Below are 65,230 nucleotides of genomic sequence, written 5' to 3'. Positions count from 1 at the left end.
TAGAGGATTATGTGAGTACAACTTCTTATGAATATTGTTGATAGCTCGATGAACCCGGCCATAGCCCCAAAAAATGATAACAATGCTCTACCATTGAAACGAGAATCCGTCGATCGATAGATCTCCCTAGAAAGAGAGTGTGATGGTTGTGATCACAGTAAATTGAAAGATAGCCCTATAATTGAAAGAGATTATATATAATTCATCTTTGGTGAGTAGCTATAAACTTCATAACCAAAGGGAAAAAACCCTAATGGCTGCTTGAACTTGGCAAATCTTACGCCTAATTGCCTAAATGTTTCCAATTGTTTTCTAAATTACCTAAGTTATCGTTCATCTTATAGTTTCGTCCCCTTATATATAAGCGACAATTATCACCATTCACTGCTATTTCTGCTTGAATTCATGTTAAGGACAAACTTGAAAAGGAAAGAATAGCAAGGTTTTAGAGAACAAGAAAGTTAAAATTAGCAAGATATAATTAACCTCTACAATAAGTACCCTATTTCATAAACAAAATCCAGATAGACAACAAGGACATATAGCTCACCATATCTATGTATCTCACATAACCAGTTAAAACAAAAGATCATACTTTTGTTTTTTTGGGCACTCAAATTCCTCATATTTGTAAAGACATATAGAGGATTAGCTCCAACATTTTACATAATTATTGAGCTTGTAGCAGTCAATTAAGGAAGTAAACCACACCAGACGGAAAGAAAAAGAAACGTAGCCTAAAATTAAACCCACCCATGGTCATGTTATAACACATACAATTTTTTAAGACCGAAGTAATTAAGTATATTACCTCTAGCTTCATACCATTCAAAATCGCCGAGAGATTGAGCTATTACCCCTTTCATTGATCATATTGAACTTCAATAATGGATTAGAACTGGAAGTAGTACTTGCTCTTGTCGGTGACACTTCCGCTTCTTCGTTCCTTTGATCTTCACCGCCGCTGTTGGCCTTGCTCTGCTGAGCCTTCTCCCCCTCCAATTCCCTGAACCTATTCAAGTACCTCTTCAGCGGCTCCGAGTAGTCGTCGAACCCCAGCGTGGATAAGGCCCAGCAAATGTCGTCGCCATTCACCGTCTTTCGCTTCTCCTTGTGACACTTGTCGGAGGCTTCTCCGGTCACAAAGCTAATGAACTCCGAGACGCACTCTTGCATGGTTTCCTTGGCCTCTTTCGAAATTTTGGCATTGGGGGGAAGGATTTGCTTCATGATCCGACCGACGTTTGCTATCGGAAGCAGCCGATCTTGCTCCTTAATCACCTCATCGTGATGGTGACGATCACCTGCGAAATTGTAGTTAAACCCTTCTCTGGAGTCTGGACTAATATTGTTGTTGTTGCCTGTGTTATCTACCATCTCCATAAGAATTTTTTTTGATCCTCTTAAACACAGACACGTTGCTCCTCTCAGTTTGCTGCTTTATATAGAAGCTTAGATCGATGTATCTATATGTATATGTATGTATATGTGTGTGTGTATATATGGACCCATGAAAAAGTTCTGCAATATGACAAATACCCCGGTCAGCGTACAGCCAATTCTCCAAGCCTTTTATATTTTATATTTTTTATTTGAAGCAATTCTCCAATCTTGTACAATTAGAATTTACTTTCTAAATAATGTATTTTACTCTCTTGAACGGATTAACTGATTAGGAGAACAATGTTGATCTAAACTAAATAGAAAGCTATACATGAAATTAGGTTTTATTTTTCAAAAATACGAAAGCTAAACTAAATCGTACACCATAAATGAGCTAGCTATGTTTTTAAAATTAAATAACTCATATAACAATATCGATCTACATCCTAGTTAAAGAGAAAACTAAAGAGTTAAAAAACTCAAACTCATCAATTATGGAGAAAATGGTCCCCGTTTGGTACTTCGGTGAACTGATTAAAGCAGGATCTCAATTATAAGATTAAGAATTAATTACTTTAATAATGCTGTGAATTTGAATTGGTGGACTAAAGGTGGGCACGTGTACTTTAAGCCTAAAAACCCTAAAAAGAATGGACTAATAAATTAATTGTATATTGAAAACCCTAGTGTTTGATTACCTACTTCTCCATTAGATTCGTAATAACATGATTCAACAGCGAAAAACATAGTACTCGTTTAGTAACTTTCTTAGAGTGACAGCCAGGTCCAGAAATTCTGGACTGGTTTTAATTATGAATAATTTTCTTTGATAATTGGTTTGCCTAAAACCTAATTAGACCACGATTATAATTGGTGGCTTCCATAGGGTTGCCTCGTGGCAGTTCGCGGTAGTTGATCTAGCTCGACCAAGTGTGAGATCCATGGAAACAATTACTAACTTTGCTAGGTGCAAATGAATTTACAGGTCCTAATCTTGTTGTCATGCCTACTTGTGAAACCTCCCACACCCACCCTTGTGAAAATGACTCTTTAATTGTAAGGAACTAGTCACCCAGCTCATTTCAACTTATCTAAAACATTTTACTTAATCATACAACCTAACTATGATTAGATGCACTTGATTGGATATCTCAAATAAAACTTAACTAATTCGCAGATATTCAAGTCTTTTGGAAAATAAAAGTACAAAATAAAACACTGACGACGAGAAAAGAAAAAAAGTTTCTGGGTCATTCGATGTCCATGCATTCTGTTTTTTTTTTTTTTTTGAGGTAAAAAGTTCATAAATTAATATGACCCAAATTCATGGTCATAGAATAGTACAAAGACTACTCCACATGGAAACAATTGGAGCACAAAGGAGTCTATGCTAATCAAAAATATCTCGCCTCGTAGATAATCTATTATACCTAACTCTACTACGCCAAGCACACTATTATGATCCGTGCATTCTGTTGTTAATTATAATAAAGTTTTATTCGTTTCTTTGAGCCATTGTTGATTTGCGAGAAATTGAGTGAATAGTAGTTATTTTACTTAATTATGCAATATGTTGATTCTGCATCTGCAACATGGTTTAATCATCTCATAGATATTCAAGTACTCACTGTACTCACTTGAGAAAAATAAGAAAAAGTGAACACGTATTGATGACGAGAAAAAAGAAGAGAGTTGTGAAATATTCGTTGTGCGCGCAGGCCATCGATGACGAGAAAAAAAAAAAAAGGAGAGTCAATATTCGTTGTGAGCACAGGCCATTGCTTTTTACAATGAAATTAGATTCGTTTTTTTAAACCATAATAGATTATACAGCGATTATAGTAAGTGGATGATAGTCATTGAATTTTGTTTTTATCAATGTTTTAAAATTTGTTCTCAACAAATCATGAAGAAGAAACATGTATAACACATCAAATTCGTAATCATATGTATGTTGATTTTCAAAAAGTTGTTACCCTATAATTAATTAGGTTAATAGTAGTATCTTAGCCTATGAATGGAAAAACATGTGCAGTCAACGACAGCACAACAAAACCGTTGATCGATGCAAAGTTTTCTTTGATGTTTAGTTCATGGTCCAATTAAAGTCATAGCTAGGGTACTTACTGATGATCTTAATCTATGCTAGTCTCAATATTTATATTTGCAAATTGCCAAATTGGGAATGCATACGTATATATGCAGATACGTCGTCTTAGTATCAAATGGCGAAAAGAAAACAAAAAATATCATCAATGAAACTTGCCAAATTGGGCAGTTTATATTTGTATTATTGCAACTAGACATAAAGAAGAGGGCAAACAGTTAAAAGAAATGGCATTGGGGTTTAATGGACTTAAACTAGCTAATAATAATTAGGGTTTAGATGTAGTTGATGAAACCGTCGTGCTTCTTCGATCTTCTTTCACTGCTTGGACTAAATCCTTGGGAAAATACAGAACATAATGGACGGTTATAACGAAAAGAAAATTGAAATTTGAAACCTTTTACAGATTCGTTAAGTTCCTCTGCTAAAAATTTAACTAACATTGTCAAAGAATATATCCCATCCCCAGCCAATATTATATATCCACCACACCTTTAATATATCCAAATTATATGATGTAATATATGTTCCAAACTTCCAATGTTCTACCTTTTCTCTCTTTTAAACTACCGTACGACTTTCTTGATCGATCAGTTTGAGAACTACTGTTTAGAGAACATGATTTTTGTGGTCCTTGTTCAATGAACATATACCGACTTACACGATCGGTCACAAGAGAAGTAGAAGTCGACCTAGCTAGGAGTTAAGGACAACTACTTGAAAAGACAAACTTATACATCTCAAATTCTCAATCCTTTGTAACACATAGTATTCGATCTACAAAGTAGAGAGAACCGGCTTTTCTGTGCTCATATATATCCATAAGGACAATATGTGTTACTTAAACGTACTAGCTTGAAGAGAATATCCGTTAGCGATCACTTATATAGCTCACTCACATATAAATATGGAACACATTTATCCAACAAAAATGATAAGTCATAAGATCATTGATAATAAAGTGAGGTACACATAACTAGCTTGAAGAGGTCAGACCCTAAGCTAATTACACTCAAATGTCGTGTGTCGTGTTAATTGTTAGTATGTATATCTAGTTAAGAAAAACAATTAGATAAATCATTTCTTTTTTCTTCTTTAACTTCCTTAACGTTGTTGTTGTTGTTATTCTTATTATTATCATTTAATATTTTTATAGATCTATCCTCACCTCAAATGGAGGAGACTCTCAGAAATTCTTGAGGGCATTGCGCTGCTCCCAAGCTCAATAGGGGGTTTGAAAGTAGCTTATGTTGTTATGTCCACTCCTCAAACACACCTTTTTTTTCTTTTAATATAGAGAAAAAGTTATCTTATACGTGTTAACTAGAGTACTACGTACATACATCAAAGAAATGGAGCAGAGCTTATAACCTCATTTCTATCTCTAAGAGAAACCTTTTTTTTTTTTGAATAATACGAAGAGAACCCTTCTGACAAGTACAACTCATTGTTGAAGTAGTGCATATATAGCGAATTCGAAACTAAGAAACTACCTTGCAATCAAGTAGTTAGCTGTTATTCAAAATGAAGATGTGGGTAACTGTAATTACACAAGTTTACTTAGCACACATAATTATATTTAGACTCGATTAATTTGGGTTCTCCATGATACAATTAAAGACAAATAAAGTCATATCCTGAATTTTGGGTGTCATGCCCGAGTTTGGAGTGTGACAAATAACCCTGGACAACATTCAAAGTTTTTAGTGTGTGGTGAGGGCCTTGGGAAAAATGAACCTCTTCTTCATGTATATTTAGGGGCCACAACTTCCCACTTTGCTAAGATTCCCCCCAATTTGCTTGCGCTAGTGGGCATCTTAGTTGATCCGATCTAGATTTATTTGAAAATTAGGGTTTTGGTATGTACACTGCCTTTAATTTTGGACCAAGTTCCCTAAGGAATTAAACACATCCATGTATACAGGATTTTGCTTACAAATTATATTAATATGTGCCACCTAGCAGCCACTTAAACAAGAGATTAGGGTCCTAATTGGTGTTTTTTGTTTCATGTACACATCTAAACAAACGCACTAACTTCATAAAGAGCACACATTAAAGAACATTGGTGTTCTATTAGCAGTTCATTAATCTAATTAAGTTTGCTTAAAGGGGGAATAATTATAATTATTGCATTTAGAAAGTTGACTAGCGCAAAATTTCTGGTACTAGAAACTTATTAGCTGTCGTATGTTTCTAACTTAGGCATTACAGAGAAATTATTTTATAATCTGAAATCACTGTCGTGTAATAGTTCTAATGAGTGCAATAATGTAAAGTGTGCACAATGCTGAATACGTAGATGAATTGATTGATTGATTGAGCCAGCTTGATCTATCTAGAGAATTCCATTACTAATTTAGTATTCTATAATCACTATAATTAAGCGCTAAACATATAATATACCATTTTAAGGAACCTAATCCCCTAGTAACGGCTAGAGTATAAATGTGGTATACTGGAATGATCGCGCTCTCATAGCATGGATGTGAAGCATGTTGAATGCCATATGTTAAAGAATCATCATCGGCATAAATACCTCATCGGAAGAAATCATCTGATTAAATAAAGTAGGAGCTACACACACACACACAAATTTCCTTGTCAAAAGCCATTTAGGAATCAAAAGCAGGCCTACCATAGGCATAATGGATTCACCGAAAGAAAGCTGCTTACTGGACTGAAGATTAGGCCCGTTCCATTTGACTTCTTTCTTTCAGCAGCCTTGCTATATGTGACTGAGATCAGCTAACTCAATGGTTGATGAGGTCACAAGTTGAGAGATTTGATGATTTATGAATCAACCATGATGAAAAAAATTGGACATTCAATTGGAACAACCCTTACATAATTAAAGTAAAATGGTATATATATTCTTTGTAATTAGATATGGAAGTGATGATTCTTGAGATTTTTTTTGTTTTTTTGTTTTTTTTGTTTTATAAAATAGTCATTACGTAAGCAATTCAACTATTTTAAAAATCATGAAGCTCTGCCAAAAATATCCTACAAACATCTATGGGAATATGACACTATCTCTTGGCGGCGGATCCGGCTTCTCTGCTAGAAAAAGGATTGCTAGGATCTGCTTGGATAATTATGTCAGCACGCCACATCAGCTCAACTCAATCCAATGGCTGTCAAACTGACAACGATATGGATAAGAAAAAAGCCATCAGCACCTCTCCCACCTTCCAAGCTCCTCAGCCAAAGTGGCTCATCAGTCTGAGCCACCTTCACAAGCTCATCCGTGGTCGCCAAAGCTAGCTCCAAAAACATAGTCCTCTCGTCAAGCCCTCCCGCCACCAGCCTAGTGTGAGCCACAATAGACATGCTACCCCCAAGTCCTGCTCCAAAATCGGGTCCCAATGGCATTGTTGTAGTCACTGAGCTCATCCCGCCGAACCCATTGTTCCCAACTCCGAGTTCTAGAGCTGAACTCAGCAGTGGCGACCCCATTGATGGACCAAGAGACGAAATTGGGTGGCCCAAGAACTTGCCGGCAAGTGCATAAACCCGGTCTAACTCGTCCTTTAACCAGGCATTGTCGATCTTGAGATGTTGCTCTTCAATAGAAATATCGCCTATCATGGCCGGAGCAGTTTGTGCAAATTGGGTTCCTCATGGCATCCCTGGTTGACATGTTTTCGGCTCAAAGCTTTTCTTTCTCTTGCCTGAGCAAAGAGTTCTCATGTCGTTTAAGTCGAGTCTGAAACACCCAAAATGACCAAAACATCTCAGTGCTTGGCTTTTTTCTTATCCATATTTGCTGTCAGTTTGACAGCCATTGGATTGAGTTGGGCTGACGTGGCAGGCTCACATAATTATCAAAGTAGATCCTAGCAATCCTTCTTCTAGCAAAGAAGCCAAATCCCTTGGCGGCATATCTCAAAGAGATCATATGAACTCCTTCCCCAGAGGAGAAGAAGATGTTACAAAATAAATAGATAAAACACAAGGTAAATCCCAAGCCCGATAAAAAAAAATTGAAGCCCAAATTACTCCCTCCAGTGATCCCAAAAGGAACCTTAGACCACTTGGTAGCCCAAGCTAAGGAACTTAAGCCCAAAGGACTCCAGCCCATGAACTTGGAGACCCTAGCCCAAACCACTGTCTCCAACCGGTACTACATATGTTGTATTGTACGACTTATAATTGAAAAGAGCATTCGACAAGAACCCTAAACAAAAAAAGAGCATTCGGCTACCATAAGAAATTACTAGGTTTTATGAATACATATATGAGGCAATGATGAACTTCAAAATTAGGTCATCAAGAGAGTAAGAGTTTGTGATAAAAAAAAAAAAAATTATAAAAAAGTTGTCATCCTCGTAAAGGGGAGGGGTTGGTAGTGTTACTCTCTTAGTCTCTTTCTCATCTAGATTCTAAATATGCAAACATGCCATAAGTTCTTAAATATAATCACTTTTTACTTGAAAGCGCATCTATTTTTATAAAGAAATAATTTAATTTGCAAACGAAAAAGCTTCTAATAATAAGAATGCCCATAACACGGATTGCATAAATAAATAAATATACCAATCATAGCATCGATACTTATGAAACCCATCATATATAGTAATGAAGTAACACTAATAATGAAAAAGATCATTCTGTTCAAGTAAATCCAGAATATGCGTCTGGCCCAAACTGGAGGTTACTTGCTCTAGTTGAAATATGGCTTATATTAGAGATATTCTCGGAGAACTTAGGAGATATCCAATCAATATACGATTATGTTTCCATGTATAACTCTATCTCTATGCTTGTAACCCTCTATATAAAGAGGCCCCTATTATCAATGAAAGTACGATTCAATTCTCTCTCAATTCAATTTTTCTTAAACACGTTATCAGCACGAAGCACTAACCCTGAAACCTTAAAATCGTAGCCTTCAAATCCTAGCAACCATTGCCGCATATATTGAAGCCCTCAATACTAGGAGTCCAGAAACGGAGGCACCACCCCAAGAATCAGCCGGAAACCTATTGAACCAGCCACTGGAAGTTCCCAACCACCCGCAGCAAATATTCTACCGGTTCACCACCTTCCAGACCTCCAATTACTACCAAATTTTTCCAGAAGTAGCGTCTCAATCCCATAATCCGAGAACCAGAAAAACTTTGCCAGGAACCGGCCATTTAATCTCCGAACCTGCCAAAAGTTTAGGCTGCACTTTGAACTGGCAAAAAAGAAGAAAAGAATAAAAGAAGAAGAAAGAGAGAAGAAAGGAACAAGGCCAGAAGCCCAAAGTCAACTCGGCCCACTGACCCACCGCCACTGCCACGTCACCACAGGGACCCACTGCCACGTCAGCAATAGGACCCATTGCCACGTTAGCAGCAGGACCCCCTGCCACGTAAGCAATTGGACCCCAGTGCCACGTCAGCACCGGTCAATTCCGGTTATCGGTTTCCAGTCAACTTTCAGACGACCTATTTCGAGGTATTTTTTTTCTTTCTAAAAGTTCCCCTTTTTTTTAGAGTTTTTAAATTCAATTTCTCTTCTTTTTCTCGGAGACTTGCAAACTCCTTCTTCTACCCCCCTTTCTTCATCATAGAGGAGACCTAATTAAGCCGAACTGTGGGGGGGTTCGTGCTCACTCCAAACTTGGAGTTTGTTGAGATCTCCAAACTTAGAGTTTGTAGAGAATTGATGGATCGACCACTTACGTCATTGTTTCGATCTAATCCAATACCTCTTGGAATTGAATTTCTTGGAAGCGATTACCCTCAGAAATTCCTAATTTCTTGGAAGCGATTACGCTCAGAATTTTTTTTTGTTTTCGTGGTAGCCTTTTTCACTCCGAAACTAACCCTAATTCCTTGTTCTCTTTCAGGATGAGTAACCTTAACAAATTGGACTTTGCTCCATTGGGAACAACTAGCTCTGGATATCACAGGTGGGTTCGTGATGTCCACCAGCATCTCAAGGTCAATGGAATCCTGGATATGATTCTCGATCCTAACCAAGACGTGCTAACTGTTGAGCAAGCTCAAGCTTTGGAAGCAAATAGAGCCGCCTTAGAAGCAAATAAGGCGAAAGCCATCATCGTAATGACTCACCATATGGATGATTCGCTCCAGTATGAGTGTATGAATGAAGAAGGCCCCAGAAGGCTGTGGGTCTCACTTGAAGAAAGATTTGGCAAAGTTCGTGACTCCCTGCTTCCTGACCTAGAAGTGAGATGGCATAGCCTCCGCTTCTGTGATTTCAAGTCAGTTCTTGACTACAACTCGGAAACACTTCGCATTAAATCCTTAATGGAATTTTGTGGTAAAAAGATCACAAATGCGATGTTGATTGAGAAGACTCTCTCTACCTTTCCCTTCTCTGCATTGATGGTTGCTAAGAACTATCGAATCGATGTTACTGCAGGACAGATCACAAGGTTTCATGAGCTCATTGGAGCTATGAATGTTGCTGAAAAGCATGACAACGTCATTGTGAAGAATTATAATTCTAGATCAGTGGAAATAGAGCATATTCCGGAATCCAATTATAGTCGTGCTCCTAAGAGAGGGCGCTAAGAGCGAAACCCTAATCTTAGGGATACTTCTGGACGTTCTGGTCCATATAATCGCTCTACTTGGGAAGGTAACCGCCAAAATAGTCGAACACGGAACCGAAGAGGTCAACGTGGAAAGAGAGAGGGAGGTAATACCTCTGGCCATGTTGGTGGTTAGCTACAATTAAGCTAGCTAATGGTCACTACACTTAAATCCTAGATGCAACAAGACCAATAAGTTGTCAATTTATCAATCTACTCATCACAATTGGCCACAACATAATTTCAAAGGGTGACAAAGCCTAGAAACATGCTTCTAAGAACCAATAAATTCGAATTTAAAGCATACACAATGGAAATTGCATTTATTAAAATTAAAACATCAATGTTTATACAAGATGAGTTAGGGCTTCACAACCCTAACTCCCAAAATTGAACTACTCACTACCTATACTCAAATACATCATCAATAGCAAATAAAATTATAGAATAGATAATAAAGAAGAGAGGGGAGAGTTAGCTTGGTCACTTCTAGCTATGAGCTAGTATAAACCAAGCAATTTCTTCACCAAACTACCCAAAATGGAGGTGTGGTGCTCTTGATGATGATTCCTTGAGGCTTGAGTGAGTCATTCTTTAAATTCCTAAAATAAAACTAGAGAAAATGTAGAAAATAGAGGAGGAGAGCAGCCCAAAGGGCTGCCCTGTTTTTGTGTTGAGCGGCGCTGTCTATTGATCTCTCTCGAATGGATGGGATAGGTGACATATATATATGCCAATCAATCATGTGGCCTCGGTGGTGTGGTGAGAGATAGGAAAAGATAAGAAGCAATGGGTGAGGTGTCAGCATGTGAGAGGCTAAAGAGAGAAAATAAAAGAATTTAACTTAAATAAAAATTGAAAGATGATCAGGTCACGTGCAGGTGGCTTGATTGTGAGTTTGGTCAATTAAACATTGTTTAATTGACAACAATAGTTGCAGCACGTTTTTGCTAATTAAACAATTAAGCAATTAAGCTTAATTGTTTAATTAAAATATCTACTAACTCCCATTTTGTCAAAAATCTCAAGTTGCTTCATTTTCGCACCATTTTATCTCGTTTCTGCAACTCTGTTTATTTCTTACAAAATAAATAAAAATATATTAATTACATATTTAATTGACTTGAAGATTAGCTTAATTCTAGTATTTAGAATGCAATTACGCGCATAGAAATGCGTGTAATCAGGCGCCACCAACACTAAGAGCCATCTAAATGACGCTTTCAAAGCGCCTCAATCAATGAAGTCTGAGCAAAGAGATGTATGTTCTCGATGTGGAGAATCCGGTCATTGGGCACACATTTGTAGAGCTTGTGAAGAAATTGTCACCACCTACAAAGCATATTATGAAGCAAGAGAAGCTCACTATGTGGAACAAGAAGATCATGAAGATGATCTAGAGTGAAGGGTTGAAGACTACAAATCTGGCTAGGATCAATAGATCGCTAATTCTGTTTAAGTCTTTATTTTTCCAAGAGATGTAATAGGCAATTTCCATATACTTTGTAGTAAATGCCAATGGTTTAGTCTTTCTTCAAAGTAGGCTCACTCAAAGTAAGTGTGATGTCTAGGAAGGTTATGAGATTAGTGGTACTTAAGCGAGTCTTGCTCCACCGACATCTCTCTACTCACCTGGTCACATTTATTTTGAAATTACCAAAAGAAGTTAGACGACTACCATTGTTTTGCATTAGCTAGCATTTTGGATTAGATTTTCTTTGGTCAAAGAGACAATGATGTAACTCTGTTGGCTTATGAATAAAATTTCGAATTCTTTTCATTATGACTCCATTTTGATTCTGAGCATATGACTTTGTGACTATGATGGCTGGGCCATCAGTATTGATTCAAGGACATGGAATAGCCCAAGTTCTCCCTTGCCAAATGACACTTTGATTACTATCACAGAAACTCTCTACGCTCCTGGGGCAAAGCGCACCTATGAATAGCCAACGGATTCCATGCGAAAGCGCATGCGAAACTCTCTATGCACCAGCTTAGGACTAGCATAATCCTTATCCATGACGCCATGGATAGCGTATATCATGGTGATGACACCCCAGGTGATGTTGCAATCACCAACTTTACTTCAAATAGCGTTTCAGACGCTTAGCCCCAACCAAAATCCTCATTGGTTGATTCTAAGGCATCTCGCTTATTTTACAAAGCCCGTTCCTTAGGGAAGTTAGGACTGAGATCTTCCTATGCAAAGAATATGAAAATACTCATTCTATTCTTACATAGAATCCGTGGGAATTCTGTGGACTAGTTCAACCAACTTGCGGACGTTTAAATATCTCATGATGTTGGTTGACACGCAAACACGCTGGTCACATGTTGTGCCATTGTCCACTTGTAATGCTGCTTATGCTACTCTCCTAGCAAATATCATATGACAACGGACTCACTCCCCGGATCATCCTATTCTATCAATTGGACTTGACGATATTAGAGAGTTTACATCGAAGACTTTCGATGGTTATTGCATTGGGACTGATGTTGGACATCACATTCCCATGAACACACCCAAATGGTCTCACGGAAATGTCTACGATGGTAGTCCGAACATTGGTAATGCGCATCAATCTCCTTATATCCGCTTGGGGTGATGCAATATCGCATGCAGCTATGCTAATTCGTCTATGACCCACCGCCACTCAATCTACCTCTGCGTTACAGCTAGTGACTGGGTACAAGTATCGTACTTAAGCATATTTGAGTGTGCTATTTATGTGCCAATTGCGCCGCCACAGCGCTCTATGATGGGTCCTTACAGACAAATGGGTAACTACTTTGGATTTGAGACTCCAACAATCGTCCGCCACTTAATGCCCTTGCTAGGCAATCTCCTTACCGCTAGATTTGCGGATGTCACTTTGATGAGACAATCTTCCCGTCGTTAGGGGGAGATAAGAACACGAATGTTTAGCAAGAATGACAGGAATTGTCATGGCATGTCCCCACTATGTCTCATCTCAATCCCTATTAAAGTGACGAGATCACACCCATCTGCTGCAACTATGCCTGCAAGGAAGGACGTCCCTACGAGAGGACGTAGCACCACCCTACACGGAGGTAGGCATAGTGTCAACGCCAAAGAGAGTAGCACTCTGGCGTTATAGGCCATGGCCCCAGTTAGGATGCGTGAGAGGCCTGTGGGTTCGAATAATACTTTGGCACATTCCAATCCTTTGACCATCAAGACTCAAAATCAGTCTTTTGAGTATCTTCCGGGTTATGGTTATCATTGGGGGACGCCTCAACGTCAGAACCTATTCTTTAGAATATAGAGTTTTTTGAAAATTACACTAGTGTACATGAGACGTGGGATAGAAACTCCATTATAATTGATGATGTAGTTGCGCATTTCGTTGTGCATGAGTTTGTTGAGTCCGATGATATCGAATCACGCTTCGTTGATGAATGAATGCCAACGTAGAGAAATTTGGCCTAGATGGAAAGATACGATCCAGGTTAAGTTGGATTCTCTAACGAAGAGGAAGGTTTTTGAGCCAATAATGCCAACACCTCCTAACATAAAACTTGTTGACTAATGGGTATTCGTTAGAAAGCGTTATGAGAAAAAGAGATGGCAATCTCTCTTTATGGCTCAAGGCTTCTCACAAAACGCCTTGGAATCGACTACGATGAGACATATTCTCTCGTAATGGATGTTAGTGCACTCCACTACCCAGTCAGTTTGATAGTTTTCGAATAACTGATCATGCAGCTTACGAATGTGGTCACTACGTATCTCTATGGGGATCTAGATACGGAATATACATGAAGGTTCATGGTGAACTTCATTTACCCAAGTCAAGTGGCTTTACACCATGGAGCGCGTTTTACAAAGAGATTGAAACGCTCACTAAAGTGACTACTTGATTGGGAAGGGATATGCCCACGCGTTTCCATAACAAGTTTCGGATTCTATCGCGGTTCATGTTGGACATGATCTTCATTAGAAGCCCATAAAGAGTTAAGGGAAACTGCTGAACACTTGAAATCTGAGTTTGAGATGAAGGATTTTGGGAGAACACGATTATGTCTCGGTTTGGAACTTGAGCATCGTGTCGATAGATGCTTAGGCATTTTGACAGGGGCTAAGCCTTCAAGCACCCCCATGATCGTCTGTAGTCTTGTTTCTGAAAAGGATCCTCTTCGTCTAAAGGATGATGACAAAGATGTGCTAGAGGCAGAAGTGCCTTACTTAAGTACAATAGGCGCATTATTGTATTTATCTCAATGCATAAGACCGGACATCTCATATGTTGTGAACTTGTTAGCTAGATATAGCTTTGCGCCAACGCGACGCCATTGGATTGGTGCAAAAGATATCTTTCGGTACTTGAGATGTACGATTGATATGAGCTTGTTTTATCCCTACAGAGAGACGATAGATTCGGACCATCACACACTAGGAACGCCGCCAACACTGGCCTGCGTCCAGTATCCCCATCCCAAAATGACATGTGTTTTGGAAGGTTTTGCTGATGTTGGGTATCTCTCTTACCCACACAAAAGTCATTCCCAAAATGGTTAAGTGTTCACCATGGGTAAAGACCATGATATCTTGGAGGTCTACAGAACAGACCCTAGTCGCTATATCTTCGAACAATGCAGAGATTATTGCTCTTCACGAAGTGGTTCGTGAATGTATATGATTGGATCCATAATTACGCATGTTTGAAACAATTGTGGTTTGAAGTCTACCACAGATGAGCCTACGAGCTTTATGATAATGCTACTTGCTTTGAACAAATGAAGCAAAGGCTACATCAAAAGTGACAACACCAAGCATAATCAGCAACAACAGACTCTCCTCAAGATCAAAGTGAAGGTTTGATCTGAGGACAGTGTGGCAGACTTGCTCACTAAGTCATTGCCTAAATTCCACTTTTGAGAAACATGTTGGTAGCATCGTTTGTGAAACTTATCCAAACTCCCAGGACCGTAGTCATCAGGGGGAGATGTCTACATGTATGGTCTCGAAACGTGAAAGGTGTGTTGTGCTCTTTTTCCCCTTCGATCGAGGTTTTTTTTGTCCCACATGGTTTTTGTTACTCGGCAAGGTTTTTAATGAGGCAACGAGAGGAGCACCACGTTTAGGAGACACAAGGGGGAGTGTTCAAGTAAATCCAGAATATGTGTCTGGCCCAAACTCGAGGTTACTTGCTCTAGTTGAAATAGGGTTTATATTAGAGATATTCTCAGAGAATCTTAGGAGATATCCAATCAATGTATGATTATGTTTTCTTGTACAACTCTATCTCTATGGTTGTAATTCTCTATATAAAGAGGTCTCTATTATCAATGAAAGTATGATTCAATTATCTCCCAATTCCAGTTTCTTTAAACACATTCGATGAAAATCTTAATAAAAAAAGTACAAACCAAAATAAACCCATCTAATGGAATGATTAAACTAGCATTTGGCTACCATAGGTTTTTATATATATTCAAATTAGGTTATTGAGGAGTAAGGGTTTGTGAAAATACACACACACACACACATATATCCTCAAGGCGAGGGGGTTGGTAGAGACTTTCCCGTTCAGATTCTAGGTACGTAAACATGCCATGTATTCTTACATATAATTACTTTTTAGTTGAGAACACATCTAACTGTATAAAGAAATTAATAATTTAATGTGCCAATGAAAAAGCTTTTAATGGTAAGAATACGCATAACGAGCATTGAACGAACGGAGCGGATTTAGTAATAAATTAAAAAGTATACCATCCGTCATCTCCGACGGTTATAAAGAGTGTTCGTGTGACATAAGGATTCACTTTCTAGCTCCTAAATCCAACTGAACAAGTCTTTATAATTCAAATACTTTTTCTCCTATATTTACTCTGTTGGAATTCAATTCTCTCCCTCTTCGCGAGTGCCCAAGAATTCAACTTCGACATCCTAAAAGCTAGCTACCTCTCTTGTATTCGAAGGTAAATCTCTTTTGTAGTCCTTCTTTAACATGCATGTCGATCTTCTGTCCATTTTGTTCTATTATTTTAGTTGTTATTTGTTAATTGTTATCTGTATGTTTTTTGTTTCTCCTGCATGTTTTTGGGTCTTACCCAATTAAGTTCATTTTTTAAGCGGTTAAAACGTCGATCTGCTTCAATTTCAGGGTGGTTTTACCAGCTCATGTGATCTCCGATCATTCTTTGCATGCTTTGCTCTTTCTCGTATATACATATATTTGATGTGTTTTGTTGGATGACAGCAGTGTTCTCCTGATCAGGAGAAACTTTGGTAATTATTCTTACATTTAAATTTTAAATCCACATTCGATGGTGCATATGTGTGTGTATTAAGTTTGAGTTGGTTTTTCATTACTGACCAGAGAACACCACCGGTGTTCATGATTTGATCCTTTGTCTATGAAAAATAACGAAACGATATCGATATTTGCATTTGCTATTTTCATATATTGTTCGCATTTTATGCAATGTATTTAATTTATGTGTGGTTGTTTAAATTTATTTTACTTTGTTGTTGTTGGTATATGGTAGCATTAGATATATAATATAGTTGTGGAGCACATATAAGACTCGTAGAGGTGGCAAACGGGCCGGTCCGGCCCATTTTAAGCGGGCATAGTCGTGCTTCGTGCCGTGCTTGGGCCGGCCCATTTATTATCGTGCCGGGTTCGTGCGGGCCCATTTACTAAAACATTAAGCCCGGTCCGGCCCATGGCCCGAGCCCATATTGTGCCGGCCAATAAACGGACCGTGCTCGTGCCTACCTACTATAAAGCACGATTTAAAAATATTAATTTGAATAAATAAAAAATAATTTTATTTAACTATTTAGAAAATTCAAATAAATTAAGTTCTACAATGTTTTTCTCAATCTTAGCTTTTTAAGATTAGTTTTCTAATAATTTTTTATATTCCACTAGAAGAAAGAAAGAAAGAAAGAAAAAAAAACTCAAAATATATTGCTTTTAGTATATTATTGTGAGATTAATCTTTATTAATATAATGAAGATTTATATAATGAAGATTTAGTATCATATTATTATTTCCTTCATTCTACAGTTGTATTATTATGAGATTAGTCTTTATTCATAAACATATATTTAATATTTAGAAAAAATACTTTATGTCAAAACAAGGATATAATGTTTTTTTTTCACTATTTTGACAACATAAAAGAAATAACATTGGTGGAATTGTCATGAGATTTTAAATAAGGAGGTCTAATATTCAAATCTCATCGTTATGGTTTTTTAATATTTTTAAAAACAAAATGAAATTTTGTGTTTGAAACGGGCAGGCCTAAATATGTCGTGCTCGGGCCGTGCCAGGCCCATTACGGGCTCGGGCCAATGGGCTAATATTCCTAGGCCCAGCCCGGCCCGTTATTCTAACGTGCTCGGATCATGCCGGACAGTTTTTAAGCGTGCCGGGCCCGTGCCGTGCTTGTGCTTAGCGGCTCGTTTGGCACCTCAGGGTATGATTATTTTGCTGTCAATGAGAGGGCAACATGTTATTGCTAGTTTGTTTCACAACTATTCATATATGTCTACATATGTATGCTGATCTCGTGGTTGACTGAAAGTTAATCTTAATTAAATTCTTGATTAACTATATTGGAAATTTTCTTTATAGTTATGGAAGTTCCAATTTGATGAATGAATGTTTTTTATACTACTTTAGTTCTTGAGTGAAGGATGCTGATCTATGATAGCTAGATTTTCTTCAATTTTTTTTTTTTTTTGCATTAGTAAATTCATGTAACAGATAGGCAAATAAGAGTTCAAGTTAATGGCATCATCCTGATGTCTAAGTTTAGTTTCTTCTCTTCTTAGGTGATCTCATGGGGACTGCGGAGGATAGTTCTGCAGAGCAAGGTGATGATTTCACTCCTCGAATTGGTAATGACTATCAAGCAATGATTCCACCCCTGCGTGAAGGGACTATATTAAGTATTGAAGAAGCAGAAGACATATTTCCACCTTGCAGTGTTATTGAAAAGTATACATTTCTCCTTGGACTATATATATTTGGGAAAAATCTTAGCCTGGTGACGAGATTTGTTGGAAATAAAAACATGAAGGAAATTCAAGCTCTCTACTATGGAGAGTTCTATGCTTCTGATGAATATAGAAGATGGTCAGAGTGGGGAAAGTGGAGAGGTAAACGCTGTATGTTTGGGGAAAAACTATTTACATATTGTAGGCTGAAGGAATTGTTGTCCCGGTTGTTGCCATGTGTGTCGAAGCGATGCCAAGATGTGTTGATGGAGGTAATTAGTTTTCCGATGTTATTGTTCTGCACTTGTACTATAATCAACTTACTAAGGGAAGGAAGACGAATTATTAACGAAGATATCTACCTAGGTTGTTTTGTATAGTTTTTATTTAGCAGGCATTTCACTCACATCATGCAATTTGTTTCGAAGAGATGCATACTCCTGTTGATTTAGTGACTACCCTGCTCGATCTTAATAAATTTCGATCTGTTGTGCAGATTTCTAGAAATTTTATTAAGGAAAAGATTTCCTTTGAAGACTACATATTCAAGTTGAAGGATTCTGTTGGTCTTCTCTTGCTTATTGAAGCAGTTGGTATTGGAAAAGAAGGGAAGGAAAACCTTACAAGCACTGCTTTTGAGCCAATATCGTCTGGCAAAGATTGGTCCTCTGTTACACCTGCAGAAATTCTTAAGTTTCTAACAAGCTTCAAGCGGTTAAGGAAAGCTCGAATGAATGCTCGATGGAAAGCTTTTTTCTGGGAAGCTGTTTGGCCCCGTCTATTAACAAGAGGATGGCAATCCCAGCAACTAAAGAGTCGTCGCATGAGACGCAGTCTGAATACGTCTTTGATATTTCTTGTACCAACAAGTTCGAAAACTTGTACCAACAAGTTTTCATGGAGACTAGTGAAAGGTACTCATTATCATGTCTCGGTCAAAAATATGTTGAAGACTGTTGCATCGGACCCAAGTGTCCTTGCGCTCGGTAATGAAGAATCTGCTGATCCTAACTTGCCAAAGAAGGAAGTACGCCGGTTCCTCGATCCATGCAGAGGAAGTAGTAGTAGAAATGGAATTACGTTTACGACAGTGGATACTAGTACTCTTCATGGAACAGAACAAAACAAGGTGACAGAACTGAAGAGTTTACCTGTTCAACCTGCCAGTTTAACTCCTCCCTCTAATCTTCTTAGTGCCACCGAAGAAGATGGCAGTGTTTCTGTGGATACTGGAATGAACCATAACATTACCGATCCTGCTCGCAGTCATGAAGAGTCAAGCTGCAGAACTGAAAATATATCTGATGTTGATGAGTTCCAAAGCCAATCAAACTTGCCATGTCAAAGGGAGGGGCCGGAATTTCAAGTGCATCCACAATACTCATCATCCTCAATTTATGTTGAAAAAGGTGGCCCTAGTACTATTAACAATGAAGGCAGTGTCACTGACAATTTCCTCCATAGAGAACCATCTCCAGGAACTGCTCAAGCTCGAATATTCATCGACTTGAATGTTTCGTATGTTCCCCCACATGTGGGAAGAGATGAACCCTTCACCGCGGACACAAAGAAAAGTATGGATGATTCATATGCAAACAAGTCATCAATTGTGCCTGAAACAGGACAGCAGGAGGTGGAGGAGGTGGAGGTTTATGAAGTTGGGGCTAGTGTAGAAGAGCAGCAGCCTGTTGCTAACAGCCAGAGGAAAAGCACAAGGAGCCGTCCGCTGACGAAAAAAGCCTGGGAAGCTCTTGAAAATGAATTCAGCGGTACAAAGAGGAAGAGAAGAGGGTAAGACTTGACAGAATAAGTCCTCATCGAAGTCCTAACGAGCTCTTGAAGGATAATTTCAGTGCAGGTAGTACTGCGCGCTAATAAATACAGGAAAAGTAGTTTGAATAATGCATGCTTCTAAAACCGTTAGAATAATTTATGCTTCCTAAATTGATGAAATAATTACATGTTATTTATTGTTAAGCTGTTAAACTCCATGGCAGCTAGAACAATATCTTATATAATTAAGGGGCTTGACCAAAAGCCCCAAAATGAGGAAAAATTATCTCACTTACCTCATCAAGAGATTTTTGTTTTCACCTATCCAAATTAATAGAAAATGACCATTTTGCCCTCAAACTAATTAAAGAATTACAATGACGTCATAAACATCAACCCCTCTCTCTCTTTCTCCTCCCGATTTGAAACTCTCTCTCTCCTCCCGATCTGAAACAAACTCACTCTCTCTCTCTCTCTCTCTCTCTCTCTCTCTCTCTCTCTCTCTCTCTCTCTCTCTCTCTCTCTCTCTCTCTCCCTCCGGCAGGGGTCGATTCGCTTCCAGATCTCCAGCTCCGGCGCGGTTTGACATCTAGCCCAGATTCCGCTGCAGCTCGCAGGTGAGCTCGGCCCAGTCCAACTGCCGTCGCTCTGACAAGGACGACCAGACGACGTCGTCGATGGCCTCTGGAGGCCTCGCCGACGATGAAATTGAAACAGAGGACTCCATGGCCGACGCAGAGCCGCCGGCGATTCTCAACGAGGAATTCCTATGGCAAAGAGTGGAGAAGCTCTGCGAAAATGTGAAACAGTTCGACCAGGAAATGATTGACGACGGCGGAGGGGCCCAGATAGCTTAGGCAGCAGGAAGCTTCTTCTTCTTCATTCATCAGGTTCCGAAATTGTGTCTGGAGTAGAGGAGGAGTTCAGCAACAGCTTCTCTGCGGCAAATGGTCGAACACCTTATATGCACTTTTTTGGAGCTACATTGCATCTCAGGGGAGTGAACCCAATAGTTCAGCCATTGATAGGTTTGAATAAGAATGTTCTTGTTTATAATGGTGTGCATTTGTTTTTGAATTTTCGGGTGTTTTGGATTGGTTTGCTTGGGTTTGATTTAATGTGGTGTTGTATCAGAGGAATATTTAGTGAATTTCTAGCTTTTTTCCCCATTTTTTGGTAAAATGGGGCAGAAGGCCCATATTTTAAGAAAAAATGCAAGAAAAAAAAAGGTTTTACTGGGCCAAAGGAAGTGTGTTAAGGGTCTATTGGGGGGCAATAGACATTTTGAACTAGCGTAATATTCTCATTTTTTTTCTTTAATCAAAGTTTTATTTGTCTAAATCTAGGAAGATTAGTTCTTATTCTGGCGACTGAAAGTCCTATGGGGGGGGTAATAAACCAAAGTTCTATTGGGGGGCAATACATTGTTGATAGACGTCTATTGGAGGGCAATAGACCCCTTTATTGCCCAGTGGGCAATAGATGTCTATTGGGGTAATAAACATTTCTGGTGAGGTTTTCTGAAAGGTCTGATGGGCGGCGGCCCGTGACCGGAATCTGGCGAAAAGTTGGCCTGATTCAGGCAACCGGTGACCGGCAGCCGATGACGGGCTCTGGCGAAGTCTCCTATGGTTTCTCTCTCTTCCATTTTCTCTCTCTCTCTCTCTCTAAGTAACAAAGGGGTGTGGGGTAAAATGATATTAAAAAAATGGGTTAAATACTGTTTAATCCATGTACTTTGCCTCTCTCATTGTTTCAGTCACTGACATTCTAATTTAATCTAAAAACTCCCTGACCTCACAATTTCCCTCCAATAGGTCCCTTCCGCGTCAAATTAGGAGTTGGTCTTGGGTGAAATGTCCAATATACCCCTCTGTTATTTCTTTTTAATTTCTTTTTTTCCTTTTTTAATTTCTTTTTTTCCTTTTTTTTTCTTTTTCCTTTTTAATTTCTTTTTTTCCTTTTTAATTTCTTTTTTTTCTTTTTTCTTTTTCCTTTTTAATTTCTTTTTTGCTTTTTCTTCTTTTTTTCTTGTTCCTTTTTAATTTCTTTTTTCCTTTTTTTTTTCTTTTCGTTCTGCCTACTTTCTCCTTCCTCAACCCACCAATCCCATTCCGATCAAACTCCACAACCCATCTGTTTCTCTCCCCAAATTGAAACCAAACCCAGCAAAGACCTAGCTTGGCGGTGTATAGATGGACATCGAGCAAAAGCAAGAGGCTAGGAGCTGATCGATCACTTCTTCACCTTCTCTGAAGCCATCTCCCTCCGTTGTCTCTTAGCAGATCTACCCTCGTCTCCATCATCGCCGACGCCATCTCTCAAACATAAGCAGATCCCAATCAGCTTGAAAATTCGCCGCTCAACCACTCCCCTCTTGTTTTCACTGCCTATTTCTCTCTCTCCCACCTAATTCCCACTTTCTCTCTCCGCATCAGGTCTCAATTTGGAAACTTTTCACTGAAAACTACCATTTTTCAAACTCTGAGGTTTTTGGGTTTTGCTCAAAATGGTGATTTGGATTTTGGGTCTGGTTGAAATGGTGGTTTTTGATGGCCAAGTTGACCAAAACCAGAAGTGAAGAAGAAGAATAGTGATGGAAAAGAAAAATGGCCGCCGGCGTGGAGAACAATAATTTGAGTTTCGGGTCAATCTGGATTGGTTCGCTGATGTGGCGCTACTGATGCAGTAGGATATGAAGATCATTAAAAAGGAAAAAGAAAAAAGAAAAAAGGAAAAAAAGGAATTAAAAAGGAAAAAAGAAAAATAAAAAAAGGAAAAAAGAAATTAAAAAAAAAAAGAAAAAAGGAAAAAGAAAAAAAAGAAATTAAATAGGAAAAAAAAGAAATTAAAAAGGAAAAATGAAAAAAAGAAAAAAGAAATAACATAGGGGTATATTGGATATTTCACCTAAGGCCAACTCCTAATTTGACGCGGAATGGACCTATTAGAGGGAAATTGTGAGATCATGGAGTTTTTAGATTAAATTAGAATGTCAGGGACTGAAACGATAAGAGAGGCAAAGTACTGGGACTAAACAGTATTTAACCCTTTAAACAAATAAAAATAAAAGCCAATTGACTCGCACATGTTAAGGGGCTAATATAAACTGAAATGATGAAATTACAATACAATAGTTGCCTATACTTGCCTCTGAATGACTAAAATTAGTGGTTAAGTAATTTAGAAAAAATTATTATTACTCATTAGTACATTGTCGCTCACTTTATTTAATAAACTTTTAGTACTAAGAATGTACAACAACCAGTCCGCGAGTCAAACTCAAGATTGTTCTCTTGCAAAGTAAACACTAATGTTCGAATCCCGCTGCCAACTATCCTTTGTTGGTGGGTAATCTAGAAAATGTCCTGCATAATTCCATACCTATGGGCTGGGCTGGGACACTGGCCAGTTTCATAAGTCCTGTTAGGTCAAGGTCGTAAGTTTGACCTGACCTTGACAGTGTAGGAAAGCCTTCCTCTTACTTGAACTTTTATACACCAAAAAAAAAAGTAAACACTAATGTTATTACCAAATGAATGATATTGGGTGTATCACTACACTTGATCAAAATAGATTTTACTATCAAAATATGTTGAATATGCTGAAATGGCACTCTACTTCATTTAAAGGCTTGAACAAAGACGATTTTGTTATAGAAGCCTAACAAGCTAGCTAGCCAATTGGTATTAGCCGAACTTCTCAACCAATTAACTGGACTAGGAGCCTAAAACACTTCATGCTCAATGGTGGAGTTAACCAACGGTTTGATAAAAATAAAAAATAAAAAAACTCAAGGGGGAGGGAGGGTTGGTGTGAATTCAAAAGTTTTTACCGTTTCAGGATTAATCTTCTTCTATTCTAACTCTAGTTAGGTACATAAAAGATGTCATAAGTTTTCCTATGTAATTTTTTTCCTTTCTTAAATGAAAAATTTTAAATACACCCCCTCAATTACTCAATGCACGTCCCTTATATTTTTTTGTCTCATTTTTTCAATCGATGCCCCTCTTTATTAAATAAATAAATGAGAAAAACTAAAAAAAAAAAAATTAGATCGGCTACGTATCATAAATTTTTATTTAATACATTCTTTTACTATAATTTTTTGATTCATTGTGGAATTAATTGCTAATTAATTCAAGGACATATCAATATGGTAATCACTAATTTTTTTTTTTTTTGGATAAACTTTTCTTCTTTTTTACATGAATGAGGTTGGTATATATATGGATATATCGCAAGAAGAATGAATAACTTAACTTTCTTACCTTTGATGTTCTTCAAGTTGAAAAACTTGATGCCTCTAAGATTTTTAAAAGATCCAGTATATGTCAATATATATCTTCATGATCTATATAATCATTGTCTATATTAAAATCGGTAAAGAATGAGTCATGGTTGTTGACTTGTTGTTTTGCAAACGCGAGAAGTGATTGATGATGATGTATTCATGTATCAAAGATATTTTGGATGGTTTTTCAACCAATTTGGTTGCTTGCTAATTCTTCATGTGGACTACGAAGAGAAAATTTAATAAGAAAATATTAATTAATTATTTGATATATAAAGCATATAATTCTTATTTTATTTTTGTAGAATTTTCTTTGTTTTTATTTTTATTTATTTATTAATGAGGAGGGGTATAGATGGATGTTTGATGACAAAAAAATATAGGAGGTGTGCATTAAGTAATTAACAAATTACATATAAGTTATTGACAAAAGATGACTTAACAAATACATTTTTTAAAGATTGAATTAAACATATAAGGACTAAATCTTACAAATAAGGACAATTTGTTCTCCACTTGCCACATGTCATGAGTTAATTTACTTTTTTACCCTTAACTACTTATTTTGACTTCTAATCCCTTTATAAGGATTAAATCTTACAAATAAGGACAATCTGTCCTCCACTTTGCCACATGTCATGAGTTAATTTACTTTTTTACCCTTAACTACTTCTTTTAACTTTTAATCCCTTTATGTTACTTTTTTTTTTTTTCTAAGAATAATCTCTTTATGTGACTTTATTGTCATGTGTCAATAAAACATTTACAGTTCTAACCTTCATACAGGGATAACTAAATCTTAATTATTTTCTTTAATCCAAACTCTTTTTTGTTCAAATCCTGCTGATTGCTACTGCACTCGTCATCACCTAATTCTGCTACTGCACTCATCCAATCCTACTACTGCACTCATACTCGTCCAATTCTGCTACTGCACTTGTACTCGTGTTCTGCTACTGCACTGGTCATCACCTAATCCTGCTACTACACTCGCTGCACTCATACTCGTCTAATTCTACTACTACACTTATCATTGCCTAATCCTGCTACTACGCTCATAGTCTTTTAGTTCTGCTACTGCACTTGTACTCATGTTCTGCTACTGCACTGGTCATCACCTAATCCTGCTATTGCACTCGTCCAATTCTGCTACTGCCTTCGCTGCAGTCATGCTCATCCAGTTCTGCTACTGCTCGTGTTCTGTTACTACCCTCGTACTCATGTTCTGCTACTGCACTCGTTACACTCATACTTACAGAATTAATGAACAAGAAATCTTAAGACTTGATAAATATGTACATATATATTGATAAAAGGCGATCCAAGTTGATTTCAGTATAAATAAAAGAACTCAAAGAATACTCACAGAAAGCATATTAGGAACAAAGCAAAGCTGGTCATATTGCTCTTGATCTGCATTCCTCCCTCATTGATCCGCCTTTCGTCTTCCGCCTGTCACCGATGTGATGCCAGCCACTCCCCTTCTTTATTCCCAAACAAAATTATCACCATTAAAATCAATTCCAAACCTTCCTGCAAATTCGCAGAGCTCCACTTACTTCAAACCCAAGCTTTATTTCCTTCTCCTCGGGATTGGAATCTCCGGACAGATTATTCCAGTTTGCAGATCACTCCGGGTTTCAGGTAAGAGTTTTCGCTCGATTCTTAATTCCATGAGATTAGCTTCAACAATTCATTTGCTACTGAACTGATCTGAATCAATTACTAATTGGAGGTGGTTTTATCTGTACGAATTATGTTTTGATTATACTTACAATCCTCAAGATTGAACAATTAACAGAGTCATCTACATTCATCATTTTATCTATAATTACCAAAAATTCATAATTCGAAACCTGAAGCAATAAAGCTACAGAGCAAGCAAACAGAGGAAAAGGAACAGAGCAAGCGCCGACATCAAGAACTGCTCGGATGCCTGCATCGAAACAGCAGGCGAAGCTTCTGAGGGCAACGGTAGACTGAACAAGGAGATTAGAATCATGATCGGCCTAGGAGTGGGCTTGGGATTTAGAGGCCCAGAAGTAGATCAGCACTAAGGAGACGAACCAGACGCCGGTGGTCTGTCGTTATTTGGTCGCTGGGTCTTGAGAATGGATCTAGCTGTCTTGATGCTTCTCTTGGGGTGTTGGTATTGGGTCAGTGGCATATGCATAAATATTTAATCAAACTGAGTATTTTGGTCATTTTTTTTATTAAAATTAGGAGTCAGGCTTGCATCATTTGACTTTGAGAAAAATGCACCATCAGTGCCTCATCTCTTGTGCACCGGCCAAGTTGATACCCAGACTCTCAGTGCTACCAATGTGATACCTGAACTTATATTTCGCTATCAATGAGATACTTCCTTCAGATTTCGCTGATGGCTCTGTTAGATGTGTGACATGGCAAGCACGTGGGCCCCAAAAATGCCATGAAATGACCTAAATGACCCCAGAATTTTTTATTTTTTACAATTTTCTCTCTTATCTTCTTCTTCTTCTTCCTCCTCCTTTTGTTCAGTTGTTGCTGTGATTTCAATCTTCTTCCAAATATTCTTCTCTAAAATTTCGACCAGATGATTTGTTCATCTCTTTTACTCTGGGATTGGTTTAGGTAATGTGATTGATGGATGGACTGGATTCTAGCCCAAGAATAATGATATCCATTGGTGGGTTGTTAATCAATCTGATCCTACATTCAAGATTCAAAATCTCTCCCACTTAATTATACGATTTGCAACACAAATAAACAGATTGGTCTTTCATTCCTATTAAAGAACTAATACAAAAACATGGGTACAGATACTCCCACCACTACTGGTTTCATTGGGCTTCAAAGCCTTGAGTTTTGTCCAAATTCTAGAATGCCTACATGGTACTGTTCACTGCGGCTGGCGACAATGTTCAGGGAAGGGTTTCAAGGCCTTGATTTTTCTCCAAATTCCAAAATGCAAAAACAAAATTCCCAGAATTACAAAGCCTACAGTGTACCATTCACTGCAGCTGGCGACAATTTTCACAACGGGGCAGGTACGGCATCTCAAAAATTTCTTGCAGGAGAGAAGTGCTTCCAGATGGGATTCTGTATGCTTCGAGGGATACGCATTATTCGATATTTAAAGAGGCAAGAATGTATAGAATGGAATGTGAGAAGGTATCAACCGTGATGTCATGTTCACGTCCTTGAATCCAATCCAAATCATCCATCATCATGAAGCAATAACCCAAATCATCTATCATCAAAAGCAAAGCAGAGAGTGTAGTTTAACCCATGGCAACCCTTAAGGAAATCCTAACATGCCGCCCAGCCACGGCGACGATCCACCTCACCAGACCCGCACCGCCAGTGTCCGGCTCTAGGTCAATGACACCAAGATCGGAATGGTATCGTTTCAGCAAACCCCACCCCTACACTCCTAACCCCAACCCTACACTCCCAACCCCAGCAGCCACAGCCACAACCAGAACCACCGCAGCCGCAACAGCCACCTCAGCCGCAGAGGGTGATCAGGAAGCTCGTCGTGGAAGTGGTGGACGCATGTAACCTCTTACCTAGAGATGGCCAAGTACAAGGACCTCAACCCCGTCTGGAATGAGCCGCTCGAGTTTGTCGTCTCCGACCTGGACAACATGGACTACGAGGAGCTTGAGATTGAGGTCCTCAATGACAAGTGCTACGGCAACAGCGGCACAGCGCGTAAGAACCACTTCCTCGGGGGGGTCAAGCATTACGGCACACAGTTTTCCAAGTGCGGCGACATCGTGTTCAGTTGGATTAGAGGCGAAATCATGCTCAGAATTTATTAATACAACGAGTTAGTTGACAAAGGTTTATTTCCTTGTGTTACGTCCCGAACCTAAATTTACTGATTTACTAGTCATTTGGATGGTAAACGGCAATTATTTTCACTTTTTACTTTGTTTTGATACTTTTACTGGCCCTAAAAGTTGACTTTTGTTTGGGTCAAAATAACCATAGACGACGAATCGAAGCGAAGAAGATTACAGTAGAAGTTTGGCATTTCAGGCGTTTTCTTCCGATTCCGGCCATCTCCTGCCACCAAACCAAGTCCAATAGGAGCTCCTCGGGCCAATTGTCTTTCCCTTCAAGTTTCATGCATCAATTTGCAGTGTAGAGGGAGAATCAAGCAAAAATCCGAATCTAGGGTTTTGAAATTTCTGGAAAAATTTCTTTCACCGACCGATTTCGTGCACTTAAAGGTAAAATTGGAATGTGTTGCAGTTGAGAAAAATGTTGGGCGTGTTGAGTAGTTGTTGCTAATGAATTGGCATTACTGGTAGAATGTGGGTTGAATCCGAGAAGAATTGGAGAGATGATTTAAGAGGATTCGATTTTGAGAATCGTATTTAATTAGAATAGTTATTCATAGAATATAATTGTGTACATGGCGCTATACCGAGTTACCGCTCGACGAAGAAATCCGTATGCGTGGTCGCCTATATAGTACTGTGAGTGGACTTTTGTTTTTAAATAATGATGCATGCATTTATTTCTTAAAGTAATGCTCTAGTTATTTATCATATTACATTTCGGGCATATGATTTATTTTCGGAGATTGATTTTGCTTTATCTCATATAATTGCTTTCGATAATGATTTGTTTCCGAAGTTAGTTATGATTTATAATATTATTTGACAAATTATTTATTTTCGAGGTGATTTCCAGAATTATACTATTTAATTATATTTCTTTTAGTCGATTTGAGATTTTTAAAGGATTTTCGAAATGGGATTTCGATAGAGTTATATTTCTTATTTATTTATCGACTTTCGGTTTTGGCATTGGGAATGCGTTGATGATGATTTTGGAATTTCTTTTGTTTCGAATTATGGAGATTATGATTTATTATTATTTCTCGTCTTTCTGCTATTGATTTGAGATACTCTTGGCGTGTGGGACACGTCGTTGGAAATTCTTTTGCAAGAGATGGGGAAGCCTTATGTATTTATGGATTTATTTTGGTTTTCGGATTTTCTTTTGCCATACCTTGGGTGACTATTATCATGCTAGCATTGATGTCCGCCTTTGTGGCGAGGTGATGGGATCACTGAAGCCCGTCCGCCTTTGTGGCACTGGTAACTGTCTTTGTGACAGTAATGCTGAAGCCCAGTATCCTAATCACTACACTTAGTGGCGTGTGGATATATAATGGGAGTATATAGGAGTACTCTAGCCTGGGAGGCTATCACCCGAGCCTGGGAGGCTCATTCGTATGGCTATCATCTTCCCCTACTCATTATATTATTTTTGACTAGCGGGGCTAGTCCGATTTCCCTTAAACAGCGGAGCTGGTCTTATTATTATTTTTTTCTTGAGTATCTGAGTTTCAATCTTTTTACTTGGTTGTTTGTGACTAGCGGGGCTAGTTGGTATTCTTGAGCTGAATATCAGTCAGTTTGTTTTCCTTAATTGTTGCATGCATTGGGTTTTTAAAGAGAAAAATGTGGGAAAGTATAAAATCCATTTTTTTCTTTTCAATTACTTATTTTGTCCACTCACGCTAACGTTTTTATTTACTTTCCCCTGGGCCATTCTGTTTCAAATGCTCAGTTTGCAGGCTAGATTAGTTGAGGTAGGGCGTACATGGAGTTGAGACATAGCTGTCACTCTTCCGCATTGTAGGATTTATTGATCATTTACCCTCTTTACTTTTTTTTATGCTGTTATACCTTTGTTTTAGAATTGCTCTGATAACCGTGAAATTTATGTGATTAAGTTGGGAATTGTGAAATGTGAATTGAAAAATGTTGTGATTTGGGGAGCAGGGTGGCTCAAGGAGATCAATGATGGATGGTTTAGAAGTGTAAATGTTTTTCTACAGGTTTTGGGTAGTCCACTTTTAGGGGAAGTTCTGCCAAATTTTTGGTAAAATTTCTTCTAAGGTGGGCCCCGCAGGGTCACTCCGGATTTCAAGGTGAAGTTTCGGGGCGGGTCCTGTCAGTTGGTATCAGAGCATTAGGTTGTCAGATTCTGTAGACCATTTTCTATCTTGTCACCTTATATGCTTGATGTTACACAGTACCTCCCGAGTGATGGCCCGACTGCAGCGGTTCCCCATCTGTTACTCTTTGGTGCCGATGTATTCATCAAGTATGTAAGGTACATGTCTAGTTGGTTTTCCTTCTTGTGCTATGCCTCTTGTACGCCGACCTCATAGGGATTTCACTGCCTATTGGATTATTTACTAGTCTTGCACCTTTCCCTGGTGATGGTAGGGTAAGACTACTGTACAGGTTGGAATTGTGATTCGAGGAATGTTGTGGTTATCTCTTCTTGGATACCAACAAGATTGTTGGGGCAGGGTTTAAGGTGCGAGACAGGAATTTGGTTTCGTGCTTCAGTGTCTGAGTCGAGCGACCGTAGCTTTGGGTTGTTTTGGATGTTATAATTGCTTCGGAATCAGGATAGTTGTTGGAAGTGGGACTGGTAGTAATGGTGGTTCTAACTGTAAACCGAGTTTCGGAGAGTTGGTTTACGTGACGTGATCGGTTATGTAAGCGACACTTAGGACATTATTGGCAGTCGTTGGAGATTATTTGGAAATCCTAGGACTAGTCATCTTGGGTCGTTGACCTGACCGTGACTTTTGGACGTAGTTGTGTTAGAAGTAAAGGATGTTGATTCCAGGTGCTTTGAGTTATAGATTGATCTTCTTAAATTTTGATTGTAATGAATAAGGTGAGATAGATAGAAGTGAGTTTGAAGTTAGTCGGTGTATGACGTTAAAGAATTGGTAGGATACTTATTGAGTTGGCGTGGAGATACGGAATTTAGTCCACCAATAATTAGGGGGTTAAGAATCTAACTTTTAGTACATGAATCTAGTCGTGTGTCTAAGCGTATCCGTTCTTGTGGAATTTTTGAACTTGGGGTTAAGAAAAGAACATTGTGTTACAGCAGGGTGTCCATAGTAATTCAAGTGCAATTACTATGTGATGCGGTTACGATATAAGTTTTGAATCATTGAGCTACAAGGAAGGTTTGGTGGTAGTTTCTTTGTGGGGCAGTGCTAGTCAACAGTTTGACATATTTCAAGGGAGAGAGTTCCCTTAGTTGACTCAGAAGGTTATATTAAGGCTTGATCAGAGTTCTATTTTTAGAGATCAGGTGAGTTGTATTGTGGCACGTTTGATAGCAAGATATATTTTTGTGGTGATTAGTTCAGAATTGGATCATTATGTGGTGGGACCACTTGCGGATCCGGGTATCGTTTTGTGTGATATGAGATGTTAGATGCGTGCCTTTCGTTTTATATCAGTGATGATGTCGTTTGAGGAAAGACCTTGTGTATGGTGGTTTGTTGTCTTAGAAAACTGTTCGTTGCTCGAGTGAATACATTTAACGGATTGCTTTGGAGGAATTAAGTTAGTTTTACTACCTTGGAGCCATTACTGGTGGTAATGGGTTAAGCTGTTTGAGATATAGTTCTCACTTTGTTAGATCTTTCTACCGTATGGTAACCCTTGATTGGAAGGTATAGAAAGTTGTTGGTACGATTGAGATTCGGTCACCATCACGGGTTTATAGGTACAAAGACTTGGGATGTTGGAGTTGAGTTGGAAATTATTTGTTTGGACTTGAGTTTTATCAAAGGTTTCAATCAACATTTGAAGTACTAAATTGATAAACTTCTATGGTTGAGTTGTGTTGTTGGATTAATGCTTAGTGAGATGAGGTTTGGGAAATTTTGGGTGTAATCTTAGTTAGAGCAGATTAGTTGTTGGGATAGTTGTTATAGTTGGAATATTATTAAATAAGTATAGTTTGGAGAGCGGAACTCTAGCTAGTTTATCCTCAGATCAGTGAAGACAATGTCGCTTGGGGATATCGACTTTGAGCCATGCAAGGAGAGTTAGCTATACTCAAGTACTTGCAAGTTCGACATTGGTTCTCCTAATATTATGGTCTGGAAATGCAGAGAAGAAGGAATGAAATACTTTGTTGGCAGTCTTGTACGGAAATTTGAACATGAACGGGTGTGTGGTACCCAAAAAGTAACGCCTTGTGGCAGCCAAAGAAGTTATTTGATTGGGAACTTATCGGTTTAATCGAGGCTATCCTATGATACTTTTAGCAACTATGGGATCTTTACATGAACGACATTTGACCAGAAATCTAAGTACAAACAGATAAAAAGAAAGTACGGTTTTGTGGTTGCTAAGGAAATTGGTTGTTTCAGACTTGTAGGTTATCAGTGAACATCTTGTGGTGTTTTATTAGCGGTTGGACTTTCCCATAAACCCTTGTACTAATTAAGAATGTATTAAATGTGGGTCAATGTTTTATCACGGCGTTGTTGGTGAACGGGTCAGATCTTCACCGTACAAGTTATATGAGAATTTTATGAATGCTACTGTTCCAACCGAATGGTTTGTGATGTTGATACCTTGCGTCATTTGTGCTATTAGTGGACACGAATTTCTTGACGCCGAAATTCATGTACTTGCGAGTATACGTTGCTACATTATTAGGCAAGACAAGTGCTTCGACTTTGGTGTTGTTAATTCTGGGTTATGAGCATGTTCTATATTTTATTGTGTAGTTGGGATTGTTGGAGTTTTTATTGGTTGTTAAAGTAGTTGACTTAAGGTTGTAAAAGAAAACTTAACCAAAGGAAGAGTAGACGAGTTTTGAGATTCCGGCAGCATCGAATGGGGTCTTCCTTCGATAAGTCTTTTGGGGATTATGAAAGGAATTGTTCTTGCTTGCGGTTTATGTTGTTGCGTCAGTATTTCATTCTCCTTGACGCACGAGTCAATTTTCCGTTATGCGGTACTCAAGTGTGATTCGTTCCAGTCACCGACTTCGATTTAATTTTGAGTCTTTATTCTCAAAATTCTACCATGTGTTTCTGCTCACATATCGAACCATTGACGGGTTGCTTTGAACATAATGCCTTGACAATTTTCTTCCTTAGTGATAAGCACTTTTGGAAATGTATGGAAGTAAGATAATGAATTATTTAGGAACGCTATAAGAATTGATCAGATTACAGCGACCGGCTAGATTTCACTATAAGGATTGTTCCTTCCAAGTGTTGATCTCTCAGTTTTACAAGGCAAATTCTTGGATTAGTTTTGGAGCTAATTTCTACATATTTTGAGCATTCTTGCACATCATTCCGCGCACTATCATCCTCACTATGTTATGATTCGTATACTACCTTTGTTGGAGATGTTGTATTTCAGATTAGTGTATGTGTTCCACCTCTACTTCGACAGTATGAAATTTCGAGGGTGAAATTTTTATAAGGAGGGGAGACTGTTACGTCCCGAACCTAAATTTACCTGTTTACTAGTCATTTGGATGGTAAACGGCAATTATTTTCACTTTTTACTTTGTTTTGATACTTTTAGTGGCCTTAAAAGTTGACTTTTTGTTCTGGTCAAAATTTGAGAAAATGTTCTTCATAAAAGTTGTAGAAGACATTAAACCGAGTGAGTGCATATGTGGTACGTAAAAATCGGAGTTGTAACGAAGAAGTTATAAGGGTTTTAATTTATTGGCAGTTTTGTAATTTTGTGAAATTCATGTCTATAAATAGAAATTTGGACTTTCCATTTCGGGAAAGCCCCGAAAATTTCCAGCTTTCTTCTTCTCTCGCCGATGTAACTTCCCGGCGTTACCGCCGCCTCGTCCGGCCACCAGTGGCCATGAAATTGGTGTCCATCTCTTCGTCTTGAAACATGGTTTCTATCCATATATGCCTTGCACCCTATCATTCACCATAGACGACGAATTGAAGCGAAGAAGATTACTGTAGTAGTTCGGCATTTACGGCGTTTTCTTCCGATTCCGGCCACCAAACCAAGTCCATTAGGAGCGCCTCGGGCCAATTGTCTTTCCCTTCAAGTTTAATGCATCAATTTGCAGTGTAGAGGGAGAATCAATTAAAAATCCGAATCTAGGGTTTTGAAATTTCTGGAAAAATTTCACCGGCCGATTTCGTGCACTTAAAGGTAAAATTGAAATGTATTGTAGTTGAGAAAAATGTTGGGCGTGTTGAGTAGTTGTTGCTGCCAAAATTTGGTGGCCGCCGGAGCGTGGGCCCACGCGCCGCCACTGTAGGTCGTGCTTGGAGACGCGTAGGGCAGCTTTTTAATTTCAATTTTTAGCTTATTAAATCCTATAAATGTTGTAGAGGTTATATTTGAAGTTTGGTGAAGATTAGGGAAGTTTTGAATCGATTATCCTGAAAATTCAGAATTTCGGTTATCGATTTATGAGAATCCGACCGCCGGATATCTCTCGGTTCTGCCTTGGAACCTTTAAATTAACGAATTGGCATTAGTGGTAGAATGTGGGTTGAATCCGAGAAGAATTGGAGAGATGATTTATGAGGATTCGATTTTGAGAACCGTATTTAATTAGAATAGTTATTCACAGAATATAATTGTGTACAGGGCGCTATACTGAGTTAACTCTCGACGAAGAATTCCGTATGCGTGGTTATAGTACTGTGAGTGGACTTTTGTTTTTAAATAATGATGCATGCATTTATTTCTTAAAGTAATGCTCTAGTTATTTATCATATTACATTTCAGGCATATGATTTGTTTTCGGAGATTGATTTTGCTTTATCTCATATAATTGCTTTCGATAATGATTTGTTTCCGAAGTTAGTTATGATTTATAATATTATTTGACGAATTATTTATTTCCGAGGTGATTTCCAAAATTATACTATTTAATTATATTTCTATTAGTCGATTTGAGATTTTTAAAGGATTTTTGAAATGGGATTTCGATAGAGTTATATTTCTTATTTATTTATCGACTTTCGGTTTTGGCATTGGGAATGCGTTGATGATGATTTTGGAATTGCTTTTGTTTCGAATTATGGAGATTATGATTTATTATTATTTCTTGTCTTTCTGCTATTGATTTGAGATACTCTTGGCGTGTGGGACACGTCGTTGGAAATTCTTTTGCAAGAGATGGGGAAGCCTTATGTATTTATGAATTTATTTTGGTTTTCGGATTTTCTTTTGCCATACCTAGGGTGACTATTATCATGCTAGCATTGATGTCCGCCTTTGTGGCCAGGTGATGGGATCACCGAAGCCCGTCCGCCTTTGTGGCGTTAGTTACTGTCTTTGTGACAGTAATGCTGAAGCCCAGTATCCTAATCACTACACTTAGTAGCGTGTGGGTATATAACGGGAGTATATGGGAGTACTTTAGCCTGGGAGGCTATCACCCGAGCCTGGGAGACTCATTCGTATGGCTATCATCTTCCCCTACTCATTATATTATTTTTGACTAGCGGGACTAGTCTGATTTCCCTTAACCAGCGGGGCTGGTCTTTTTTTTTTTTTCTCTTGAGTATCTGAGTTTCAATCTTTTTACTTTGTTGTTTGTGACTAGCAGGGCTAGTTGGTATTCTTGAGCTGAACATCAATCAGTTTGTTTTCCTTAATTGTTGCATGCATTGGGTTTTTAAAGAGAAAAATGTGGGAAAGTATAAAATCCATTTTTTTTCTTTTCAATTACTTATTTTGTCCACTCACTCTAACGTTTTTATTTACTTTCCCCTGGGCCCTTCGGTTTCAAATGCCCAGTTTGCAGGCTAGATTAGTTGAGGTCATGCGTACATGGAGTTGAGGCATAGCTGTCACTGCTTCCGCATTGTAGGATTTATTGATCATTTACCCTCTTTACTTTTTTTTTATGATGTTATACCTTTGTTTTAGAATTGTTCTGATAACCGTGAAATTTATGTGATTAAGTTGGGAATTGTGAAATGTTAACTGGAAAATGTTGTGATTTGGGGAGCAGGGTGGCTCCTGGAGAACAAGAATGGATGGTTTAGAAGTGTAAATGTTTTTCTGCAGGTTTTGGATAGTCCACTTTTAGGGGAAGTTCTGCCAAATTTTTGGTAAAATTTCTTCTAAGGTAGGCCCCGCATGGTCACTCCGGATTTCAGGGTGAAGTTTAGGGGCGGGTCATGTCAGCTTGTTTCTTGATTTTGGGGGCAGTCTGAATTTTCTTTCTGGAAAGATTGAGATCGCAGCAACAACTAAACAAAAGGAGGAGGAAGAAGAAGAAGAGGTGAGAGAAAATTGTAAAAAAAAATAAAAAATAAAAAATAAAAAATAAAAAATAAAAATTCTGGGATCATTTGGGTCATTTCATGGTATTTTTGGAGCCCACGTGCTTGCCACGTCACACATCTAAGGGAGCCGTCAGCGAAATCTGACGGAAGTATCTCATCGATAGCGAAATATAAGTTTAGGTATCACATTGGTAGCACTAAGAGTCTGGGTATCAACTTGGCCGGTGCACAAGAGTTGAGGCACTGATGGTGCATTTTTCTCTTTGAATTTTTGGCCTGGGCTCATGTCCTTATTTGTATAAATCTTTTTTAAAGTGAGTTTTTTGTATATACATATTTGGTCATGTACTACTATATAATTTTCTAGTAATTAATTGGGGGTGTATGTATATATAAAACAATAGATCGCCGACAAAGAAGTTTATCATAGTATCTATACTTATGAAACACATCACATGACAACTACATCTATAGTAGTGAAGTAACACTACTAATAAAAAAGAGCATTTCACAAAAATCCTAAAAAAAAGTACAAACCAAAATAAAGTGAACCCATCTAATGGAACAATTTTTTTTTATAGTAAAAATATATTTCATTGAAATGTCAGAACAACACGAAATTATTATAACTTTGCTCATAATGAGTCGAGTAGTTAGGAAAGACCAGTACCATCAACTGTTACAATGAAGCTCACTTAGTCAGTAAGCCTACCTTACTAAGCTTTTTGACACAAAATCAAAATCTAAATGAGATTTTCTTCGCCAATGCACTCAATTGTGGTGCTCTATAAATCTCTTATATTCAGCGTAAAAACACAACATAGCCAGTAAGCTTTAAAAGAAAACTTAATCTATATTTGACACCAAACCTTGACTTGCCGATGACACAATCTCCTTAATTATGACGTTGGCCAGAAATTGCTAGCGAGGGCCACATTTCCACCTGAGTCCCAAACACAACATTCTTTACCTATGTTGAGAGCCCATATTCCAGACAAACCCAGAATTCGGGCAAGCACAAAATAGCACATCTTAGAAAAGAAATTGGACTCGCCTGCCGTATGTAAGCTGCCGAACAGAAAAGCTAATATAATCCAACAAAACCGAAACAATTAGCAGATTTCAAAAAAATATCATGATCAAAGTTAGTGTTGAAATTACAGTAAAATCTAATAAATTAATATTATTTGAATTATAAAAATTATTATTTTAGCGGAATTATTATTATATAGATAAATAAATAATTTATTAATTTATTGGCAATGGAGGTTTTTTTTTTTTTTTTGAGAATGCAATGGAGGATTAAAAATGTAGAAATCGATCAGAAAATTTAGGAAGCAATTCGGCCACTCTGCAACCCAACTTGGATTTCTCATTCGGTTTTAACACTATGGTACTTCAGTGGGCTCGGCCTACCCACTTTCTAATGGGTTTCTCATGGGCCTCATCCAACAACAGCCCACCAAGATCAGATTTGAAAACACTCCTGTTTAAAGTTATCTGCAAGTGCAATGCAATTGCTCATTAACTACGCAATGCCCTAATCAGATTGACGAAGTTCAAGCTTTGATGGTTGACTACAATTCTAAAATATTCCCCTCCTTAATTTTTCTTTCCCACTTCTTAATCTTCTGCATCAGAAACCATGTCCATATCAAACAAACAATTAACATATTCCGATATGCCCCTTTTGTTTATTCGAACATTATTAATTATCACTAAACATATTTTTAATTCATGAGTTATGCCTTGACCGTCTTTTGTGTTGGTTTTATCCATGGGGTTGCTTTGCTCATGTCAATTAGCTACTGAGACTGACTTAGTTAATTACTATTATGAAAACCTACTTAGCATCCTAATGCTGCTTCGGTCGTCTTAAATTCGATTTCATCTTAATATATATAATCAAGGAAAACATGGAAGAAGAGGTAGGGTGTTTGGATATTGCTGTTGTCTTCACATTGTTGGGTTGATGTTAGGTTCATCAATTGCATCGACCCTTATCGATGATTACTAAGCAATCTTTTTAATTGTTGTGATTTGAAATATATGTGATTGATAATAATTTGTGATCAGGAAAGGGAATCAAGAATCCAAAGTTTTTCAAATTATTGACTATGTATTAGAAGGTTGCCATGTTTGATATTCTAACTTCTGTCTCCTTGTTGTTTTCCATTTTATTGCCCAGCTGTTTGTTTTTTCTCATGAAGCTTGTAAAAGCTGAAGGATTAGATCTATCAGTCCATCTCTTTTATGTGCATGGTATAAAAAGTCAAGACTGAAGAAAAGAAAAAAAGAAAAACACCAAAGCTAGCCATCAGTTCTGAACTAATTATGAGTCAAACATACAGATTGTTCTTCCATACATTGTGGGCTATTTTCTGTTTCCCAATTTATGATCGACCCATTTGTGTAGGAGAATTAAAATTTAATAATGCAAGGCACTGTTACACTCACTAAATTTGTCCACCAAATGATCTAAGATCATCTATTAAATTTAATCTAAACTCAGTTTTCTTATTTCAATATAACTTAACGGTGCCCTAGATTCATCTATGCATCATCTTTGGTTCATAGAATTTCTATATCGGGCAAAATTGTACTTATGATTTGATGATATTGCAATTCGATGACAATTTAGGTTTTGTAGCCATTTGATCACTTGTTGATGAAACTTTTATTAGCCAAGGAAACTACAAATGCATTCTTGCCGGGCGCTACTGAAATCACATGTATCAAAGTCGAAACCCTAGCAAATTAACTACGTACCAAATTAGCGAGTTTTTCATTTACCCTAGGTAGCTAGCTATCTTTAGTAACGCTCTTGGGGGCGACATATGTATCATACTATCATTCTCTTGCCCAAAAGGACACCATCATGCTCATACACAAACAGCTGTAAAACTTCCATAGAGCATATATACAAATTTATCACATCAAGATTGCTGAGACTGAGAGGTCATGAAAGTTAATAAGTCAGACGTCTACACTACGTGCGTACGTGTAACTACTAATGGTACCGCAATAACTAGCTAAGCTTGCTAGCTAGAGGCAGATTTCACTTGGCTGGAAATGTGAATGGATATTAAGCTTTGCCTAGTGCTTTTCTTCAATATTGTTGATTCTAGCGAGTGTCGTTATTCATTCACATTGAAATCGACCTAGAAAACAAAGCAGCAACATCGACATACAATTATGTGATTAATTAATCTGCCAAAATCTAAAATAAGAAGCCAGTAATTGACGTTTTTGGTTCTCTTCGATCGTTTTGAAGTAATAGGACAAATGGTTTCGGCAGCTCTCAAAGTAATATAACCAAGTGTGTGAACCGGGACAGTATTGCGTAGGTTTGAATTAAAGTAAGTAATTTCCAACTAGGGTGGGAATCATGGTAAAATACAAAGATATCTGGTCAGTAAATTGTTAGTTATGAAAGCATGATAGACAAAGAAATCAAAGTTGAAATAGTCTTGAAAAGCTCGCAGTTGCTTCTTAAAATTAGGGGTGGGTTCGGTTCCGATCGGTTCGGTTCCGAGCCTAAACCGAAAACCGAACCGAAATGACATTCGGTGCGGTTCGGTGCGGTTTTTGTGTTTTGGAATGTTGGCACCGAAAACCGAACCGAACCAAACGGTTCGGGTCGGTTCGGCCCGGTTCGGTTTTTTTTTTTTTTTTTTTTTTTTTTTTTTTTTTTTACAGATTTTTACCTAATATACTCATTTGGTATTGTAACTCAAGAAATTTTTGTTTCTACAAACCTGTAATTATAATCTATAACAAAAAGTTTACAAGTTTACTAATGCATGTTTTGTAATTCACTAGACAATAATCTCTAATTCAATACTCCATAGTCCATATAATTCAATTCATATAGTCCATCAAATTCTAACATCAATATATGAAATTGTCAAAAAATATAGAGTCCAAAGTTTATAAAAGTCCATCATTACATCAACACTACATTATAGAGTCCAAAGTTTATAAAAGTCCATCATTATAAAAGTCCATCATTACATGAATGAGGGCAACAGCATAATCTCAAGCTCGGAAAGATGAAGTCTTCGACTTTGAAGGCTTCGACTTTGGAGGTAACATTCCGCTCCGACTACTCCCCACTGCAGCTCCACATGACATCTTAAGCATCTCTACATTAGTATAAGAGAATAATAAAAATAACATTAGAAAATAAATACATACAATCATATATAACATAAATATTACAACTTCATTAACCCAAAAAACTATAACTAAGAAAATAGAAACTAAATTACCTCTTTCCGCTTCTTCACACAACTCCATCTCCTCAACAGTAGGCATATGATGTAGATACACATTTTCACTCCTAAGCCAATTTTGTGTACATATCAAAGCCTCCACCATTCTAGGACTCAAGGAGCTACGGTATGGATCAATAATCCTCCCACTCGTGCTAAAGGAAGATTCCGAAGCTATGGTTGACACCGGAATAGCTAGAACATCCCTTGCAATGCGGGCCAATATAGGATATTTACAAACTCCATTCACCCTCCACCAATTCAACAAATCAAAGTCTTCACCATCTCCTTCAATAGGATCTCCAAGATACCTATCCACATCATTGTTTACGATCCCTGCTTTCATTGCTCTTCTCCTTTGCTCCTTCTCTTTCAATCTCTTTTCTAACTCCGTTAGACCCTTACATGAACTAGATGTCCCCGCACTTGATACTTGAGAACCCACAACCTCACCAACACCACTTTCCCTTCCCTCTTCCTCATACAACTTGTAAAGGTCATACAAGAGATCCTTCACAGTCTTTGTGTTAGCTTCCACATTTTCATTCGTATCACCATCATCAAGAATCTCAAAATAGTCAACAACTTTCTCAAGTTTATGACGCGGATCAAGAACAATAGCAATGAATAGATAGTGATTCATCTTATCAAAGCTACCCCAATACTTGACAAACTTGTCTTGCATAGGTGATGCAATCTCAGACAAACATGGGTTCTTTTGTTCTTGCAAGAGACCATAAATAGATAGTATATCACCAAAAGTACTATGAACAGTAGGAGAATTAGAACAACATACTTTCAAAGTGATTTCATAAAATGGTCTCAAGAAATCCATAAATTGCTCCCCATATTGCCAATCAACACTTGCCGGTGGCCCTTCTTTTGGCTTTTCACCCTTGGCACCTTCAAGCCATGCACAAAAATTGCACGCATCTTCTTCCACCATTCTATCAAAAGCTTTTTGGAATTTCAAAGCTCGTTCCAACATCAAGAATGTGGAATTCCACCTAGTAGGGACATCTAAAATCACAAGCCCTTTGCACTCTAGTTTTACCCTTTCAACACATTCCTTAAAAAAATCAAGCCTTTGTGGGGAGGATCTAACATACCTCACCGCATTCCGAATGGCACCAATGAACATCTTCATCACACTCAACCCATCATTGACAATCAAGTTCAGAATATGGGCTACACACCTCATTTGCAAATGCTTCCCTTCATGCAAAACTGCATTAGGGACACCCCAATCACCCATCCTCCTACTCAACTCCTTCAATGCAACATCATTTGACGAAGCATTATCAACGGTGACCGTGAGAATCTTCTCTATACCCCATTCCAACAAACAATCCTCCAATAGCTTAGCTATAGCCTCTCCCTTATGACTAGGAATCACACAAAAATTTAAAATTCTCTTATGCAACACCCAATTATCATCAATAAAATGTGCAGTGAGGACCATATAATTAATGTTTTGAATAGAAGTCCAAGTATCGGTTGTAAGAGACAACCTATATCTACTCAATTGATCCATCAATTTTTCCTTTTCCCCCAAATAAAGCTGAAGGACATCCTTTGCTATTGTCTTACGGGAAGGAATTCTCCAATAAGGAAGAGCTCTACCCATAAAACGCCTAAACCCCTCTCCCTCAAAAACAGTGACTAGTCTAGCTATTACAACATGACATCTTAAAACTGAAAAGATATCGAATTATGAAAACAGGATCATCAACAGCAACATATATGAAATATTTGCTGGATATAGTGAAAAGATCGAAGTACAACTCATTAACAAATATATTAACATCAACAGCAACATATATGAAATATTTGCACTACCAAAGTAACTGTGACAAACTGATCGAAAACCAACAGACATGGTGATAAGTGGGAGAAGATCAAAGAACACAGAAATGTTTATGTTCTAAGTTTAGTTCAGTGAGGAAGGGAGGTTAAGGTTGCAGTGACTTGCAGAACACACAAGAAGTACAACTCATTAACAAATATATTAACATCAGTTTTTTACTTCCACACATATTAACCCTTATGTTTTTTAAGTATAAACATAAACAGAATAAGAGGAACTGGTCACAGGTTCAAGAAAATGCAAAAGGGTCATGGTTATTTGTTATTGGAGTTGTCATAGATTCGAAGTACCATTGCAAATCAAAGTACCTGAAACCAAGACCGCACCAGAAAAACAAATAACCATAACCAATAGCACTACATAGTTGATAGTTACAGAAAAACAAACTGCAGAGATTTAGATTGGTACCTGAGATGAAGAAGTTGATTTCGGATTAGCACCGGAACTAGTAGCAGCAGATTTTGATTGCCTCTTCATAATGTTTGCTACTGATCACTCCTACTCAAATTCAAGGAGTTGCAAACTGCAATTAGCTTACTGCATATATAAACAGTAATATATAGTCTAGTATAAAAATTGCAAAATCACATCAGAACATCACTATAGAACATGAATAAGAGTATGAAACTATGAAAAATCACATCAGAACATCACAGAGAAGAAAACAGACAACACATTTTCTTTATCCTCCATTCAACTCATGATTAACAGCCTAACTGATAGAGTAATTCTGTGGCTACCAAGAGAAAATAGAATAGAATAGTTCTGCAAACCCAGCAAAGCACTTTCTTTAAACATGATGGAAAAAACCAACAAAATGGGAGCTTAAAACAGACAACACATGTAACATGGAAGCTGATGATACTGAACAATTACACCACCGAATGACAAAGTACAAGAACTCATGTACACACAACACAGTCCTATCTGCTTCCAAAGGTTTCGAGCTGCAACTATGGATGCTAAAACCATGGACTACATATAACTTAAACGAGGCAGATCAGCAAATCGACTCATGATTAACAGCCTAACTGCATGATGTTGAAAACCCAAATTTTGAAAACCCAAACCGAGTGTCCCAGTCACCTTACCGGCGTAAAGAATCGGATGAGGGGACCGGAGGTGGAGGACCGGAGGTGGCTTGCTCGCTTGTTGCTGTGGAGGAGAACGATGGGTGTTAGTCGGTCTGAGAGACAGGTCGTTAGTCGCCGAGTCGGTCTGAGAGAGAGAGGTCGCCGATCTGAGAGAGAGGTCGCCGATCTGAGAGAGAGAGGTCGCCGATCTGAGAGAGTTAGAGGGTGGGTTGACTGGGTTAGAGTGCGAGCCTGAGGAGACTGAGAGTGCGAGCCGGAGACAGAGATCGCTAACGAGACTGAGGAGCGACCGAGCGACGGAGCGAGAGGTTAGGCGGAATAGGCGAGAGTGTGAGACTGCGAGGGACCGAGGGTTAGGCGGAATAGGCGAGAGTGCAAGACCGAGAGGATTAGGTTTAGGACTTTAGGGTAAGTTAAACCCTATTCAAAAACGACGACGTTTTGAGGTTGCGGTGCGGTTTTTGCGGTGCGGTTTGCGGTTCGGTTTGCGGTTCGGTTTTTCGGTTCGGTTCGGTTTCTTCAGTGGCAAAACCGAAAACCGAACCGAACAGATTCGGTGCGGTGCGGTTTTTTCCAGTTCGGTGCGGTTTTTTTCGGTGCGGTTTTTTTCGGCTGCGGTTCGGGTTTCGGTGCGGTTTTTTTCGGTTTTCGGTTTCGCGAACCCACCCCTACTTAAAATGCAGTGATTCTTTGAAACTAAGAAATTAACCCTATCTTCAATAGTTATATATTTTTTACTGTCTAAACCATACTTTAAATAGAGGCTAAAAACTACAGCGAATGGCTATAGGTAAGTTTGATGAGGACATTGGCTAGACTTTAGTCAAGAAATTAATTTATGGTCCTCCAAGTTAAATTCACTGAATACAAGGAATATTCATATTTAATTCCCCAAAACCCACCTCTTTTGGTCAATATAACTATTTTCTAGCCATGCCACTATTTTCTTTGCTCTAATTTTTAGGGTTTCTCAATATGTCCTAGGTTGATTTTGTTTCTTTGACTCTAATCTTTTCCTTAATTGGATGGAGATTAAGAGCATCGATGCCAATGTGCCAGATAATTTATCTATGGTTTACATGCTTAAGAAAACAAATTTCCTAGAAGCTAGAGTGAGTATTTGAAAATAATAAAATGTTTGAATTAGGGTTTTTCATTTGATTAGAGAAGAGAAGGAATTGCAATATAGTAGACTAATAATGAAGAATCTCCATTAGTCACATTTCACCAAGAAAAGATTAAGAAAATGAATGAGGAAAACAATGGAATACTATAAGGCTATATATCAATTTTGTATTACCCAACAAGTCAAGGGCATTTGGTAATTAACTTGATTAGGGGTTTTTGCAATGATGTGTTGTTGTGAAGACACTATATATAATTGTATAAGGCCAAAGAAGACCTGGTTCCAAAGCCAAGTCCGATTGCTCACAACAGTGAATCTATTGCTTATCATGACCACTGTGCACCGGAAATGAAGCAGATTTCTCTGGTTTTGTCTTCCTCGATCTATTCCCAAAAGCAAAATCCTGATTTTTCAGTTCACCAACAACAAGCTAAGCTAAGCTAAGCTAAACCCTCCTTCTAGCTAAGCACCGACAACAAAGGAAATAGAAAGCAACAGATCGAAACTAAGAGTGTAGTGCGGGAAAGGGACAAGCTGGGCTAGATAATTGTTTCTTAAAGTTCAAAATGTCAAATATTACAGGTGATATTGAAGAAGGTAGCTTCTCCTCTGGGAACACAGCCGGGGAAGAAGTTCATCAAGAAAAGCAGCTGCAAAACCACTTGCATGGCTCCAACTCCGGTGGAGGTTCCGGCGGGGGGAGGAGTAACAGCAATGGCTCTGTCACTACCCAACAGCAGCAGCAGCAGCCAACCAAGAAGAAGAGAAACCTTCCCGGAACTCCAGGCAACTATTCAATCTCTTCCCCAACACCCATGAAATTATAGTATGAGTTTCTTAATTTTCTGTTTGCTTAACTACCAAGGAGGCAGAGTACTGAGAGTAGAGATTCCAATAGTAACCTTAGATATATAGGTAGATAAGTAATCTCGATCTACTACTAGAGCCATGCGATATCTTTACATGTTAAAATTCCTTGTTCGATCGGCGAATGGAACCACTCGTGCATAACTCGTGGTCATACATAAGAAAAATAGAGATTTTCTTAACAAAATTACATTTATGTGCAAGGTGGATTTGATTCAGTGCAGAAGAAAAGGTTTTTCAAACTTGAGTTGTAATCTTTATTAAAGATCAAAACTTTTTGAATAACTGTTGCCCTGTGAGTACACAATTATTGCTTTCAGATATTTTACAAGATCTTGGGGAGAAGTACTGTTCTGTCATGAGCTACCCAGCAACTTACTGTGTCTACACATGACATGATGTTTTGATATTCCTCATTCTATAGTCTATACATTTTTTAGTAGAATTAAACAACGTTATATTTGCTAATTAATTAACTATGTAACTTTACATGATCACAGATCCGAGTGCAGAAGTTATTGCTCTATCACCAACGACTCTAATGGCGACGAACCGATTTGTGTGTGAGATCTGCAACAAAGGGTTTCAGAGAGACCAGAACCTTCAGCTTCACAGGCGAGGCCATAACCTTCCATGGAAGCTGAGGCAAAGAACCAGCACTGAGGTTAGGAAAAGGGTTTACATATGCCCTGAGCCAACCTGCGTCCACCACAACCCGGCTCGTGCTTTAGGAGATCTTACTGGCATTAAAAAGCACTTTAGCCGAAAACACGGTGAGAAAAAGTGGAAATGTGACAAGTGCTCCAAGAAATATGCAGTGCAGTCAGACTGGAAGGCTCATCAGAAGACTTGCGGCACTAGGGAATACAAATGTGATTGTGGAACCATCTTTTCCAGGTACTAATTAATTCATAGTTGATTAATTATGTTAATTAACTTCCCAACCAACCAAATAATTAAGGCATACAGTATGGTTTAGGGGCTGCATTTGACATATATTGTATCTGCATGTGCATGAAAGGTATCTGGAAAGGTATATATATAATTGCTTGGGATCATCAAAGCTCATATATATTTTTCGGATCATCAATTCTCACTTAACTAAAGATGATATAATCCGGGTTCAAATAAATGGCAGCTCAGTTAATTTACATAGCGTTATTGTTTGATCTCGTTGTTGTGATTAGCCCACTTTTAATAGCTTAAATGTTTCAATTTAGCCATCGCATAATGTTAGAGTTTAAGTTGCCGATAAACCTACATTAATTAACTTTTAAAATGTAGTTGTCAACTAAAATGAGATTAAACAAACAAGTAGATCAATAAGACTATTGCAAACTGTCATTAGGTACAGTGATGCGTCACTATTGTGATTGAACCCTCCAAACTTGAACATATATATATATTTGATGAAATGGCCGACAAACTTAAATATACATATTGACCTCTTTGTAGAAACCCTTTTAGTTTTAGGTCCCAAATATCTTTCTTTCCATCATCACATAACACCAATATTATTAACCTTGTCTTTATGTAGTTTTGTATATCATACATACATATACATATATATATATATATATAATAGTTACTTTGTGTATTGTTATCAAATCACAACCCTTGTTTCTTACACATCTAAACCTCGAATATCTTGGAACATTGTGCAGGAGAGATAGCTTTATCACCCACAGAGCCTTCTGTGACGCATTGGCAGAAGAAAACAACAAAGTAAACCACGGACTCATAATGAACAACAACATGGGGACCCATAACCAAATGCCTGATCACCTCATCTCCTCCATGCCGATGAACACCAACACCTCAATGGGAATCGGAGCTGGAGCAATCTCCGAATACAACAACTACGACCCGAAAAACCCTATGAAATCCCTCCCGGAGGATCTTGTCCCAATGCCGTTCAAGTCCATCATGAACACCAATCTCCCAGCCGGAGGAGGAATGTTTTCCAGCAGCTCCGGCTCGCTTTTCGGCGGCCCTAGAAGTGTCAACTCCTCCACCTCCTCCAGCCTCCAGCTCAGCTCCAACAACAGCTCGTCCGCCGGGTTCAACTACCTTCAAGACAGCAAAAACGGGTGCGGTGGAAGCCCTAATATAACCGGTTCGGCTCAAATGTCAGCCACTGCTTTGCTCCAGAAGGCAGCTCAAATGGGCGCCACCGCCAGCAACACTACTATAAACTCCCCCATGATGCAGAAGAGCTTCGTCACCAGCATGGCGGGCCCGGAGAACCACCACCTCCTCTCCACCAACTCAATCAGCAACGTCACTCGACCGCCGTACGATCACCACCCTCACTTCCAGCAAGTCCAACAACAGCTACCAGATCACCACCAGATGGTTGGGATGCACGGCTTCACCAACCAGCTCTTCGGTGACGCAAACGCCACTTCAGCTGCGAGCTCGGCGGCGATGAGTGACCGCATGGGGATGTTCAGTCAGGTGGTGTTTAACATGGGGAGTGGAGGCAGTCACGAGCAGAACCAGGCGTTGCTGAGGAACTTGGAGCAGCAGAGTTTCGGAGGGAGCGGCGGCGAAGGAGGGGATATGACTACGCTTGATCTCTTGGGGCTCGGCGGAGGAGGAGGAGCGAGGCCTCAGCCGCAGAATTTGCATGAGCAACATCAGCAGAGGTTGGACTTGGAAGCGATGAGCCAGCCGAGAATGCCAATGATGAACCCCTTCCACCAGCAACAGCAGCGCTCGCATGGCGACTCGCCGGTGGAAAGCAACCCGTTTGGAATGTGAGCATCGGCTACGGAGTACTAGTACTGTATTACTGCGACTTGGTCATGAGTTATCATAACTAGGTCTTGTTTTTGCGTCATCTTCGGCTTTGCTGACTGGGTGAGGGTTCGAGTCTTTGAGAGTGGGCCTTCATTATTTGTATTGTTGTGAAGGGGCCTTGGGAATTTAGGTAAGTCAAACGTGGGCCTTTGTCTCGACCCCAGTCGCCATTTATGTATGACCCCAATCACATTTCAACTCTAGGAAAGTAGGATCAATATCATTTTATTCACTCAAAACACCAAAAACATGTAATTTATCCTTTTCATAAACAAGAATTCTATACATTCTTGAGAAGCTTAAAATAGTGTTTACTACGTTGCAGGGGATAAAATTTAGATAATTTTTTGCCTAACGTACTCTCAACGTTTGCACATAACCATTACATAAACAAAATACACTTTCATATTTAGTATGGTTGCACAAAATTTCTTTTACGCTAAAGCGAACTGATTAAACATTCAAAAATAATTCATAAAACGACCAAAACGCCGTTACTGTGTTACATTTATTGGCTTTAAAAAAATTTAGCGATGCACGAGTACTTTAAACTTGTAATTGATTTGGTTGTTCTTTTGGTTCATCAACATCACAGCAACTGCAATAAACTTCGTGTTTCGTCACTCATCCAACAGATTTTGTGTTGGACCTTTTGTGATAAAGCCCCATTTTCAATTAAATGGGCCGCAGTGGGCTAGAGACGAGTCGCCGACCATAAAACGCAAAACCCTAATTCAGATGGCTTCTATATATTTGGGAGCTCAGAGCCTCCAACCCATATCAGCCTCTGCGTTCTCCGTCTCTCTCACACTCTCTCTGTTTTGCCTCCTCCCCAGTTTCTCTGCTTCTCTCCTACACTGTCTCTGTTAATTTTTGCTTTGTGAATTAGAATCAGAAGTGTTTTTTCGTTTTCTGCAAAAAAAAAAAAAAAAGGGTTTGAGGCTGTGATGTTGATGAACTACCTATTTTATGAGGGGAGGTATTCCCTCATGATTACAAAACTACCAATGGATCCTTCTGAGCCCTCACTCTTGTTTCTTTCATCTTGTTCTTCGAAATCTTCTTTTCATTTTTCCTGGTTTTTCTTCTCAAATCTCAAGCTGTTTGAGAATCATTGACGTGATGATATAGTACTCGGAATTCCATCATGTCGATTAAAAAACTCAGACTACAATTATCTGATCAATGATTCTCACTCTCTCTTCTTTTTTTCATTCTTTCTTTTAGGTGAATTTGATGAAGTGACGATGCTCACTTTGTTTTTCAGTTTTTCGGAATATTTTCCGTATTTTTTTTTTCAAAGACAGATTGTTTCCTATCTGCATTGTATCTATAAAACTTGCCCTCTCAACTCTTGATTTGCATCAAATCCCAATTCAAGATATATTGCATTTTTTTGGTCAATAAGATATATAGCATTTAGTGTTGGAAAACTATTTCTGATTAATGGTAGCTCACTGATACAGCATTATTACTATTATTGTGATACAAAAAAGAGATTTGCTCTCTATTCCGTGTAAGAAACAGTAGGAAGATCTGAATTAGACCTTTCCATCGGCGATTCAGTGCTTGAACATATCTCTCATTGTTGCCCATTTGAAATTGGAGAAAAGAAGTTTTCAGATTAACAACCTGAAATTACATGATACTTCATGTCTCAACTAATGAGGATGACACTTTATAGCATTGAAATATTACAGCAACTCAAATGATCATGTACAAATGACCGTATCCAATTATCTGTTGAGATCTAATGCTGGTATGAATCTTTAGACCCAGAAACTAAGATTTTATTGAGTAATATGTCACAGATGCTTGCCTGCCTTCTATGTTTTCTTAGTCATGGTTGAGTTGTGGAATTGGACTTCCCAGACGTAGCTGAACGCTCACATGAATAATATTAGTTGCTGCCTTCGAAATCTCTTCTTCAGCTTCTTTTGCCACCTCTATTGCATCTCTGGAATGAGAAACATTGCTTTAAGAACCTGAAATTAGTCTAGACAGCATGAAATCACCATGTTTGGCTTACGGGATTTACCGAATCAAGATGTCTGGGGGCATCGAAACCTGGATTTGGAGAAACATCTTCCCTTGCAACAAGTGGTGCGTTACGCGCTCTACAACCATTTTCTGAAACATATGGGAAAATGACATTTTGACTAGTTAGAATGTGCTCTACAGGATAATTTGGTGTTCCAACTTCACTAAAGAAAGAGGATAAATACCTGGGCATATCTAGATGAGATGATACTGGAAACAGCCGCATCAATGTCTTTATCCTCTGCAGCAGGAGAACTCTGGTGTGCACTTCCCGGAGATTCCTTTGGCTCATCTACACCAGGGGAAATTACTGGAAGTGCAGGATCTACAGAGACGTCAGAGCAGATTATGGGAGTTAGATGATATATGAGTAAAAAGTTAGAAAGTAAAACCATCATTTTTATCCATCATAGACAGGTGAAGAATGTTAAAAGGAAAGACTGGAACAAAAGAATTGCAGATTGCATGACCAATTTCAAAAGCAGGCAAGTTAAATCGTGTTTCTTACCTATGTGTATAAAAACCTCAGACACTTCGGGATGAGTTTTGTGAATATGATGACGAACCTTTTCTCCAATGTCATGTGCTGCGCTAACACTACAAAAAGGATCAACCTGCCAGCGAAAAGTATCAACTAACTTGCGTTAGACAAGAAAAATGGTGTACAAAATTTGTCAACCGCACATAGACCACTTTGAGGGCAACTTAAAGCTACATAAAGCATGAAAAAGTGTAGCACAGAAGAAGCAACCTCAATGTGTACATCAAGATAAAGAGATGAACCAGCTCTCCTTCCTCTCAAGCGATGGCAACCCTGTACACAGTTGGACAGTTGAAAGATAGTTTTAAACTCAAAGCACTTCTAAGCCAACTGCTAGCCTTTACTTTTACATATGACACACACACAAACATGCTAGAAAGCTTATTCCTGAAGCATACTAACAAGGGGAGTTTCAAAGATCAGATAAGCAGAGCAATAAATTTCTACAAACATTATACGATTTAGCAAATTTTGAGGAATCTGCTACTTACCTTCATACCCTCGACTTGTAGAATTGTTTGTTTAATAGGATCCAACTCTTTTGTGGGAATTGCAGCATCCACCAACTCCAAGACACTAGATCGCAGAAACACACAGCACACATCAGATACGGAGACACAGATTAACAAACCAAAAATCATATAGATCCATCTTAGATTTCTTTTGGTTCATTATTTTGTTTATACTAAAACCATCTTTCGACATATATAAGTATCAGAGACAGATCATAAGTACAGAGCTATAAAATGGGTATTGGTGGTTCTCTATTTATTCACACTAGCCAATTGATTTTGTTGAATCACTATATAGCTATAAGCTCAGAGATTACCAAGTCCAATCTAAACCATCAAAATGGCTTTGCAAAAGACGATTACTAATAGTATGATTACTCGGGTAAGGAGGCTGCATAGGCTTAATAGGCCTCAGCGCCTCACCCCTTGAGTACAACAGAACCTCTAGTCCTCTGGGCAACAATCAACAAAGATAAAAATGTATGGATTTGGACTTCAGAGATCTTTAAAAGTATCTTTGTTACCACATCCATATTTGTAGGAACCAACACTTGCAACATTTTAAGCAACCATATGGATTTTGGAAGTCTAAAAAGTGTGATATATGGTGGAGATAAACTGGGGACAAAAATCAGACCTCTGGTACCCTGTTTCGATACCAGCCTTTAGGATCATGCCCGAGACAAGAAGTCCAGCAAGGGGATCTAGAAACTTCACTCCTAGGATTGAACCTCCTAAAATCAAAATGAATGAACCGAGCTCAGTTGAGGGTCACAAGATTATATTAGGTGGTGTATGAAAAATAAAAACGCATAACACAGATAGATAAATAGACAGAAAATATAAATGTTAACATTCTTCTGCATATAGTATATGCAGATTAATGTGATTTATTTACAAAACTTCTACCAAATATTAAATCCATGTTTCAAAACAACTAGAAATAGAAATGGTACGTAGAAAGAAAAAAAAAAAAAAGTGCCTCACCAACTCCGACGAGAGCAACTACTGACGAAATGGCATCTGCACGATGATGCCATGCATTTGCTTTCATCAGTCCACTACCTTGTTTCTCTCCTGCCCGTTTTGTGATCCAGTATAGCCTGGAAGTAAAAAAGGAATACGCATTGGGGGACAAGGGGAGCAGGAAGCAAATTCAAAAATGAGCATAGAGATTGAGCTGGTTAATCATAAGTACGAAGCACCAACGACTTAATAACTCTACATAGCTCTGATAAGTTTGCTTAATCATAGTGCATATGAAAAACCATTGACTGGAGAAAACAAAAGATACACCAACAAATAAGAAACACATGGAGGCACAAGTAATAATTAGGAAACCCAATATATTCTTTCTGCTTTTTAATGACACGTAACAGGAGCTAACATCAGTATTCATAAGTTTGGTACCCTTCTTTGACACCAATCGAGAGAATCGTCATGCCCAAAGCTAGGGTTGGGTGCTCCATGTCAACTCCATGGTGATGTCCGCTATGGTGCTGGTTATGATGTGTCAATGACTGACTAACTACTTCTGGATTTGCTGAATACAATCCCTGCACATGTAAGATAACGATTTCTAAGGACTAATACGGTACGAATAACTGATTTAGTACCAAAAGACCAGCTGACAACAATCTGTTAAACTGTAACGGATATCAATACTGTCCTTTTGAGGACATGGAGATATATAGCGGTTATTTACCATCAAAATATCCAAAGCATGCCAAGCAATGCCACCAGCAGTTCCCAACAGCATAAAAGAGATTCCAAGTGCTCCTAGCGTCTCAAATTTACCATGTCCTGGAAAAGCAAAGTGAAACAAGAAGACAATTGTAACAAACACAAACGAAAATGACAATAAAAAACCGTATAATGCATAATATAAGATCAATTGAGTAGCGTGTAGGTACAAATCAAGAGTGACCATATGGGTGTTCTTTGTCTCTCGGAGCCTTTGCAACTTTAAACGACAAGAGCGCAATGCCGCTAAGAACCTGCATTACAGTACCATGGATTCTAATCAGCATAGAAATGAACAAACCAAGAAACGACTCTCACACATTAATTAAGCTCCTAAATATAATTAGCCAAATTTTTTTTTTAACACAATCAGATGCATTAGCACAATTCAAAGACTTACAATTTAACCAAGAAAAACAAAATTCAACTGTAAAAAATAAGAATTTACCACGTCGGAGACTGAATGGGCGGCGTCGGCAATTATGGCGGTGCTGCCAGATAAGTAACCAGTCAAAGCTTTTCCGGAAGCAAGACCAATATCAGCAGCCAATCCCAGCCGGAAGATCTTCTCGCCCTCTTTGCCATAATCCTCCTCAGGGCCGTGGGAATGGCCCAAATGCCATCTTCTGGGAATTGAGTAAATCGGGTTTTGATGGAGAATCAAAGAATGGTCTTGGAGATGGGAATTGAGGGTTTGGGAGATTATTGTGGGGTGTAGGTGAGAATGCTTGGGTATGTATAGAGCAGCGAGCCTTGTGCGTATGGAATTGAGATTCTGAAATCTGAATCCCATAGTTGAAGCTTGAAGGAGATCGTTCAGGATGAATTCTTGATCAGAACCAAAATGCGTTGTGTATTTGATTTGGGGTTTTTCTGGTTCTGAGAAAAGGGAGCTTGAGCTACAAGTCTGGAAGTTTGAAGGTGAACTACCCAGTGTGCCTGTGGTGCAGCATCAATGGAATTTGCCTTTTGATTTTACTTTTGGGCTTAATGGGTGGGGCATGTGCTCACTCTTTATGAACTGTTTATCTAGAGTCTAGACCAGCCCAAAATCTTTTAATCAATACCGATACTATGTAACTCGAAGTTTGCTCACCTCATGAACAATTTTTAAAAATTGTGAAAAACCAGTTAATCTAACGGCTGAAAGCAAAATTACAGTTTTGAATTGTTATAATTTCAGCTTCTTGATTTAATACGTGTGAAATTCACTTTCCCTGTTTTACAATTCACACCTCATGTTTCATTTTTTAAGACATTGTATTTCGTCAACACCAGTATGCTCTTTATCATCCTTCACTTCTTCTTGTTCCTCCTCCACCACTTCTTCTTCCACCCTGTCCAGACCATGGTATTCCCCGTTCTCAATCTCTTGAACCTCCTTCAAGTGTGCTTCTAAGGCTGAGAAGAAGAAAATAGTGGCTTGAGTGGTGATACAGTTAATGACTAGTGCACACTGTCATCTATTACCTTGATAAATAAGACACATGCTCCTCACTTGTCATTTTTGACTAGATTTGTGACCGAATGTTGCCTTAGGTACCACTTCAATAGAACTCAAAGAGTTCAGGTATTAGTTGTGATACAAAAAAATAAAAGTTCAGGTGCCATTGATAAGATAGATATATAGTTTATGTACTATTTCTGATTTTTACTCTTAAGAAAACAATAACAGTATTAGAGAAAAGGAGTTAGTGTAACCCAAATTTGAGGTCGCTTAGTCATCTTCAATAAGGTCATTACATCTGTGGGGTGAGATTTTGAAAGGGCGTTTAGTAATAAGTAATGAGAATGAAACTAGGGGAAGTCATTCTCATTTTTCTCTAATCTTGTGTTTACTAACAATAAGGGGGAATCAATTTTGAATGAGCTCATGTCATAATCTGGAATGATTCATCTCTTTTCATTTCATACAGTGATTCATATTCTCCTTATCTCTCTCATTCTTTCCCTCTCCAATTCATTTTCAATCCCATTCAACTTTAGTAAACGCCCCCTGAAATCTTTTCACTTTCGACATTATACACCTCGAAACTAGGAGGTCCATATGGTCCAATTTCACTCTTTATGAAATTGTTATCTTAATTGATGGACATATTACACGAAAACCCTAGACTCTAAGGAGGAAAACAAAAAACAAACAGCGAGCGTGCTCTCTCCTGGCCGAAAGCCGCTGGCTTTTCAGCAGCTGTGTTCTGGCCCGGGAGAGGATGGTGTTTCTGAGTAGTGGAGGGGTCTTAAGGCAGTGGGGTGGCTCTGGGAGAGAGGATGGGTAGTCATTTCCGGTATGGGCGGATCAACTTCAATCTGTCTCTATCAGATCAAGGGCGATGACAGCAGAGGTGCAGCGACGGAACTCGGAGTTCCAGCGGTGGATTCTAATGTCAACGTCCCTGCTTTTTGGGCTATGGCTAATCAGATCTGAACATGGCGATGTCGATTCCGGAAGGGATCTGTTGCGGTCTCGGATTTAGACTTGGTTGAGGTCGTCAGCTTGATGCAGGTGCTATTTGTGGCGTGTCAAGACGGTGCAGCGGTGGAGGGATTCGGCGAGGTGCAGTTTTTATGCGTGGTGGCGTTGGGGCTCGCTGGTAGCAGGAGGGTTTGCCTGCTGCGCTTGGCCTTTGCTGGGGATGGTGGTCTTTGGGTTGGGCCTCTGGTGTGGTTTTTGTGTACTGTTGTTTAGTTAGGTGTTGTTTGGTTTTGGTGGTTGTTTTGTTGAGAATAAGTCCCTCCTCTTGTGAGAGAGGGTTTGGGTGTTTATGGGTAGTGGTTTGATGTCTTGGTCGTTTTGGTGTTTTTGGTATTTTGTCGGTGCTTTCTGGTTATCAGCATGATGGTGAATCACTTTTACACGTGGTCTGGCTGTTTTGGGAAGCGGTGTTCGAACAGGTGAAAACCGTTCATCTTAATGTTGGTGGCGGGTTGGTATCGTTATACATAGGTCTGGTTATAGGTTAAATTGGGTTGGGGTTGAGCTTTTTTAGCACATGTAAGTCTTTGACGGTCCGAAATTTTGGATATGATAATTTGTAACCTGTTTAGTTATTAATAGACTGTTTATTCTTTTTAAAAAAAAAGTACAGAATCTTTAAACTTCGAAGCAAAAATTGATACCGAAGAGTTATCTCCCACAAATAGAGCATATTCATAAAGTGTAAATGTACGAATAGGGCTGGGCACGGTCCCAGACCGGCACCGGTTTTACAGGGACCGGGACCGGGACCGGCAATGTCAATTCGGGCCGGTCTTGCAATTGTGGAAAACTGGGACCGGGCTAAACCCGGACCGACACTAGGTTTATAGGGACCGGGACCGGAACCGGGACCGAAAGTCAAGCTTCGGGCCGGGACCGTAGTTGCATATAACAGGGACCGAGATAAACCCGGACCGGGACAAAAACCGGCCCGTTTTTCGGGTTTTCGGTTCCAGTCAATCTTTGCATCACTGCTGCATTTTGCTGCTTGACCTGCTTCTGTTTAAAGAGTATAAAGAGTAATGGTGAAAATAAAACCAATAAACCATTCTGCAAAGTGCAATCTGCACTAGCAGCAAGGCTGCAAATAAATCCATCTTGCAAATAACCATTCAATGATTTCAATCAACACAGTTACACAGCAAATTCACCAACACATATTGTCTTAACAACATAACAAATTAAAAACCAAAACAATGTTCAACAAGACAACAAGTGAACAACCAAACTTCCATCAGTTCCATGCTGCCATGCTCAATGCCATGCAGCTGCTCCTCTAGTCCTCCTCTGCTCCTCTAGTCCTCCGATGAGGTTGCCATCAAGTTATGAATGTATGTTCCTGCAGAAAAAAAGGCAAATGATTCTTAATGTAAACCACAAACACCAAATTTTCTTGACAGGTCATACAACCTAGCTGCAGATTGATACTCCCTGCAGATTGATACCTGTTTAATTATTATTCCTTAACTTACATAAAATAATAAAAATATGCAGAATGACAATATCAAAATTTCCTTTCTATTATCCTATGAATGGTACCAAAATACATTCGATACATATATCAATACAACCATAAAGTTTTACTAGATCTCTCGTCACACAAAAAATCCAGCATTAGAGTAATCCTATTAGAGTAATCAGCATTAGAGTAATCCTATTAAAAAAATCCAGCATTAGAGTAATCCTATATCAATACAACCATAAAGAAAACCAGCATTAGAGTAATCCTATTAAAAAAGTCCTTGAAGACCAATTCAAAACAGCTTTTCGGTGGACCTCTAACATGCAAACCAAAAAGGAATCTCAAGTCTGCTAACCTTGAAAAGTTGGTGGCAAACAATCTCAGCTGCACACTTGATATGCTTCCTTGAATCCTCCCCCCGACGTGTCTTTCATCCAAAGACACCACCATCTCTATCAACCTGCAACATTAGAATAGAACTGAATAAAACCTTAAATTTGCACAGTTCACGCACTCAACAAGAAAATTGAAGGGCAAAAAAAATAAAATAAACAATGGATCATCATATTAACAAATAGAAAGACAGAACCAAACCAATTAACTAAAACAAAACCAAACCAATTCCCACAAACACCAATTTTCCATTGAATATATAACCAAGTACTACTGCAGCGGGCAACAGAAGTAATGTTGGTAGCTGTGTTCATGAGAGACAAATAATGTTAAGAAAGCCATAAAAGGAACCAAGAAAGCACAGCTGTGAGCTGTGTAATGCACATAAGGTATACGAGTGCAAAAAGAATAGTAGTCTTTTTCTGCATTTTGAATTGGGTTAACCTAAAACGCACGACGCACCCACTACCCAGTACTGGAATTCAGGAAGTATATGAATTTAGATCCACCACTTTTCTTAATCTAGCACTCTTTGCTGGTGGTCATTTTGAGTTTAGACCCACCACTACCAAAAGAAACGTAGACAAAACATGAATGAAAATAAAGTACGACTGCAGTTTTAACGTACCAGTGCTGTCGCTTTGATGACAGTATCACGGCTATGGCCAGCTATTAATGTTCAACAAACCCACATGCAACCACAAACCACCAGATCTGCCCGTGAAGGCTGAAACCAAATCCCACAAATCAAACTCATTTCTGCACCAAAATCCACTCCAAAACCAGAAATCCACCAAAACATAAAAGAATCGAAGAGAAGAGAAGAAGAAGCAGTAGTACCTGGAGAGGAGATTGGACTTGCCGACGCCGGAGTCGCCAATCAAGACCACCTTGGGGTACCTGGGAGGCTGGGACAGAGACGCAAGAGACCGATTGTGATTTGTGAGAGTTGAGAGGCAGAGCCGCAGAGGTGAGGACTGAGGAAGACCAATTGTGACTTTGTGAGAGGCGGAGTCGCAGAGAGCCAGAGAGTTGAGGGAGGAAGTGAGGAAGTGAGGAAAATTAGGTTAGTTTACTTAACTTAATAATCACATGTGGTCATGTCCATACTAACACAATGAACTTCCAATAATTGGAAGACACGTATACAAGCTCGGTTTTTTCGGTCCTTGCAGTCACCGCAAGTCAAGAACCGGACCGGACCGGCACATTGAGTACAGGGACCGAACCGGCCAAGCAGTCACGCAAATCAAGAACCGGGACCGGACCGCCACGCTGAGTATAGGGACCGAACCGGCCCGAAAACACTTAATTTCCTTCTAAAACCCGGCCCGAACCGGCCGGTCCGGATCGGTCCCTTCCGGTCTTTCGGTCTTTCGGTCATTTTTGCCCACCCCTATGTACGAATAGAAGCAAGTACTCTCTTAAAAGCAAAAATTAGGAAAAAAACAAAAACCAAAACCGGATCGGTAGAACCAAACCCAGAAGTACCCGGAACCCAGAACCCACGAACCCGGATCCGCAAAATACAAGCGCCAATTAGCGCTCGTGTGATGTGGACATATATGGGTTTTACTCTTCTACCCTGTTCCTCTCTCTCTCTCTCTCTCTCTCTCTTGTTTCGTCAAAGCTTAACCCTAACTCTATCTCCAGGGCCAGTAATTAAAATCCACCTGCTTTCGAAGTCTTCATGCCCTACATTCCAATTCCCAAATTCAAGCTTCGAGGTCGTCGGCAATGGAGGATCTCTCTGAGCTAAAGATTGGGAATTCCGTCGAGTCCTTCCACAAGTTCGTCGACTCGCAGAGGGAGCTCTTCCACCGCCAGATCGATGAGCTCCAGAAAATCGTCGTCACCCAATGCAAGCTCACCGGCGCCAATCCTCTCTCCCAAGAGATGGTGCGTTTTCGATTTTCGATTCTTTTCTGCGTTTTTTTTTTGCTGAGAAAATTAGAGCAAAACTGAATGAGAATTAGAACAATTAGCTGTTTCTTCTTTATTTTCAGAGAAAGATAGTATAATGCTGTGTTTGTTTGGCTTGTGCAGGCAGCTGGTGCTCTTTCTATTAATATTGGTAAGTCCTGGAATTGGGATTGCTAATTGTGCTTAATAGTTGGTTTGTTTTTGGATTTGCTCATTTAGCTTTAGTGCATAAGCTGCTAGGTATATATTTTTGGTCCTGCTGTGATTTGTCAGTTGCCCAATTTTTATGCTGTTGGGTGTTTGCAGGAAAAAGACCTAGAGATTTGTTAAATCCAAAGGCTATCAAGTATATGCAATCCGTTTTTTCTATTAAAGATGCGATTACGAAGAAGGAATCTCGGGAGATCAGTGCGCTGTTCGGGGTTTCTGTCTCACAGGTTGTTGTTCATTTAGTTGATTTTCAGCGCTACCCTAGGTTATTTCGTGATACATTTTGTGCAAACAGCCCTTGGCATCTCCCATGGATGCCAGTGAGGATCAAATTGATAATAAGATGTGCCATCACACATGTATTAATGGCAGTTTTAGGGTTGTTTAACTATGCCCAAGATGACATTTTCCACCAGTGTTGTACTTTTTAATGGTGGAGACTAGAGAGTGAGAGGTTTATGATTTACAACATCATGTTTTCATATATCTTTTATTCTTTTAGTCATGATGTCTTCATGTATCTAGATCAACATATTTGATTTTGATTGTTTCTGACTTGTGTTCCAATTGATTCATAGGTTCGTGATTTTTTTAATAGTCAACGATCCAGAGTTAGAAAAATAGTTCAGTTGTCAAGGGAGAAGGCCATCAGATCCACTGAACATAAAGAATTGCTGGAGGGGGTGCCGACAATCTCTGATCCATTGATGCCGACAAGCTCTGATCCATTGATACCAATTAATCCCCTTCCTTTAAACACTATTGATCCGTCCAATGTTGAGGATGCACCATCTTGCTCAACACAAGATGATACTCTTTCTGGACTAGATGACGTTGATAAACATTTTGTTGAAAATATTTTCAACTTGATGCGGAAAGAAGAAACATTTTCTGGGCAAGTGAAAGTGTTAGAGTTGATATTGCGGATACAAAATTCTTCAGTATTATGCTGGTACATGCAAACCACCTTATAGGTTTAATACTATGTCTCTGTTGTCTCTTTTCATGATCCAGACATCCACTTGTATACATGCAGGTTTTTAACTAAAGGTGGCGTGATGATTTTAGTAACATGGTTGACACAAGCAGCTGATGAAGAACAAACGAGTGTTCTGCTTATCATCTTAAAGGTATTTGTTGATCTAGAATTCATTCTGTCATTTATCCCGTGTTATTGTTGCTTAAGAAGTAATAATTAACTGATGCACAGGTTCTTTGCCATTTGCCTCTATCCAAAGCTCTTCCTGTTCATATGTCAGCCATACTGCAAAGTGTTAATAGACTGCGGTTTTACAGGACACCAGGTGGGTTTTTCTTTTGATGCTTATTCAAGGTTTAATAGAGCTAAAAAAGAGGCTTCTGCATGTGCACAATGATTTCCATTTCTGTGTCTCTAAGTTTTAATACATAAGCAATTCCATATGTGGTTTAGCTGTCTTTTTCTGTACACAATGAGGTTTTACAGATCTTGGATCTGAAATTTGTTCCAGGTCGACGATATAGTATATTTGAATAATATGCAATTTTTTATGTGATTCAGCTGTTCTTTTTATACATCATGAAAATTTTGAATCTCATTTATCTAATTTGAACATCAGAAATATCGAACAGGGCAAGGGTTTTGTTATCAAGATGGAGCAAGTCTTTAGCAAGAAGCCAGGCTTTGAAGAAACCAAATGGCATGAAAACATCTAATGATTCACAAGAATTAGCATTGCTGAAGCGAAGGCAAGGATCTCTTTTCCTCCCCTGGGAGTAAACATTTGTTTAATCGATTTCTAATGATCTCTTATAATTTTCTGCAGTATTGATGAAGCTATAGGCGATGATCCATGGAATTCAAATGGTGATGTTAACGTAAGTTCTTCATAGAATAAATAAATAGTTCAAGTTGGTTCAAATTCCTCACCATTTTCTGATTGGTCCTCTTTGTTGTACAGGAAGACATCCTTGCATTGCCGTTTGAAAGTGCAGATAAATTAAGGTACAAAAGTTTCTATTTTCTGACATACATTTCACGAGGATAGTAACATTTCTATGTTTTGCGATTCCTAAGTATTTTTTTGTTTTACTTTTCAGGAAATTGGAGTCTTCAGAACCAGTGAAGCTATTGACAGCATCATCAGATGATTCTAATAAGAAACACATCCTAGGTGTATCTTCATCCCGTATCCTCCATATTGATTTTGTCATATTTCTTTCCCAAGTGATGCGTTAATACAATTTACTTTTGCAAATCAAAACTAATATTCATTAGTTAAGAAAGAAGACTTCTAGCAATAACAAGTTTCACTTCCCATCTTGGTCCCAAAATAAGCTTAGGAAAGATAGTAAAGTTCAAATAGCTCCCCCTTCTTGCCTTGTTACAGTATTTAGTCCCTTATACTTCTGGTGTCTTACCATGTTCCCAAATATGGCTGCCCTAAAAAGTGAACTGTTATAAATGATTCATATAAGGTTTTTTTAACTTTAATACATTCAAAATTCATTTCCTTAACTAGTAACAGAATTTAGAGGACGCAGAAAAGTTCAATTGGTGGAACAGCCCGGCCAAAAAACAGCGGGGAGAAGTTCACAGGTTGCAAAAACAACACCTGTCAGTCAGGCTCGCCCAATGTCTGTTGATGATATCCAAAAAGCAAAATTGCGAGCACAATATATGCAGAGCAAGTATGGAAAGTCTGCTTCCTCTAATGAAAATAAAGAAGTGAAGGCTGAAGGCGTGAACATACCTCCAATCGCTCAGGCCAGCATTTTACCTGTAGTACCTAATGTTCCAGTTCAGTCTAGTATTGAGGAATCCAAGAAACCTGTGACACTTCCTTTGAAAGAGAGGGAAACTCTTGATATAAGTTTACAGCCTATTGGGAGTTTCCAGACTATTGCTCCAAAGCTGAAAACGGATATGAAGGAGCACATCTGGGAGAAGTGCAGGAGAGTCCAGGTGCCGTGGAAGACACCACCAGGTACATATGCTTTTAGTAGATCTTTGTTGGTTCTTTGGATTCTTTGCTCATGATATCAGTGCAAAAGCAGTAGGCAAAGGAAAAAAAAAATGGAGATTTTTGTCAATGATTGGAGATTAGTTGAGAGAGGAGCTTTAGCCTTTCCAATAATTTTGTAGAGGGAGAACTATTTGTTTGAGTCTCTTTTTAACTATGTTTGCTGACTTAGATGAATAGGATGGACTAACCACGAACTGTATTTTTCCATGGAAAACTGGAGTCTTAATTCAGTTCTGTTTAATTGATTTGATAAAAATGGTCTACTGTCTAGTGTGAATTGATAGAGGTTATATTCTTCTTTAAATTTTGTGCCGGCACAGCTACTGTTTGGGATTTCTACTGCCATAAATAGGAAATGTATGGGTGACTTCCTTTGAATCATGAAAAATTAATAATTGGGCCGCAAAGGACACTTCCATAGTGGATTTAATCTTAAAATCATATTTGGTGTCGATTTCTTACCAGAATGTCTACACAAGATACAAAATGAGTTGAAAACTCAATCTTAGAGCAGTTGATTATGGCTCTTAAAATTCAATAAAACTCGGACTCAGTATGGTTGGATTTTGTATCGCTGTACAGAATGTGGCAGTCCAGGCATATGTATTAGTTAAGCATAGAGCAAGAGGGTTGGAGGATGACATTTTCCCCATTTGACGGTTGCCGGGTGTTAATGGTGCCTGAGTTGAGTGGGTGTTGTATGCCAGATAAAAATGGGATATTCAGTTTTGTTTTCTAATCATTTTAATTTTTTGAAGCAAGTTACTTAATTTCACATATTCGCTTCTGTTCCATCACATTTTTTGAAATAATGTGATGTCATATTTTGAGGTTTTGTTTCACACACTCTACTGTAAATTTCTGTATAGATGTTCATGTGGTGTTTCAATTCCCCAGATTGCTTTCATCTTATGAATTTCAAATTTGAACACAATTTGAATCAGATGAGATTGAACAACATTGGGCAGAAAGACGGTTCTGATAGGATTTGGATAATCTTTTCTCTGATATGGATCCTTTGCATGTATGGAAGCAAATCCTGGATGATTATCATGGGTTATGTGAGATCCAATCTTTGTGTTTCTGGTACTAATTTGGGGCTGGAAACTATACGAAGCAGGCTAAATTAATTGTATTATCATAAGTCTTGATTTATTAGCATGAAATTATGAATGAGGGATTTTTAGTGATGTTTGGCCTGACCCTGAATATAAACTGGTTGCTCGGCGAGCTTGTTAATTCAGAATTCGACTTCTATGGCTCGACTGTGCGAGGTCGCCATGAAACTGTGGTAGCATGCTTGAATTTAAGCTATATCTTCAGAAAGACTATTAGGTCTCTTAAATTTTAGAAGGGAAACAACTGTTGGGCAGTTTCCCATATAACCAATAATCTGGCCCAATCATCTCCATTTAAGCATTCACAGTAATTGAATTAATTGGATTTTGGACGTTCATCTCTTACAGGATGGAAAAAGCTCACAGATATAATGATGATCTCATCTATTGTTATTAATATTTGATTTCCATTTTAATCTTTTCTCTTCTCCCCCTATCTTGTTAAATACTAAAATGATCAACCTCAAGATTCTTAGCCCAAAAGTTATCTGTCTTCATCATGTTTTTTCTCTTCTACTCGTAATTTCATTTGGTGGTTGTCCTCTTTGGTTAGTTGACAGCTTTGTGAGGTTTTAAGAAACATGATGAATCTTTTCTTTATGCCCTTTCATTTCCTTTCTGCAGAAATAAAACTTAATCCAGGATGGAGGGTTGGAGGTGGTGAGAATGGCAAAGAAATGGAAGTCCAGAAAAACAGAAACCACCGCGAGCAGGAAACTATCTACAAGACATTCAAGGAGATACCACCTAACCCGAAGGAACCTTGGGACATTGAAATGGACTATGATGACTCATTGACTCCAGTAATACCAACAGAACAGCCACCTGACACTGACTGTACTGAAACACAACCTTCCCATAGTCGAGAAGTAAATAATGCAGCAGAAACGTTGGTTGTTCCTTCTCAAGGAGTAAACAGTGTTGTTTCTATGGTGCCGCTAACTAATATGGCAAGCAGCACAGCTGAACCAGATCTAGAGCTGCTCGCTGTGCTGCTAAAAAATCCAGAATTGGTGTTTGCCTTGACATCTGGGCAGGCTGGTAACTTGTCCAGTGAGGATACAGTAAAATTGCTGGATATGATTAAGGCTGGTGGGGCTGGTTTCGCTGGTAATTTAAATGGGTTAGCTAGTAAAATGGAGGAGAAGGTTGAAGTTTCTCTTCCATCCCCAACACCTTCAAGCAACCCTGGAACGGTGCGTTACTCGGGCTCATTATGCAATTTTAGCCAGAACTTGTATACATTACATTCCAGTTTTTCACTAGCAGTATGTACAGTACATAGTCTCCTTCTTCTCCTCCTCTCCTAGTCTTTTCTGCCCTAGAATCCTGACGGCAAAGCACATCGAAAATGAAAATGATAATTTTGGCGGAAATTCATGAGATATTGCTAAAAAGTAATCCCAACTATAGGTGTGGCCATCAATGAAACAAGTGGCAAATTGTGAGTTAGGGGAAGGTCTTAGTCTTCTGGTGCATCCCATTGTTCTTTATAGGTAGTGGAGCTCCGCTGTTGTGAATGGTGATTGGTAGACCTCTGTGGATTGGTTCATGGAAATGCGTCTGCATGTCAAAATAGGAAAATTATGATTGATAAAATTGTTGAAAT

At 38.6% G+C, this 65,230-nt stretch overlaps 5 protein-coding genes, 2 long non-coding RNA genes and 2 other non-coding genes across 9 annotated transcripts in view; 5 read left to right on the top strand and 4 right to left on the bottom strand.

The window, feature by feature from the left end:
* Positions 1–1,426, bottom strand: part of LOC112173121 (nuclear transcription factor Y subunit B-4) — a 3,476-nt gene extending 2,050 nt beyond the window's left edge. Inside the window, exon 1 of the mRNA XM_024310675.2 lies at positions 812–1,426. Within this exon, the coding sequence (XP_024166443.1) occupies positions 829–1,383 (555 nt within the window). The 5' untranslated portion in view covers positions 1,384–1,426 and the 3' untranslated portion in view covers positions 812–828. The remainder of the gene's footprint in view (positions 1–811) is intronic.
* Positions 1,427–17,333: 15,907 nt separating this feature from the next.
* On the top strand, positions 17,334–19,820 carry LOC112171615. The gene is made up of 3 exons (XM_024308775.1): positions 17,334–17,502; positions 17,861–18,297; positions 18,522–19,820. The coding sequence occupies exons 1-3, from the start codon at positions 17,334–17,336 to the stop codon at positions 19,818–19,820; spliced, it is 1,905 nt and encodes a 634-aa protein (XP_024164543.1).
* A 22,435-nt stretch (positions 19,821–42,255) lies between these two features.
* LOC112169654 lies at positions 42,256–43,736 on the bottom strand. Its single transcript, XR_002924790.1, has 3 exons — positions 43,401–43,736; positions 42,718–42,807; positions 42,256–42,299 (listed from the first exon to the last, which is right to left on the bottom strand). It is a non-coding gene; the product is annotated as an uncharacterized LOC112169654 (long non-coding RNA).
* A 1,091-nt stretch (positions 43,737–44,827) lies between these two features.
* LOC112169468 (zinc finger protein GAI-ASSOCIATED FACTOR 1) lies at positions 44,828–48,468 on the top strand. The gene is made up of 3 exons (XM_024306497.2): positions 44,828–45,315; positions 45,897–46,293; positions 47,061–48,468. Exons 1-3 carry the CDS (start codon positions 45,096–45,098, stop codon positions 48,157–48,159), a joined length of 1,716 nt encoding a protein of 571 aa, XP_024162265.1. The 5' UTR covers positions 44,828–45,095; the 3' UTR covers positions 48,160–48,468.
* A 665-nt stretch (positions 48,469–49,133) lies between these two features.
* On the top strand, positions 49,134–49,227 carry LOC112174896. The gene has a single exon (XR_002926208.1). It is a non-coding gene; the product is annotated as a small nucleolar RNA R41 (small nucleolar RNA).
* Positions 49,228–49,310: 83 nt separating this feature from the next.
* On the top strand, positions 49,311–49,386 carry LOC112174904. The gene has a single exon (XR_002926216.1). It is a non-coding gene; the product is annotated as a small nucleolar RNA Z155 (small nucleolar RNA).
* Positions 49,387–49,404: 18 nt separating this feature from the next.
* LOC112169121 (metal tolerance protein 2) lies at positions 49,405–54,038 on the bottom strand. Its single transcript, XM_024306093.2, has 12 exons — positions 53,483–54,038; positions 53,219–53,288; positions 52,997–53,094; positions 52,702–52,847; positions 52,279–52,394; positions 51,929–52,025; positions 51,271–51,355; positions 50,990–51,052; positions 50,747–50,852; positions 50,424–50,563; positions 50,237–50,328; positions 49,405–50,155 (listed from the first exon to the last, which is right to left on the bottom strand). The coding sequence occupies exons 1-12, from the start codon at positions 53,825–53,827 to the stop codon at positions 50,035–50,037; spliced, it is 1,479 nt and encodes a 492-aa protein (XP_024161861.1). The 5' UTR covers positions 53,828–54,038; the 3' UTR covers positions 49,405–50,034.
* A 2,537-nt stretch (positions 54,039–56,575) lies between these two features.
* Positions 56,576–58,413, bottom strand: LOC112174442. Its single transcript, XR_002926018.2, has 4 exons — positions 58,206–58,413; positions 57,994–58,092; positions 57,328–57,432; positions 56,576–56,849 (listed from the first exon to the last, which is right to left on the bottom strand). It is a non-coding gene; the product is annotated as an uncharacterized LOC112174442 (long non-coding RNA).
* Positions 58,414–58,935: 522 nt separating this feature from the next.
* Positions 58,936–65,230, top strand: part of LOC112170545 (homeobox protein LUMINIDEPENDENS) — a 7,555-nt gene continuing 1,260 nt past the window's right edge. The window contains exons 1-12 of the mRNA XM_024307872.2: positions 58,936–59,264; positions 59,412–59,439; positions 59,595–59,725; positions 60,077–60,450; positions 60,535–60,628; positions 60,709–60,802; positions 61,097–61,226; positions 61,304–61,355; positions 61,439–61,482; positions 61,578–61,666; positions 62,006–62,464; positions 64,246–64,817. Of these exons, the coding sequence (XP_024163640.1) occupies positions 59,103–59,264; positions 59,412–59,439; positions 59,595–59,725; positions 60,077–60,450; positions 60,535–60,628; positions 60,709–60,802; positions 61,097–61,226; positions 61,304–61,355; positions 61,439–61,482; positions 61,578–61,666; positions 62,006–62,464; positions 64,246–64,817 (2,229 nt within the window). The 5' untranslated portion in view covers positions 58,936–59,102. The remainder of the gene's footprint in view (positions 59,265–59,411; positions 59,440–59,594; positions 59,726–60,076; positions 60,451–60,534; positions 60,629–60,708; positions 60,803–61,096; positions 61,227–61,303; positions 61,356–61,438; positions 61,483–61,577; positions 61,667–62,005; positions 62,465–64,245; positions 64,818–65,230) is intronic.

Source organism: Rosa chinensis, chromosome 6 (assembly GCF_002994745.2).
Source record: "Rosa chinensis cultivar Old Blush chromosome 6, RchiOBHm-V2, whole genome shotgun sequence".
Classification (NCBI taxonomy): Eukaryota; Viridiplantae; Streptophyta; class Magnoliopsida; order Rosales; family Rosaceae; genus Rosa; species Rosa chinensis.
The sequence above is the reverse complement of the archived record's forward strand: the minus strand, read 5'-3'. Positions and strand labels throughout refer to the sequence as shown.

What these genes read in the sequence shown, in the direction of transcription:
- LOC112171615 (XM_024308775.1), top strand. Translation starts at nt 17,334, where the DNA reads ATGTCGTGCTCGGGCCGTGCCAGGCCCATTACGGGCTCGGGCCAATGG. An exon ending in GGCTCGTTTGGCACCTCAGG is followed by an intron (nt 17,503 to 17,860) that starts GTATGATTATTT and finishes TTCTCTTCTTAG; the next exon opens with GTGATCTCATGGGGACTGCG. An exon ending in GCCAAGATGTGTTGATGGAG is followed by an intron (nt 18,298 to 18,521) that starts GTAATTAGTTTT and finishes TCTGTTGTGCAG; the next exon opens with ATTTCTAGAAATTTTATTAA.
- LOC112169468 (XM_024306497.2), top strand. Translation starts at nt 45,096, where the DNA reads ATGTCAAATATTACAGGTGATATTGAAGAAGGTAGCTTCTCCTCTGGG. An exon ending in AAACCTTCCCGGAACTCCAG is followed by an intron (nt 45,316 to 45,896) that starts GCAACTATTCAA and finishes ACATGATCACAG; the next exon opens with ATCCGAGTGCAGAAGTTATT. An exon ending in TGTGGAACCATCTTTTCCAG is followed by an intron (nt 46,294 to 47,060) that starts GTACTAATTAAT and finishes AACATTGTGCAG; the next exon opens with GAGAGATAGCTTTATCACCC.
- LOC112169121 (XM_024306093.2), bottom strand. Translation starts at nt 53,827, where the DNA reads ATGGGATTCAGATTTCAGAATCTCAATTCCATACGCACAAGGCTCGCT. An exon ending in ATCGAAACAGGGTACCAGAG is followed by an intron (nt 51,356 to 51,928) that starts GTCTGATTTTTG and finishes TCTGCGATCTAG; the next exon opens with TGTCTTGGAGTTGGTGGATG. An exon ending in TGAGGTTTTTATACACATAG is followed by an intron (nt 50,564 to 50,746) that starts GTAAGAAACACG and finishes ACGTCTCTGTAG; the next exon opens with ATCCTGCACTTCCAGTAATT.